Raw genomic sequence first — 72,089 nt, forward strand, 5'->3', positions numbered from 1 at the left:
ACTCCTGGAAGGCCGAAGCACTCATGCCAGATGTGTACCCTGGGGGAAAGGCTCACTCTGTTTGGCGACATCAGGCACTGTCTGGGTTCACTGAGAACTTGAAAACACCCAGCTGTCACCTCTCCTGACCCTCAAGTGGTCCTCCATGGTGTGCTTGCAGATTTGCCCTAAGCTTACTGACCTGCGCACCACTCTGGGCCTCAGTTTCCCCATCTGTCAGGTACAATTAGATGAAATAGTTCCCAAGGTGACCCCAGAGTTTCCCTTCTAGCAGGCTGTATGTGTTTCAAAGGGCCACTCTAACAAATTAGCACAAATTGGGCAGCTTAAAACAAGAGAAATGTATTTGCTCACAACAGCAGAGACCGGGAGTCCAAAATCAAGGTGTTGGCAAGGCCATGTTCTGTCTGAAGGCTTCAGGGGCGAATCTTTTCTTGCCACTTCCTATCTTCTGATGATGGTGGGAATCCTTGGCTTTCCTTGTCTTCTAGCTGCTTCTCTGCAGCTTCTGCCTCTGTCCTCACATGTTCTTCTTCCCTTGTCTGTCAGTGTCTGTCCAGATTTTCCTCTTCTTATAAGGATACCAGTCACTGGATTAAGATCACCCGAATCCAGTCTGACCTCATTTTATCTTGATGAAATCTGGAAAGATCCTATTTCCAAATAAGGTGACCTTCAGAGCTGTAACATATTTTTGGGGAGGATACCCAATACAGTACAGAGGCTATACATTTTCCTTCCATTGTATTGAATTATGGGTTTTGAAGAACTTGGCATTTCTGTTGGCCTCCAGGTGACCACAAGGAAGGTTATGCTCATGCATTTTGTCTTTTAGGTCAAGGGAAAAGTTAAGCCACCTCTGCAGAGATTCAGAACTTCTACCAAAATCAGAGGGTAACTTGAGACAAAAGGCCCCCTCGCCGCCTTTCTAGAATCTTCTTCAGTCCTCTACTTTATAAGATAAGAAGTGACCTGAGTTTGCATAGCTACGATTGAAGAGGCAGCATCACCTAGCGGCTCAGGGCACTGTGGTTTGGAGCCCTGGCTTTGCCTCATTCTAGCTATGTAACCTTGAGCACATGACATCATCCCCTAACCCTGGGGACGACGACGATAAAGTAGACCAGATAAACTCATAAACAATGAATGCTGTTGTCGTTTTCCTAGAAGTCAGTGAGCGTTGGATCATGTTTAGTGACTGTCATTGGCAGGTATCTGCTCGTTGGGAAGGGCACACTGTTGGATCTGGAAGTGTGGGTCGGTAGATTTCTGCAAAGTTGCCAAGTTGGGTTAATATTATGACCCGAAGGGGCGGGAGGTGAGACCAATAAGAATTCTGAACGCTTAATGACCTTTAATGAGCCCCTGCCATGTGTCCCAGCTGGTGCCGAGTGCTTCACATTCCTCATCTTTGCGCATGATGAACCTAAAAGGTAGGGCCTGTTTTTATCCCCATATTACAGATGAGAAAACTGAGGCCCAGACAAAACAAAATCTTAACCCCTAAATTCTGCTGCTGTGAGATTCCCACCTCAGGGCTGTCTTCTGGAGAAGAAATGGGTCTGGAAGGGAGCAGCCCTGCCTTAGGCCCCAGGAGACAAGCTGATCATGCCTAGAGCACAGAATCCCCAGCAGGACCCAGCCCAACATACACACTGGAAGACGAAAAACCCTCACGCAGGGCCTGGTGAGTTCTGCTCATTCTTAGCCGGCACCTTACTCTCCAGCGTCTGGGTTCATGGGCGCCACTCCTGTTTCCTCTTCTCTGCCAGGGAGGAGTTGCGACCATTCCCAGACCCTCCTCATGCGGCACCTGGCAGCCAACAGAAACACACATGCACGAACCAGAGTGCCCGTCCTGTCCTGGAGGACAGAGTTCTCCCCATTCCCAGGCAGAAACACGCAGGGGTTTAGAGCCTTGTGGCGTCACCGTTGGCCAGTGGGTAACACGGGGCCTCATGCCTCCCTACTCCCAGCTCCCTGCACAACCTTCGGCACTGCTGGGGCTCAGTGCCACAGGGTGGCCTCCCTTCTCCACGGGGCAGCCACAGAGTCAAGGTGGGGGGGTTGCTAGTGGAAGGGGGTCACCAGGCTGCAGCTTCACCCCGGCCCAGAGTCCCCTCCCCTGCAGGCTGCCCACCCACCCCAGCCCCACCGTCCTCACACATCCTTTTCCTTCCTGCCTGGCTGATGGTTTTGACATAACTCCACCCAAATGCTCAAGGTGACCTAAGGCAGGAAGTCTGTTACCAGGGCAATAGGGGGGAGCGCCTGGTTCACCAAGAAGTCAGGCTTCCACCCCGCATAATGACTGTCTTCCTCCTGACAGGGCAAGTTATCAAGTCCTCCCCAAGCGTCTGTTTCGTCATCTATTAAATGGGTATAATACCTTCCTCACTGTGTGAGAAGCAAAAGGATGCGAAGAGCACCCCGAAAGCACTCAGCACAGAGCCTGCCACGGGCAATGGTTGCTGTTTGCCTCTGCATCATGGAAAGAGGGATGGAAACAGGGCGGGCCCAAGGGCTCATGGGGGGCGGCTGTTTTCCCATGACTCTCACCTTCCTGGTCTGGGCTTTGCCAGAATAGGAAGGGAAGAGTGGACCATCTAGACTGGGAAAGGAAGTTGGTGATGATGAGCATTAGAGAGAAAAAAGAGAAACCGACCTTGCCCAAGGCCTGGCTAGTGCTGAGCTAGAAACCGAAGATGCTGCTTCATTCAGGCTGTGCCGCAGCCCAGCGAAGCAGGTCGGGTTTCTCTCATCTTGCAGAAGGGAAAGCTGAGGTTTGGCGATAGTGAGACACGTGCCCCAAGCCCCTCGCCAGGCTCGGTGGTGGCGCTGAGATTCGAACGCCGCTCTGGCTGACCTTCTCAACGGGCATGGGAGCTTCACACCACGAGGTGGACACAAAGCTGGTTGGGAGAAAAGCTACCTCCCTGACATAAGCCTCAACAACGGCGAGAACTGGAAAGTGTCTTTATCGCTTAGTCCAGTGCTCCTTTTGTAGATGAGGAAACCAAGCTCAGAGAGGTTAAGTAACTTGCCCAAAGACACACAGAGAGCAGGTGACAGGATGAGAACCAGAGCTCCAATCTACCACATCATGCTGAGACACTTCAGAATGGCCTCTGAACTCTTACTGTTCAGAAATATGGGCCTAAATTTGGAAGGAAAAGAGATCTTTGAAACACACAGGAAGAAAGTTCCAAGGGTTTCTTGGTGAGAAGTTTGGATGAGCTGTCCTTCCCAGGCTCCTTTTTCATCGCACGTCAGGGAGCACGCCCTCCCACACAGTACCTGCCTCCCTCTCTTCTCCAGGGATCTCACAGCCCACTCTGACGAGGGATTTATCTCCTCATCTCCATCCTTCTGAGGAGAAAAGATCAAACACCTCACTTTCAGGATGTGTGGGCTATTGTTGGAAGGGTACTAGACCTCTGAAAATGTAGCTTTTACTTTTTTATTTTTTTTAAGATTTTATTTATTTACTTGAGAGAGAGAGTGAGAGAGCACAGAGGGAGAGGGAGAAGGAGACTCCCTGCTGAGCAGGGAATCCCATGCTGGGTGCGATCCCAGGACCCCAAGATCACAGCCCAAGCCGAAGGCAGATGCTCAACTGACCGAGCCACCCAGGCGCCCCTGAAAATGTAGTTTTTTGAAAGAAACATTTGTGTCTTGAAAATATACTTTGTGCCAAGAGGCCGCAGCATCTGAAAGAACACTCTTGCCAATCTTGGAAGGATTTTGGTAGCTGTTGTTGAGACCTGTGCCCAGAAAGGGGTTGGGTTCAATGCTCCTTATTAAGCTAACCTAAGACCCCAGCCCTGGTCTGTGCAGGTGCCTTCAACGTGAGTCATTATCATTATAACGACAATGACATTCTTCATAATAATAACTACTTCTCGAGCACCTACTTATGTATCAGGAATTGTCCAAAGTATGTTATGCGATTTTCTCTCTCCCATGCACCCTCCACACGCTCCCTGCTGCAGAACAGGTTGTGTCGTTCATATCACCACGTGACAAGCGAGAAAATTGAAGATCAGGGAGGTCGAGGAATTAGCCCAAGGACACAGAAGTTTAGGAGCTAGGTTTTGAATCTGGGGCATGTGCCTTTGAGCTGTATCCTTACCCATGAGGGCATTGATTAGAAGATCCCACATTTCCATAGAAGCTTCCGAGGTGGACATATCTGCCGTGTCACCGGCCACGCCTTTTAACCAGTGTGGCCAGTTCTTTGCTCTTGTCTGTATTCAGTCAACGGACATCCCACACACTGAGTAGGTCCTGAGGAGACGGGTACTGTCCTGTGCTCTAGGGACCCAAGGATGAAGAACGTGGTGTTCTGCCTCCAAGGGTCCCATTGTCTGCTGGGTGAGACAGGTCAGAAACAGGGAAGCGATGGTCCCAAATGATAGAAGAGCAAAGGGTGATGGGGGCCAAGTAGGGAGCAGCCCGCCAAGAATGTAATATTGAAGCTTGATCTCTAGGAAATGGGGAGGATGAAGAGTTTACCAGACACACAGGGAGGAGCGTTTGCTGCTGAAGTCACAGCACGTACGCGAGCACAGAGGTGTAAGAGAACCAGGCAGATCTGAAAACAGTGAGAAGAGTGACTGGATTTCAGGCCTCACCCGATCATGGTGCATTCAGAGCTCTCCGCCCATGGCTTTCCGGTGCCCGTGGCTGTAATCTCTATTTCTGACAGGTAGCTGGCTCTTTCACAGATTGGAATGTGTTTGTCTGCTTGACTGTTGCCCACGTACCGAGATTCTGAGTCATGGCATCTCTTGACTTTTAGACTACCAGGTTCCAAATTTTGGAGGGCCAAGATGGCTGGTCAATCTACCTTAGGATCCCTGCTCCCCAGCGCCGTGCTGGACATGTAACAGGTGCTTAAAGATAATGGCAGTAAAGAAGTCCTGTCCTGCCTGGTTTTGCTGGGTCCTCTGAGGACACTACCTGCATGTCCACAGCCTACTCAGGACCACTCAGTGCTCCAGAGCTTTGCCTCTAGAGTCCGCTTCTGCCAAAGTTCTTTCTCTGCCTCCTGCACACAGCCTTCCAGGTTCACCGTCTCTGCAGACCTGGCTTTCTGAGCCACTGCCCCCTCGATGGGAAGCGGAGGCCACTCTAACCACTTACTGGGTCATGGTGGCTTCGAGGGGTCCAGAAACCTGTGGCGTTGAGTACAATTTTTTGGTGAATGTGCATATGTGTGTTTTTATGGAAGTAGTTCAGTATGGTGGTTGAACAGCCAATCTCTGGAGCTAGACGACCTGGGTCCAAACCTTGACTTTACTACTCACTGAATGTGATGGGTTGATTGAGTTTAAAAAAAAAAAAAAATATGTTGAAGTCCTAACCTCCAGTACCTCGAAATGTGACCTTCTTTGGAAAGAGAGCCCTTCAATTGTCCTAGTTAAGATGATGTCATGAAAGGGGGCCCTAGCCCAGTACGACTGGCATCTTTGTAAGAAGAGGAGAAGGAGACACAGAGAGGCACACATGAAGAATGCCCTGTGACAACAGGGGCAGAAGCTGAAGTGTTTCTGTGGCAAACTGAGAAGAGCCAAGAATCACCAGCAACACCAGAAGCTCAGAGCAAGACCTGGAACAGATGCTCTCTTAGAGCCTTTGAGAGAGCACAGCGCTACCATGCACACTTTGACCTCAGCCTTCCCGCCTCCGGAGCCGCGCGAGAATCAACTTCTGTTGTTGTAAGTCACTGGGTTATATTTTGTTATGGCAGCCCCAGGAAATTAACACGCTAAGTATGGCTGTGGCCAAGTTAATTGAACTTCCTGTGCCTCAGTATTTGCACTTGGCACTAATAAGCAGTATCTGCCTTCTAGGACTGTTCAGAGATTAGATAGTCCATGGAAGCACTCAGCAAAATTCTGGGCACCTAGTAAGTGCTCAGGAAAGCTTGCACTTGGTTTGTTTTATTTTGTTGTTTTTTTATGGGGGTTTTTGGTTTTGTTTTAAATATGGAGAGAAGCCACGGCCTTCGTTTGATTCTCAAATAGGTTATGTCACAAAGAAAGAGTTAAGAAGCACCGACCTAGGGGCGCCTGGGTGGCACAGCGGTTGGGCGTCTGCCTTCGGCTCAGGGCGTGATCCCGGCGTTATGGGATCGAGCCCCACATCAGGCTCCTCTGCTATGAGCCTGCTTCTTCCTCTCCCACTCCCCCTGCTTGTGTTCCCTCTCTCGCTGGCTATCTCTATCTCTGTCAAATAAATAAATAAAATCTTTAAAAAAAAAAAAAGAAGAAGCACCGCCCTAGGTCTTTCCATCTATGGGTGACTGCAGGAGAGCATGGGGCCCCCCACCTTCCTCCAGTACTGCTGGCCCATAATTGGTGTGTGGTGTCCTGCCCTGCCACAGGGGAAAGATGCTGAGATCCCTGCACGCCCCTTCTGCTCCCCCTCTGGGCTGGAGCAACACGGCTGCTCAGGATTCACACATACTGTCTCACTGTGTGCCGAAAACCACGCCAAGAGGCAAGAAAAATCATGTCCATTTTTACAGATGACGAAACCAAAGAATAGTTCGCTCTTGCTCCCTCCTGCTGGAGATGTCCTGTACCACTGGCCCAGGGAGGTACACATCTCAGGAGACCACCACCTTGGCTAATCTGACCGAGTAGGTGGACAGAGTTGGGGATCTCAGAATCACAAAATCTTGGGGACAAGTCCTCAACAAAGGTCACAGCTTGGCCATAAAGAGGTACTAACGGGTGTCCAGTGAAGTGTCAAAAAGGTTTAGAAGACAGAATGGAGTTAGCCCCTGGCTTTTCACATGATCATGGAAAATTATGTCACAGTCCACCAAGTTACAGACCGTTCCTACTAATTTTACTGTGCCTGCGAACTTCTCCATTTCCATCCGCAGCCACTCAGCAGATAATGCTAATGAATGGGTAGGTTCCATGCTATGAGAAGGCAGACACCGTGTCGCCCAGGCATTTCCTTTTTGGCTTCTGCTGCTAAAAATATTCGGCCCAGGTCATTGCTCAAGTCTGAAAATCTACTCAGCCATGTTCCTCAAAGCAATGACTTTTTCCCACCTCCATGAGATGATCTTGGCTTCCTTTTATTTGGCTGAGCATAGTGCTTTCAGGCCTGAACTTCCTAGAGCCATCTAGGGAACCGAGGGGAGCAAAACCTAAATGCACAGAGTTACAGTGAGACAGATCATTTGCTGAAAGTCTCCGAGAGATTGGCAGGAAAATGGGTTTTCCTGGATGGCACAGCCGTACCTGCAAGAGACAGAGGGCGGGAAGCATGGTATGAAAGAAGGCATCGGGCCAAGTGGTGCTTCCTCCACCCCCACACCAGAGATAGGTGTGCATGCCAGTATTGGCCACCTGGTATGCTTGGAGCTTGGCAAGAATCCTTGATTCTTTCTCTAAATTCGTTCATTCCTTTTGACTGATCTCGTGAGTTAGTTCGGTCCCCCAAAAGTCAAAAGTTATTTTCAACTTTTCATTAAACACAACCACAACAACTTTCCTATCTAACGTCTTCATCGTCTAAGTGAGGAAATGGCCAAAGCTGTGGGGTAGACTTATACACATACGAGGGTCCTCATGCGTCCGTCAGAGCAGATCACAATGGAGACATGATTAAATTTTTTTTGTTTAACTGGCAGGAAGTACTGTCTTTTTCTTGGGATGGAAGAATGAATTGACCTATGAATCATCCAAACTGGGTTTCTAACTGGGTTGAGGTCACAATATGAGTGTCTCTCCTTGTCCCTGGACCTGCCCTGCCTATGTTGATATGGGCCCAGTCTTGACCAGCCTAGGGTTTGAATTTGGATAGTTTGGGGGCACCTTTTCTAGAAAATAAAATATTTTGAGAAGAACTGCTTCAGGAGACAGCATTTCTGCTCCAACCCAGATGTATCTTTCCTGAGTTCGTTTAGCACTTCCTTCCCGGATGTGTGATAAGACACCAGATATGAGTGGAGACCTGGTCTCCATCTGGAAAGCACGCTGACATCAGTGATCTCTTCAGTGGTGGTAGGAAGAGGGTCACAGAAAGCTCAGTCGGCTCCCCCACACAGCCCAGCCTCCCAGGGCAGCCGAGCCCAACACAGGCCAAGTGGTGAGCAAAGAGCAAAGCAAAGCATGTCAGACTCCAACACCTCTGAGTAGTGATTGCCAAAGTGCTCTCAGGCTCAGCCAGGTGAGAGAGAGAGGAGCCGAGCCATAGTCTCTCACCTGGATTTTTTCTTTTTCTTTCTTTCTTTCTTTCTTTCTTTCTTTCTTTCTTTCTTTCTTTCATTTAGCCACTATATAGTACATCATTAGTTCTTGATGTAGTGTTCAATGTTTCATTAGTTGCCTATAACACCCAGTGCTCTTCACAACATGTGCCCTCCTTAATACCCATCACCCTGTTACCCCTCCCCTCACCCCCCTCCCTCTGAAACTCTCAGTTTGTTTCCCAGGGTCTGTAGTCTCTCATGGTTCATCTCCCTCTGATTTCTCCCCCTTTGGATTTCCCTCCCTTCTCCTATGGTCCTCCGTGCTATTGCTTATGTTCCACATATGAGTGAAACCATATGATAATTGTCTTGCTCTGCATGACTTACTTCACTTAGCATAATCCCCTCCAGTTCTATCCATGTTGATGCAAATGGTGGGTATTCATTCTCTCTGATGGTTGAATAATATTCCATTGAATATATATACCACATCTTCTTTATCCACGTTGAAGGGCATCTTGGCTCCTTCCACAGTATGGCTATTGTGGACATTGCTGCTATGAACATTGGGGTGCACGTGTCCCTTTTTTTCACTATATCTGTATCTTTGGGGTAAATACCTAGTAGCGCAATTGCTGGGTTGTAGGGTAGCTCTGTTTTTAACATCTTGAGGAACCTCCATACTGTTTTCCAGAGTGGCTATGCCAACTTGCATTCCCACCAACAGTGTAAGAGGGTTCCCCTTTCTCCACATCCTTGCCAACATTTGTTGTTTTCTGTCTTGTTAATTTTTGCAATTCTAACTGGTGTAAGGTGATATCTCATTGTGGTTTTGATTTGTATTTCCCTGATGGCTAGTGATGTTGAGCATTTTTTCATGTGTCTGTTAGACATTTGTACGTCTTCTTTGGAGAAGTGTCTGTTCATGTCTTCTGCCCATTTCTTGACTGGGTTATTTGTGTTTTGAGTGTTGAGTTTGAGAAGTTCTTTATAGATCTTGGATATCAGCCCTTTATCTGTAATGTCATTTGCAAATATCTTCTCCCATTCTGTGAGCTGCCTCTTAGCTTTGTTGACTGTTTCCTTTGCTGTGCAGAAGCTTTTTATCTTGATGGAGTCCCAAAAGTTCATTTTGCTTTTGTTTCCCTTACCTTTGGAGACATGTCTTGAAAGAAGTTGCTGTGGCCAATGTCAAAGAGGTTACTGTCTATGCTCTCCTCTAGGAGTTTGAGGGATTCCTGTCTCACATTGAGGTCTTTCATCCATTTTGAGTTTACCTTTGTGTATGGTGTAAGGGAATGGTCCAGTTTCATTCTTCTATATGTAGCTGTCCAATTTTCCCAGCACCACTTATTGAAGAGACTGTCTTTTTTCCATTGGATATTTTTTCCTGATTTGTCAAAGATTAGTTGACCATAGAGTTGAGGGTCCATTTCTGGAGTCTCTATTCTGTTCCATTGGTCTATGTGTCTGTTTTTGAGTCAATACCATGCTGTCTTGGTGATCACAGCTTTGTAGCATAGCTTGAAGTCAGGCAACATGATGTCCCAGCTTTGTTTTTCTTTTTCAACATTCTCTTGGTGATTCAGAATCTTTTCTGGTTCCATACAAAGTTTAGGATTGTTTGTTCCAGCTCCTTGAAAAATGCCAATGGTATTTTAATAGGGATGGCATTGAAAGCGTGGATTGCTATAGGCAGGATAGACATTTTAACGATGTTTATTCTTCCAATCCATGAGCATGGAATGTTTTTCTATCTTTTTGTGTCTTCAATTTCTTTCTTAAAACAAAGAAATTCTCTGGACACTTTGGACCCCTTTCTAGTGTGGTTCATATCTCAGGTTGTGTGTCTTTCTTTACAGCTATAGTCTTTACGTTTGTGTGTCCCTAAAATTCGTATGTTGAAATACTAACCCCCAAAGGTGATGGTATTAGGAGATGCGACCTCTGGGAGGAGTTCAAATCGTGAGTGTGGAGCCTTGTGAATGGGATTAGTGCCCTTATAAAAGAGGCTCCAAAGAGTTCCCTCAGCCCCTGGCCTCATGTGAGGGCATGGCAAGAAGTCTGCGATCTGGGAGAGAGCCCTCTCTTGACCATCCTGGCACCCCGATCTCAGACTTCTGGCCTCTAGAACCATGAGAAATAAATTTCTGCTGTTAAGCCGCCCAGTCGGTGGTGTTTTGTTACAGCAGCTCGAATGGGCTAAGGCAGTTATCACCGGTCCACCAAGTTATCACTTCTCCTAGTCAGGGAGTGGGCTCCCCTAACAGCCTTCTCATTTACTCGGAACTTAAAAAAAAAAGTCAACCACATTTATAATAAAATTTAAGGGGCTAAAAGACATAGCCCCGCTCACCAAATCTCCCATCTTTGATGGACTCAACAGCTGTACCAGGAAGCAAAGGCTTCCCACGAATCCACTACCCACATATAAAGAGGGTGAGCTTCTGAGCGCCAAGATATGAAAGGGCCCGGGCACCAGTGGTTCCCCAAATGGGATGTTTCATTCTCCCCCAACTTCATTCTAGACGTTTGGAAATAGAGTGATGATGATTTTTTTCTTCTTTAGAACAAAGTGGCCACAGCCACTTCCCCAAAACTCCATAGCCATAGTCCCGAAATGCACCGTCTAAATATTTATCATAGCGTAACATGGGGTCGGCTTGAGTTCATTAGTTTTTCGATTATCCCCGGCATTGGATGTGAGAAGGAGTGCTGCAGATACTGTAAATATTTACAGATTACTTGGATCAGTGAGTCTGGCTGTGGCTCCAAATGGCTCACCCCATCTCTCTCCCACAGGCAGGACAGGCACGAGTGCTCATACGCCAAGTGAAAAACCCACAGGAACGTGCTAGAGCTGCAGCTCCAGGCTGGGACAGCCACTCACCGAAGGCACGGCTAAACAGAGGGGCCTGAGCTTTGTGTCTCTATAATGGAACCACCTTTAATTATTCATAAATACGAGGGTTTAACGCTATTTATAGTATTAAAATTAATCATTTATTTAACTCAATTTCTCCCAAAGAGTTCAAGATAACCTTTATAATGCTCATTAAGCAGCACCTTGTAATAATTAGTACTTGTTCCTTTTCTGTCTTCCCGGCTGGACCGTAGACATCCCAAGGGCAGAGCCAGTATCTGACTGGTTTGCTGTTTTGTCCTGCGCTTCGAACAGTCTTTTCCATAGTAGGTGTTTAATACATATTTATAGATCAAACACATTCACTTAGACTTTTGCTTTTCATTTGACTTTCAGAGATGTACAGGCAAGACAGTATTTTGAGGTTTGAGCTCAACTAGGTTAAGCTCCTAAATTTGAGCTATTTCCTTAAGTTTCTCTGAATGGTAGACTTTGGGGTCTTCTAATGAGCCCTGAGCAGAGCTTTAGGAGGCCTGGTGCCCTTTCTGCCACTAACCAGCTGTGTGCTTTGAACAAGCACTTACTTAGAGCATTGATCAAGAGTTCTTTGCCTGGGGGGTCTTTGAATCCCCTAGAGATCCATGGCTGGACCCCTGAAATTGTATTCACAAATGTGCATGACCCAAATGTGCCCTTCTGTTTGATGAGAGAGGGTCCATAGTTTCCACTCGCTCCTCCATAATTAAAGTTAAGAACACTCCGTTTCTTTAATAATTGAGGCTGGTGGCGGGACAGATCAAGTCACGCCTGCCTGACTGGCAATTCCGGGTCACCCGCACCACACACCCCCACTCGCAGCCCTGGACACCCCCTCCAGTGTCTCCTTTGGCCAGGACTGAGGACATGCCAATTGGCTTGGCACATGGGCCCGTCCCACTCTATGTTCAAGCCTGTGCCAGGCCTTTCCCTTCTCATCTTAAATAGAGCACACAGCATCATACAAACATTGTCTGCAATATGCCAAAGCAATAGTCTCTTCTCTCTGGCCCTGCTGACAATGTCGTGGGGTGTTTTTGAGAAAAGAAACACAGGTGTCTGTCTAGGATTATGAAGCTAGTGAGTACAGGGTCCACTACCTCATTCTGTGGGTAGCAGCAGTGAGTGGAATGAAGGCTTGGATCCTTGCAGGCCAGAATTCCAGCCAGGAATGAGTGTTGGGCATGGGGGGTCGGGAGGACCTAGTTAGCCCCACTAATATTCGATCATTAGCCCATCTCCCCCTGAAGTCCAGATGTCTCCATTTCTAAAACCCATTTAAAAATGCAATGATATCACTAGAGATGGTGGGGTTTGGGATCAGTGATGCATTTTGCAGGTTATCAGCTAACACTTTAAGTGAGTTATCACTTCTGCAAGCCCAGGAAAATCGGTACTTTTAGGAGAGGAGTCGTTTGACTTCTGTGGGCTTTTGTTTTCTCATTTCTGAAATGAAATGGTTGGGCTCTATCAAACAAACAGGCCTCAATTCCAGTGGAACTCTGGCTGCCTAGACCCATGGTTCTGAAACTTCATTCTGTATACGAATCATCCTGGAATCTTGTTAAATGCAGATTGAGGGGTGGGGCTTAAAGTTCCAAATTTCTCCCAGGTGATGCCAATGTTCCTGGTCCCTGGAGCACTTTGGGGAGAGAGGTTCTTAACTGCTCTATTGGAAGGATTTTGAGGTTAGTCAGGACCCATGAGGAAAGAGGAGTGGGACTGATGAGTGATGGCTGCCCAGGAAATGAAAGAGGTGGAAAATGGAGGTGCAACTGTGATAGGACTAGATGTTTCTTAAGGGAATTTCAGCATCTAACACAGTCATGCTCAAAGTTAATCTCTTGACCGACAGCAAGAGCATCACCTAGGAACTTGTTAGGGGGCCAGATTCTTGAATCCCACCCCATAGCTACTGAATCAGAAGTGGGCTCCATTCTCTGGAGCTTGGCACACCCTCCAGGTGATTCTGGTGCACACTCAAATGTGAGAACCACTGATCCAACGTGCAAGTCTTCTACAGAATCAATGACTGTCTGAGGTCAGGAATGAGCACAGGTGCAGCATGAGAGGCAGGGTGTCCCAAGGGAGGAAATTAGTACAGACAATAGATCCAAATAACACCCTTCCTGATACACCTTCTTTTTCTGCTGCAGAATCTAATGAAACATCATTATATTGAGTGTACTTCACATTGCCTTGGTTTCCTCCAATTAAATTTATCTTCCAACCCACAAAATGTATATCTGGTTCATGTTTTTAAAACTGATCAGCGTATAACACAATGGTGCAATCTACTCGTCATTCCCATAGCCTTGGGAATTGGGCCAGAAGAGCCCTGAACGAGATTCCATCTTGTTCACAGATAGCACATGAGCTGAGTCTCAAGCTTGACCAATTGTCTTTTCCTGATCAGACTTTTTCTGTATTGCTTAGGCATTTTAAACAGCAGGGCCCAGAGAGAGTGAGATGCTGAAACTTCGAGGTCAAAGTAGAATCTTAGCCCAAGTGAGGTTAACAATGATAGTCCAACTGCCAGTGACTCCTTCAAATGAAAGAAAAATCATCTACACACTGAAAAGTGGGAACGGGCTCTCTCCTTCAACTCCATCTCCACAACTCTGGGAAAAGTCCTAAAAATCAAGTAAAACAACACTCAGGTGTGAAACAGATTATGGCTCACAGCTGGAGGCAAAGAAGTTGCAATTCTGTCCAATTACACTGATTTAATTGGGTGTTAAAAAAATCTTAGGTCCCAACAGCAGTTCTCGGGCCAGACAGTAGTCTGTAATGAAGAGACGTGGCACCTCTGTTTGTTAGGACTTGTGATTTGGGGCTGAGGAGAGAAAGCCCAACAAATCGCTTAGTGTGCCCCAAGGTTGGCGCCATTTTGACTTGGGGGATGAACTTGACGATTGGTTTGAATGTTGAGGTTTTTCTCTAGGGCTGGCAAGAGCACAGTTTGAGGGTAGGGTCCACAAATGCTTTGGGTCCACAGACTACTAGAAAAAGCCCTATATTTGGATTCTTCCACTCATTTCTTACAAATCAAGAAGCAACTCCCCAAATACCTGAAAAATTGGGCAGAACCTGGACATCCAACTTCAGGAAGAAGTTTGAGACACTTATCCTATATCAATACAGTGGCAACAATTATAGCCAGTACAAATGTTCACAAAGAATTTCTAATGACGGTGAAATGCTTGCGATACAATGTCGATATGTTCTTAACAATGTCCAAAAGGCATGAAAAGTAGTCAAAATTTAAAAGTAATTGCCATGACAGATAGGCAACATTTTTTCTTTATCTTGTTTCACTGTATTTTCTAAAGTTCCCCCAACTTCATGTATTATTTTTACACCGAGAAATAAAAACAATTCAATAAAAAGTTTTGCTTTTACTCAGATGGGCTGCTTTAATCTGACGGCTCTGTTTTCTGTAGCTGGCTCGCACATTTTTTTTCTACTCTTTGGCTCCAAGTCATTCTTTCCCCCGGCATAGGCTGCCTGCTCCTCTTTCTTTATCCAAACCTTCCCCCCGCCTTCACTCTGTTGGGTTCCCTGTCCTTCCAGGGAAGTGATTGGGACCATTCCAGTCATAGAGCATCCCCTCTCCTGAACACCTGTACCACCGTTTCATACACACCGGTTGTGAAGCATCGGAATGATGAGGATCTTTTTTGTCAGCATGTCATCTTCATGCTTCGACCACACCCCAGACTAATTACTTCAGAATCTCTGGGGTAGAGCCCAGGCACCGATATTTTTTAAAGCTTACGAGATGATTCCTGTGTATAGCTGGGACTGGAAATCACTGATCAGAAGTCAAAAGTCACCTCCTATCTATATATACAGCAACCATCTGGCCAATTCTAATTCAAGTATCCATCAAGTTGATCTTACATAAACCATTCAAACTTCCCAGAAATACTGCTGTTCCAGTATTTAGCTAATATTATTATTACCACATTAACTATGTTTCTTTTTTTTTTTAAGATTTTATTTATTTATTTATTTGACAGAGAGAGAGACCGCCAGCGAGAGAGGGAACACAGCAGGGGGAGTGGGAGAGGAAGAAGCAGGCTCATAGCGGAGGAGCCTGATATGGGGCTCGATCCCAGAACTCCGGGATCACGCCCTGAGCTGAAGGCAGACGCTTAACGACTGAGCCACCCAGGCGCCCCCTAACTATGTCTCTGAGAGGCATTTGGATGCCAGGGTCACATCACCTTTTTTTTTGTTTGTTTGTTTGTTCAGATATATTTGTTTTGAGTTCCAGAAGTGTTGTCAGATTTTGCAAACAAAAATACAAGATGCCTAATTAAATTCACATTTCAGGGGGGCACCTGGGTGGCTCAGTAGATTAAACATGCGCGTTAGGCTCAGGTCCTAATCCCAGGGTCGTGGGATCAAGCCCCGAATAGGGCTCCCTGCTCAGCAGGGAGCCTGCTTCTCCCTCTCCTTCCCCCTCATGTTTTCTCTTGCTATCTCTCTCTCTCAAATAAATCAAGAAAAACTTTGAAAAAATTCGCATTTCAGATCAACAGTGGATAGTATCCAAAGCGTAAGTATATCCCAAATATATCATAGGATATATTCATCTTAAAATTATATTCACCATTCATCCAAAATACAGATTTAACTGGGTATTTGTATTTTTTTTAAAGATTTTATTTATTTATTCAACAGAGATAGAGACAGCCAGCGAGAGAGGGAACACAAGCAGGGGGAGTGGGAGAGGAAGAAGCAGGCTCATAGCAGAGGAGCCTGCCTCCTGATGTGGGGCTCGATCCCAGAACTCCGGGATCACACCCTGAGCCAAAGGCAGACGCTTAACCGCTGTGCCACCCAGGCGCCCCTGGGTATTTGTATTTTATCGGGCAACCCCTAGTTCAAGAAATTGAGTTTTGTATCTGAGGACTTTTATATCCCATAGCGCTGGCATGGAGCCTTCGTAGAATCAAGGCTGACCCCCCCACCATGTGCCTGAATTGCTCAATGCAGAATAGACTCATCCCAGAATCAACTGGGAGAAAGGCTCTCCCTTCCAGGCTTTTCATTGACGGTGCTTGTTAGTTAACATTTTCCTTACAGAAGTATAGATGAGGCCAAAATACAAATATTGCTTCCAACCTGCACCTGGAGTTTGAGAATCACCAGTCTACACTGGGTAGCAGCTCGGAAGCACAAGTTTCTGAAGTGAGACAGTTCTGGGTGTGGCTCTCATCTCTCCCTGCTAATGTATATTTTTAGGCAAGTTAATGAACTTCCTTGAGTCTCAATTTTCTCACCCGAAAAATGGGGAAAGTAACACACTTTTACCTAATGGATTAGTTTTAAGATGAAATGAAATCACGTTTCAAAGTTCTGGGCATAGCGCTTGAGTCATTATTCATATAATAGGAACATTTTGTTCCAAATCAGCCAACAAAAATACTGACCAACTTACTGTCGCCCCCAGTCCGGCTACCCTTCTGGTCCTTACCCTGCCACTTCTGATATAAGCAGACAGTCGTGACCGGGAAGGGGCGGGAGGAAAGCCTGCTGCGGGAAAAGAAGGCAAGTTTCTTCTAGAATTTAAGACTGAAGACTGTTTAAATAAGGCAGATCTCTGTTGGTGGACTTTTATGCAAATTACAACCAAGTGGCTGGCCTTTGTAGGATGATTTTATGCCCCCGACTGTGGTCACCAGCAAATCCAAGTGGAAACAAGTGGCCGGGGTCACGGCTAACACTGGGGGTCTTTGATCGGCCCCGAGTGCTGAAACCAAGGGCCAACACATCTCTTGTGTGTCACTTCTTCAAATTCCTGCAGGTCAAAAACGATGTTTCTCTCTCAGAGATTGTTTCTACCCTGGGGCCATTCCGGATCACCTCGTCTGATGTTACCCACAGTCACCCCTTCTGGAATAGTGAGACATTAACCGGATTTGATTTTTCGATTTTTCAAAAACAAGTTTGAAAAATATCACCTGGGACAGCCCAAAAAAGAATGCCAGCCTGCCTGCTCCCCAGCAGTCCACAAAGAGACACGTCAGCCGCCAGTCACTATCAGCCTTCTGCTTGGACCGTGATGAGCTGCCGACCAGGGTGGGGGGGCATGTGGCTACCCGAGGCACTGGGCACATCCTTCCCTCACAGATCCCAGGAGGGGACTGAACACGGGGCCCAAAGGGGAGAGGGAACATGAGGGAGTCAAGAGCCAGCATCTGTCCGTCATTCCCCCAAGTTCATCCTCTGCCCCATGAAGGGCAGATTCTTGGGAGCTCTCCAGACACGTGTAGAGAGTAGAGAGAAGGAAGCCTAGCCACATCACTCCATGGGCAAACCACTCAACTTTCCTGAGTCCCAAGCTCCTCCTTTGTGAGACAGGGATGGCATCCTCGCTCTCCTTATAGTGGGAAGAGGTTAAATAAAGGAGGTCACTAACGTGCAAGTGCTTGGCCAACAGTAAAGCTCTGAAGATGTTCTGTGTGTTACTATGAGTACGTCCCTTTGTCCACCGGGACACTGAGTCCACCCAGATGCTGCCACAGCCACGGGTGTGAAGAACGCCGTGACCCCTGCTCTCCTCACTCAGCCCCAACCGGGAAGGCAGCTCACGAGCCCCCGATAAACAATCGCTCACAGCCTCTTCTGTTTCCCACTGCGTACCTGAGTTCTTTTCCAGCGTCAGTTCTGTATCAGGGAAGGTGAAGCTGGTGACCCAGTGGCTTGTCGGTGGTCAGGCTAAGACAGCATTGGGCTGGAGACCCACGGCGAGCTAGGTGTGGAAAGCCATCGCGTTTGCTAAGCCCAGCTCAGAAACGGAGTTGACCTCGTGGGTCTTCTCACTCGATGCACACCCAAATGAGGTGACAACATACTGCAGAGGGCAGGGGGCTGGCCTTGTGGTTTCCCATCTGGTCTTATTTGGCTCTTGGGGCTTGGCGCCTCTGACAGACACATGGAGAACAGCCTTGTCATCCTGAATCAGACAGTCGGCCTCTGCGCACGACTACGTGTGAGATTTCACACATGTTCGCTGGAGGAAAGAGGCCGTGGAGCAGGAGAGGGGGAGTATTTACATTCTCTGCCAGTGTTTGGACTTTAAAAGAAAAAAAAATAGACATTTCACAGGGCATGTTGTAAGCCAAGGTCAGCGTTCCCCCTGCGTGGTATTGAAGAAATGTAACAATCCAGAACAGGAGAAAAACCTGATTCCGTCTGCCAGGGTTGGGAGTGCACACCTGACTCGTTCAAGAGGTTCCCTTTCCTTATTTTTATTTTTATTTTTTTACTTGCTTTGGTAAGTTTCAGAGTTTATTAAGGAGGGCACATATTGCATGGAGCACTGGGTGTTACACGCAAATAATGAATCATGGAACACTACATCAAAAAATAAGGATGTCCTGTATGGTGACTAATTACATAATAAAAAAGTATCTTAAAAAATTAAAAAACTCCCTTTCCTTATTCACTCTGTCCACTCTCATCTCACAAGACTCAGGAGCAGAATCTTATTTGTAGACTTTAAAAAAAAAATCTGTTTTGGGTAATATGGAGTCTATACCCCACATGTAAAGAACCAAAAAGTGAATTATCTTGAAAACACAGAGACGAGTATTTTTAAAAATGGGTATTTTTACTTACTGGTGTTAGTTGACTTTTCACAATAAGCACAAATTACTTAGCAAAGACAATAAAATCCTGGTTAAAAAAGCAGTCATAAGAAGGGCTGCTACGGACACAAACCCACAGTGATAACACAGCTGGAGATGGGGTCTGAGGGCGAGCGCAGGCGCAGACAGCTCGGTGAGAAGGATAGCTATCAGTCCCCACCCCCCCCCCAACTCTGCTGTGTCCCCTCTCATTTAGTGTCTTTCTTCTCAGGGGTCTGTTAAGCTTAGCTATCTTTAAGGTGCTGTGAAATTAGCTAAGAGGCATTCGTGAAAATGCTAGAATGTGCTCGAGTTGACCAAATAATTCCATTTAGTCGCCCTAACCACCCTGTGGAATGACAATTATCATCCCCATTTATAAGGATTGAAACTGAGACTCAGAGAAATTCAAAGATTTCCAGTTCCCAAAGCTAAGAGGGAATAGCTGGGACTTCTGAGTCCACATCTCCCATTCTTAGGCTTGGCCAGAGGCCAAAAGAGCCAAGTGGTGAGGCTTATAAGCCCTGGTTGCCAGCTGTTTCAACCCAAGTCCTAGCTCTCATACTTAGGTGCTTTGCTGACTTTTGGGGTAAGATATTTCACTTCTCTGACCCTCAGTTTCCTTATCTGAAAAATGGGGGCAATCACAGGACGACCCGCTTTGCAAGGTTGTCATGAAGATGGAATGAAACAACACATTGTAAAGCACTTAGCCCCATGCTGGACACTCCGCATAAGTCAGCTACCTGAACCTGGGAATCAATGAGAACCAAGGCCTTCACATTATTCACGGTTTCCATTCTATTAAGATTTCCTGGTATGTCTTCTTTTTCAGCCCTCTTTGCACTTTGCACCAGAGCCCAATAGTCACCATATCTACCAAAAGGTCTCTCCAGACTAAAACCCATGTCCCAGGGTTTGGAAATTGAAGCCAGACCGGCCTTATTGCAACAAAGTAAAAATCTCTTTTGATGCATTTTCTGGGGTCTCTGGGAGATAAACAATGGCCTAAAACTCCTGCAGGCCTGCCCAAGGTCCCCACTCATATGAAGGAAGGAGTCAGCCTCTTCCTTGGGACAATGCAGATACACCTTTTAGGGTAGAATAAAACATTACTTAAAATAATTTAATCACTGGGGGAAAAGTGTAAAAAAGTCTGCCTGGGGAGAGGGGAGCACCCACTGGGACTAGTGGTTATGCTGAGCAGGTGGGAGTAAGGTTGTAACTTACAGTACGTGGACATGTCAGTAACATTGGAACGTTTTACTGCAGCTAGGTACTATTTAGCAATAAGACATTGAAAGATGGCCTCCTTCCAAGGCTGGCCAGGGGGTACACCTTGTAGAAACTTCCCCAGGCCATCTCAATAGGGAAACTCTGGCTTTTTCCTTAAAACCCAGCTCAATGATTACTTCTGCTAGGAAACCCTTCCAGTGGAATTCATTATCTCGTTGTTGATTGGACAGCGCCTGGGCAGGCCCGTGTTCTAGCATTGCATTAATTCCGTCCTCTGTTTGTTACCCCATTCAACACAAGCGCTGTGAACAAGGCCCTGCGGGAGGCTTTGGCAGGTAAAGGCCAACAAGACAGGTGGGGTACCCTCTTGAATGGAGCATGGTCTGGAGGGGGTGATGGACAGGAACCCCCCAATCCTGGAATCATTAACTGTCCTTAGGTCGCGGGCTCTGATGGAGATGAGACACTCTCGAGACACCTGACACTGGCCCAGAGGCCTGGGAAACTTTCTCTCTGCTAGTGACCCTTCAGCTGGGAGCCGAGAGTTAAGAAGGAGCGTTAACTAGGTGAAGGAGTAGGAGGAAGACCAGTAGCGTTGGGGGCCGAACACCCGGCAGGCACCAAAATGGGAAGGAACAGAGCTCAGCAGGGAGACAGAGTAGCTGCGACCTGCTGATGTGTCAGAGACTGGAGGAAGGACGGAGCCGAGATCAAAGAAGCAGGCAGGGACCAGATCACAGGACGCTTTGCAGAATGTGGGATTTTAAACTTTACCCTAAGAATAGTTAAAAGCCACGGGGAGATTTATCCCATGGACTCCGTTGGTCTTCTTGTCTGCCTTTGCCCACTTCCCCTTTGACACACCAGCTCCTTGCTCAGTGGCTGGCACTTAATGGGAGCCTAATAATTATCAGTTGGATAATTAGCAGAACCAAGTCACCCTGGAGAGGAAGTGTCAGCAAGCAAAGCACAGGACTGCACATCCCACGCCCTGCTTCTCTTGCCCCTTTTGTCGGCCCTAATCCAGCCAGCAAGTTGCAAAGTGTTAAGAGCCATTAGCCAGGAGATGCAGAGCTAAGCCATTTCTTCCACCTCCCAGTCCATCCAAAACGTTCACAGCGAGGGGCGCCTGGGTGGCACAGCGGTTAATCATCTGCCTTCGGCTCAGGGCGTGATCCCGGCGTTACGGGATCGAGTCCCACATCAGGCTCTTCTGCTATGAGCCTGCTTCTTCCTCTCCCACTCCCCCTGCTTGTGTTCCCTCTCTCGCTGGCTGTCTCTCTCTGTCGAATAAATAAATAAAATCTTTAAAAAAAAAAAAAAAACGTTCACAGCGGACATCGGTCATCATCGTCCTGACCAGTGAGACAAACAGCCCCAAACGGGAGACTCGGGAGGGGCGAGCGTTTGCCGGAGGCCGCAGGTGCTGCGGAGCCACGGCTGCTCTGAGAGTCAGGGCTCGGCCCGTTGTCGGGGGCCACCTCCTCCAACCCCTGCCTACAACACGTTTTTATGGGCTTAATTACGCGAATTTGCTTTCCTCTGGCTCAAAGAGAGTAGGTGTAGGGGCATTTTTAATGCGGCACAAAAATGAAAGTACACCGAAACCATCCTGACCTCAAGCTGAATGTCAAAGCAGTTGGATCGCTCAGCAGCAACCGAACACTTTTTATAGAACGGGAAGTCAATTGAGAAATCATAAAAAATTAGAGTTGGACAGGACCTCTGTGCTCACGAGGGCCGGGTCCCAGGAGCTGCCGCAGAATTGTTCCCTGTGGTGGAGGGTCTAATGTTTTGTCCACTCAAGTTTTAAATATCTCTCCCAATAGCTCGGCCCCAGGGACGCCTCTCCACAGGGCAATAGATCTTGCTGTCAGGGCTTTTTTCCTGCTATTCAATCTCACTTTTCCTTTCCTCCACTTCATCCCATTTGTCTTTGGCAATGATTTAGACAAGAAGTGTGCTGACGTTTGAAGACAAAAAGCTCAGTCTTTGCCTTCAGCTTTGTTTTTCCAGTTCCTTCGACCTAGGGAAACTTCGAGATCGGGGAGGAAGGGAGGCAAGGAAAGAAGCTGATGTTGGTTCTGGAAGAAGCCATTTCAAAGGGCCAAACTCAAAGTGGACGAGCACCCAGGCGGGCATGAAGAGAGGGTGTGCATGCCTCCGGAGGGTACAGGTTACGCAGGACCTGCCCCTCGAAGGCGGAGGGGACAGCCAGGGAGTTTTCTGGACAGCCCAGAGTTGAACGGCCTCTCGGCACCAAGGCTGGGACAGAAGGTGGCAGCAAAGCATCAGACTCTGTGGGCTGAGCGGTCCTGGCTGACGCCGCGAAGTCCCACGGACTCCGCATCCCAACTCCGGAGAGCGTGTTTCACGGGGCCAGGACGGCGATGCGTCCGTAGGCCAGGAGTGAGCTTTGAATCATGACTCCGGCCAGTCCTTTAAGACAAATCCCAAACAGTCGGGATCCTGTGAGGACAGTCCCTTTTTTTCCAAAGAACATTCTGCAGCCAGAATTTAATCCGAAGAGTAACTTCTGCCCGAAACGGGCGTGTTGATTCAGGCTGGTCTAAACACATAAACTTGCTGCTTGGTCTGCGTGATTTTTTTGTGTTTAAAGAAATTTGGGGTTAATGCGGTTCTTGTTCTTTATTCCTTGTAGCCCCGAGCTATTTATTTCTGCATTTGTCTCTGGTTTTCCGGTCCCCCTTTGCTCAATGTCTTACTGATTTGGTCCTGTTTGCATGCGGTCCTTTGGAAGCAGAGATCTAGAGAGTGAGCATTTCTGACTTCAGGCTGGACTCCTGCTGGGGAACCAATTAAATGTACTACCCACCAGGGAGAGTGTGATATTTTTTATTACTTTCTAATTTCGGGCCCTGAAATGGCTTCAGTGATCAGAACATTCTTCTGCTTAAGAACCTAAAGAAGCCAGTGGAGCGATGTTTTTGATTTGTGTTTTATTTATAACGGTCCATACTGGCCAAGAGCACTCTAAGGGGTTTCCATGGGGCCTCAGATCCTTGAAGTGGGGAAAAGGCAGGACAGAGCAAACAGCAACAAAAATGTCCCCCTCCTTCGCCTTATCATGCTGGAAACTGCCAGCTACTTTGGGAAAGTCTTTCTTTGAGAAGTCGGTGAACTGCGAAAAAAAGGATAGCATTAGAACAAAACAATTTCACTGGACTCCAAATCTCTTGAAACTACAATGGTAAAGCACAGCCGTGCCCCTCTCTCATTACCGATGGCCCGATAGCAGGGCCTCCTAAATGCTCGTTAAGGCAAAAAGGAAGAGTTGTGTTTTATTTCTAAAAACATTCACAGGAACCCCCACCCAAGGTTCTCGTTGCTGTTTGCTTTGTGCCTCTTTCTCTTCTTTAAAGAGTTAGTGTGAAACAGAAAGGCTTGAAAAAGAGGTGAGGCTGGGGGTCCAAATACATTCTAATGAGGAAGAAGGAAATAAAAGTCCGATTCTCCCCGAAAGTCTGAATTTCTATTTATTTATCTTTGCAGTAAGGAAGGACGCCTTACAATCCAGAATTGCTCTTGGATAAAACCAAATACTAACAACCCAGCAAAACAGCTGAAAGCCCAAATTATGAACTGCTCCAGATCCTTTCCACTTGCCACGGGGGTCTTGGCTGAGTTTTTTTTTCCCTCTTTTTCTTTCTTTCTTTTTTTTTTCTTTTTTCCTCACTTGCTTGCTTAGCCAGGAGGTAATTTTGAATGTTTATCTGAAGTATCTCCCTGATATTCTGAGGGGACTTTCCTCTCAAGCAAAAGCTGCCCTGAAAGCCGGCTTGTTTTATTCCCATTAAATAATGCTCAGTGTTGAGTCTTGCACTAGTGAATGGTTCCTTTTAGTGAGACTGACGACAGAAACTGACATATAGAACCATGCTCAGCGCCGACTTTGGCAACATGTGATTCAAAAATTAACATTTATAATTTTATAATAAGCCAGCTACCATATTTGCTATTATAAGATGATCTATTAAAATTATCTTTCCTACTTTTAAATAGAAGTCCCATGAGAGCAGAGATGTTTATCTTTATTGTTTACAGCCCTGTTAAGTACCACTTTATCATATGATTTAAAATTCAACAATGTAATTTAGGAGACAGTATTTATTTATTTAAAGAAAGGGTAAGTTTTTTTCAGAGCTTGTCTAAATTTAAAATCACAAACCAAACCACCTCTCTTCGTTTCTTCCTTCCTTACATACACTCATTTTAAAACCTAGCAACTACGTGCTGTTGGGCTTTAAAAGTCCATAAAAATCAATCCCCTTCAGGAATAAATACTTGCACATGATTTAAGATGACCAACTTCCCTGACACGTCTTTAGGGAAAATACTGCATATAACTTTGACTAAAAAGGCAATGTTCGAGATCCAAATAGGGTCCAGTTTGATACCGTCAAAGAGAATTGAACCGATTATATGATGAATAGAAGCAGAAGGGCATGAATGAAGGAATACACAGGCAGACAGAAAGCAGAATCAAAATACTGGAAGCATCCCGTTCACTGAGGCACGGCATTGCCTGGATGACTGTCTCAGTTCTCTCCATGAGACTCTTGCCTACAATGGAGTAAACACTCGTTGGGTAACTGCCTCTTACCTCCCGCAAGAAAACAACAGACTGACAGCCTCTGGGAAGTAGCGTTATTTCAATCAACCCGTTTGGCATGTTGTGTTTTACAGTTTCTAAAATTAACACAGAGCCCAAACAAACACACGGCGGGCGTGGAACTATAGACAAAGGACACCGTAGCCGGAGTGCTTCGAATCTGTTCGTTATCAAAATTAGCTGCTTTGTTTGTCCTACTCCCGTTTTTGAAGGCACACTCTCATTACCCAGCCTGTCATTCCGTGCTGGCAATGACCAGCTTTTCCAGGATTCTCATTCTAAATACAGGATTTGGTAGGAGTCCCAAGGCCGGGGGATGTGAAGGGCGTGGCGGGGGGGACGTGCTGGGAAGCAGGAGTCACAGGTAGGGCTCAGCCGCTCTTGGTTGCTGAAGCGAGGGCTGAAGCAGGGCCAGTTTGTTCCCTTGCATCGAGCAAAGCTAAATTTTTCCGGGCTTCAGCAAGGAATTTCCTTCCCACGATCTGCATGAGTGATGAAACTGATTTCTAAGCAGGTGTCGAGACCTCTGCCCTTCCCGTTGCTCAGGGCACATAGGTGTTTAACTCATCGTGCCCTTGGTATTTGTACCGTTTCCCAACCCATCTCATTTGGAGGCTAAAAGGGAATGGGGGTCTCCTGGTAAGTCACTTTGATTTTACACAGTTTCGGTGCACACATGCCTGGGACTCTGAAGAGAATGTTGACAAAATTGACCTGGGGAGGGAAGGAAGGAGGAAGAGGGGAGAAGTCAAGGCAGACTGATAAAAACACAACCCAATGAGTAGTTAATGATGCGTTTTCCCAAAGTGACGTCTCTGTCTGCCCCCCTAACCTGAACCCACTTCCTGGGGGAGGGGGCAGGGTGTCTTCAGGGACCACATCCCAGGAAGCCTTTGTAGGAAGCAAGTTCAATGTCCAAAGGAGCCACAGCAGATTCTTAAAATTCTGTCTTTCGCACCCTGATTGTCAACTTGAATGTTCTTATTAAAAATTTCCTCCTTCACCCTCAACATACACACTTTTCCAAGGCAAAGAATGACTTTTTAGAGTCTCTGCGTGCCCATAAAATTCTGTCTCAGAGATTTTATTAATAATCATAAAAACATCAGTATCCATCAGGATCACTTTGGAAAGGGAGAGCAATTTTTCCTAAAAGCATGTTCGAATTGTCTGAGTCCGGTGTTCAAATAAAAAGGGGGTTAACTTGTGACCGATGATTGATTGACCTTCCCGCTTCCCTACTGTTCGTCGTCGAGGGCACACCGGCCAGAAGCTAGCACGAGCCTGCTTGGAAGCGGCTTCACGTGGAGGGAAGCCTTCCATCCTCCTTGGCGGTTGTCTGCGTTTATCCATGACAAGAAGGGCAGGGGAAGGACGAGGGGTTCAGCACTACATATTTTTTAATGGCATAAGGATATGTTTCTCGGGACTCTGGAAAGTCTAGAATGAAGTGCTTAAAATGACTCTTTGACTAATCCCCAGCCAACTCGAAGCATTGGCCCGATAGCCCGCGCTTATTGATTGTCAGTTAAGAGCAACCAAAATAGCAAACAGTGAAATAATCCCTGCAAAGGGATTTGTAGGGTGGTCTCCTTGGCTCCCCATTCAGAGGAGGCTGACCGTGTGATCTCAAGCCTTCTTTCCCAAACACCCTTACATTTTTTTTCTTCCCTCCACATCATACCTTAAGCCCTGCAGTCAGGCAAAACTCTGATCAGAGAAATTCAAAAGTCTAGTGACCAAAAATTTGTGAGGGGTTTTGAGCGATGGGGAGTGCAGCACGATGCAGCGGCCCCACCAATAGGGGAGTTACTGAGAAGCAATGGGATGACTAGTAAGCCCCCACATGTGGGCGGCGTGGGGTGGCATTGAGGGCGTGGGCTCCGGGTTCTGTGACTTGCAGACCTCAACCTCTCTGCACCTCAATATCCTCGTGCACAAAAAGTGGAGTCACAATAGTTACGTTAGCAGATTGTCAGGCTTCGAGGATCCGTGCACAGAAAGCACCCGACACAGTGCCTGGTATCTAGTAGGTCCTCCGATTGTGCTGATGCCTTCTCCTAATCACAACGGAGGAGTGTTTTGTGATTACTTGCTGTAACAAAAAAGGTTCACTTAACTGGCTGAGTAGCGACATAAACTGGGGAGACACATATCCCCAAGTACTTTCGGGGCTGAGACTCAGAAATCTTCCCCAGGTGGGTCTAATGCAGCCCACTTGACCTAGGACCACGGACCAACACTGTCCCGTGATTTACCACAGGTGATGAGGCATTAAATGCAGCCCCATCACCAAGGTGTTTATGGTCTGGTTGTGAAGACCAATATACACAAACTATCGGCATAATCTCTTCGTGAACAGTACAAGACAGGAGAACTGAGGAGTAACTTGTGTGGAATCGTCAGCACGCTCCCAAATCTTCAGAGAAAGGAGAATCCCGTTCATGGGAGTACACCAGAAAGGGCCACATAGTGTGAGTTCTACAGCAGCCGAGATTCACAAAAATTATAAAATTTTGCATGCACCTGCATGTCTATCTTTGGTGGGACTAGATTTAGTTATGGTTACCTTTAGAAAGTGGTCTACGACCTTCCAAAGTTTGATACTCTGATTCTAATGATCGACACTGTTGACTACTTACCAGACGCTAGGACTGTCCCAAACACTTTACTTACATTATCTTATGTAATCCTCACAACCCCCTTGAGGTATTATGTTTTATAGATGGAGGAGGAAACAGGGGTCCAGAGACATTAAACTCCTTGTCCCTGGTTACCCAGTATTTCAGACTGAATGTTTGTGTCTCCCACTCCCCTAAGTCCATATATTGAAACTCTAGCCCCAGTGTGATGATTCTGTGGAGGTGGAATCTTGGGGGATAATTAGGTTTAGATGGGGTCTTGAGTGAGGTGCTCATGATAGGGTTAGTGCCTTCATAAAAAGAGGCAGACAGATTCTCTCTCACTCTCTCTTTCTCTCTCTCTCTCTACACACACACACACACACACACACACACGCACGCACACAGGAAAGATTATGTGAGAACACAGCAAAATGGCAGCCATCTGCAAACCAGAGAGAGAGCTCTCACCAGAACCTGAATCTGCCTGCACCTTGATCTTAAACTCCCAGCCTCCAGAACTGTGAAAAATATGTTCGTTGTTTAAGCCACCCGGTCTATGATATTTTGTTATAGCGGACTGAGCTGATGGAGACACTCAGCCAGTTAGTGACAGAGAGCTGATTAACCCCCGGCCTCAGGGCTCCATTTCTTGCAGATGCTGCTTGAATTCAACATGCTTTGTTTGACACTTGCTCCATTTCTCGAACCACCTGAATCTTATGGCTCAGAGTTGGAAGAGGAAGGTAGGAGGACCAAGAGCCACTCTTACCTCTTGAGAACCAACCCTCTCTGAATAAACAAGCATCTGGATTCCCTCATTCATTCATGTACAGAGAGGTTGGGAGTGGAGGGATGAGAGAGGGAGAAAAAGAGGAAGGCAGCACAGAAGAGTTGATTTTCACAACCCAGCCTCAAGCCAAAGAGAAAACACACAGAACTTGAAGACTATCTTCTCATCTGAAAAGGAGTGGGACCAAAGATCCTTAGAAGGTAGACGTTCTCTTTTGTGCCAATCATTGTCCTGCATTCTGTTTAAGCCAATTGTCCTTGACTCAGTTTAAGCTAGGGTGCTCAGTGGTGGCACTGTTGACATTTTGGGACTGATGATGACTCTTTGTTGTGGGAGTTTCCTGTGTAATGTAGGATGTTTTGCAACACCCCTGGCTTCCACCCACCAGATGCCGGTGGCACCCTTCCCCTAGATGTGACAACCAGAAAGGTCTCTAAGCACTGCCAAATGTCCCCTGGGGGGCAAAATCACTCCTATTTGAGAACCACGGTTTAAAATAAATGAAATATAGTCTTAAAAGTTATGCAATACTTTTCCCAGGAAAAGTTTCCACATTATCCCGTGTCTCTTGAGCCACGATCACAAGGTGAGCTAAGCAAGGATATTCATTTGACAAGCAATTACCATGCAAGTCTGATTATAAGGCAAAGTGTTCCCCTGACAACTGGTCCATAGAATATAAGTTCTTACAAAGTTTCTTCATTCTTGACACTTTCTTGATTACTTTATTTTGAGCATCAAGGAAGTGTTTGGGGAAGACATTAGCTTGAAGTGACCTTACTGATGACAGTTGGTGGGGGAGAGAAGACTGGAGGCCTGTAAATGTCACCTGATAACACCAGGGGAAAGAGAGAGGCAGAAATATTTAACACAGATTTGGTTCTTATTTCTGAAGATATGACTTCACCATTAAAAATATTGAAGGTATTTTAAGCAAGTCTTTTAAAATTCACTTTAAAAAAAAAGCATATTGTAAGTGGTGACCTTGTGGAGATCATAAATATCCACCCATAGGACAAATGTAAAAACCTCTTGAGGCTTAGAATAAAATTTCCAGTTACGGCATCTTACCAGGATTCAAAGTGCCGTGTCTTGAACAATTTAGAAGTGAAGGTGATATGCAGGGAAGAGCTGTGTTAGATCATTCACAAATGGCCTCAGTGATGGGAAAGGCAAATGATAAAGGTGCATGGGAAGAGTCTGAATACAATAATTTTATGACCTAAACTTTAAAAGAAAAGATTGGGGAAAATGATATTTCTAAATACAAATATTACCATTTTATATCATATGCAATATATGCAAATAAATTGATCCAGTGAGTATGAAAGTAAACATTGTACTATTTTATTACTGGGTCCATATTCAAGTAGGTTTCTCTGGAGAAAGTGAAATGTTGCCTTCCATTTGGCTTTGCCTTGTCCTCAGGCACATGCTCAGCTACTGTTTTCAAGATGGTGAATCACTGTGGGTGGTGCATGGCGCGTGTGTCTCCGGCCCTTGGAGGGCTTATGATCTCAGTGGGAAGATCAGACAGAAGCAAGAGAAGCAGCTTCTACAAAAGTCAGTGTAATTTCATTCCAGGTAAGTGGTTCAGAGGATGTACTGACAGAAGGAGGCAGGACAACATTTAAGGATTGATCACCTTCTGGAAACTCAAATCAGATATATCACTCCCTACTGGAAGAGTAAAGATCAACAGCCCTAACATGGAGTCTGGGGCCACCATGGTCCTGCCACTCCCATCTCCAGCATTAACCCTTCTGCTGCTAACCTCTAACCTGAGCGTCCCTCAGACACCTTCACTCTCATCTCAGCTTCAACTGCCCTCCTGCTACCCACCTTTTCCCAGGACTGTGCCTTGCCTTCGCTCCTGGCTTTCTCTGTCTTTGCGATATCTTCTTTCCTCTCCCCTTCCCTTACAATCTCCCTCCCATTCCTCAGTCTTGGCTCAATCCTCACATCTGCTGGGAAGTCTTCCTACACCCCCAGTTTTGGTCAGTTTCCTTTGTTTTGCTTTCACCGGACTGTGATCCTTCCTTTTAAAGTATGTCTCTCCATTTGTGCTCATAGACCCATGGTGTCACTGCTGACTGACATATGTCTCTCCTTTTATGCTATGAGCCCAGAGAGAGGAGAACCTTCATCCTTTTCCAATCATTGCTGCATCCCCAGGGCCTGGTCCAAAGTAGATACTCAGTAAATAGTTGTTGAATAAATCAATGATTAATTAAATGTGTATCTGCTACAGCCTTTAGCCTTAGGCTTATTATTACTATCTGTATATAGTAGCTGAGATCCATTGGCATTACTACAAGTCAACCACTTCATGTGTATTATCTCATTTGATCCTCACAAAATCCTATAATGTAGGTTCTGTTGTTATTGTCTTGTTTTCCATCCGAGGAATCTGGGTGTCCGAAGAGAAGCTTGTAATTAGGTCAAGGCTGCAGGCACAGTTATCGTGCGTAGGTGGGATTTGACCCCTTGTCTGTCTGACCGCAGAGCACTATCACTATTGTATTGTATTGTACCGTATTGTACCGTATTGTATTATGTTATATTATGTATCATATCATAATCTCATCTAGGATACTCATTTGGAGTCTACGCACATGACCTGGTGAGAGATCTAATACCTCTAAGGAGTTCTTGGTCACGCCTTTCATCTCGGCCCCAGAAATAACTTTTAGCTGGTTCCCACCATTTGGTAATTGATGTCCTGATCAGTGGAGTTATTCTTACTATTTATAAATATATTAATATATCCTTGTTACGTTACTTCCTTATCCAGACTGGATTAGGAGGTCTCCCCAGGGGGTAGAAAATGCATCTTTTCTTTCTATATGACTCATGACATCTGGCAAAAGCTGGACACACAGGGGGTCTCACCTATTACTGCTTTAATGGCTGATGGCATCACGAGGATCTCCTTAGAAGCAACAACACAGAATTGGAACATTAACCAAGGCTAGATATTATATACCCTTGATGTTACTGCCTTCTCCAGAATTTAATCAACATGTTGTCTCTAATGGATAATATTTATTTTAAAATCGCATGCATGTCAACCCATTCATAAATATTTATTGAGGGTCAATTGCTGGCCAGATCCCCCACCTCCTTCACCCAACCCCACCTCACTGGCTGTGGAAAGAGATGGGTCCAGATGGTCCTCACGCCAGCCCTCTGTCTTGGGTATCTGAGTGACTTCCTTACCTTCCTCAGACCACCAGGTGACTCTGTAGGAAGCCCTTCGTTCATCAACATGACTAAAATCACCAAGTTACCAGAACACATTAGCCTTTCAACCCTACTCTCAGATGCCTCCCCAAGATATGAGGGAAGCCCAGGAACAAGGCGTCTGTGGAATTACAGAGGTTTTACATGAGATCAAAATTGCAGCAGAACTTCTTAATTGGGAAACAATGAATCAAGAGAGGAAGATTCAAATAAGAAATTGTAAATATTCAATAAAGAGCACGATTAGAATTCTCCGGCAGGGAATACCCACAACTATCTTTATACCAACTTAAATTAAGCAGAAGCTCTAATGACGAGGATAAAATGAAATAATGGATGCATTATTTCTAGTGGGACTTGCATTGCTATTTGGCATAATTATTCGTGATATTGCACCCATCGGATAAGAAGCTTCTTCAGAGGAAAAAGATAACAGTTCGTCTCCTTGAGAACAGAGAACAAAGGGCCTCGGTGCTCTCCAGAAGCTCGCCCATCATTAGGAGGAGACGGAATCTGTCCATTAGCAGGAAATCCTCCCAGAAGTCTTGAATATCTCCCCAGATAATCCCTCAATGGACTTCAAATGCCCCCAAGGAGAAAGATACAGAAGCCATAGGCAGACGTAAGAAAGAAGATGTAATTTAGGGATCATGTAAACCAAAGAAACCTTCTTTCTACCCTTGCTCTATGGTGACTGTGTGTGTGTGCGTGCACACATGTGTGTAGGTGAGTATGCATGTGCACCGTGACTATAAAATAGGAAAAGGCAGCACGTTCCCAGGTTTGCTTCCTTCAATGCCCTCTAGTGTAAAGGACTAGGTTTAGCTGAGAATGATAGAAAGCCTGAACAAGACAGACATCTATCTCTCTGCCTCAAGGAAGTCCCTGAGCAATCCCGGCTGGAACAGCTGCCTGCAACCAGCGGGGTCTCCGACTCCTTCATCACCTTTGCTCCGCCATCCCTCGCATGTGGCTTGCACTGGTTCATGTCTAAACATCATGTCCCCATGCCATAGAAGGGAGGGAGGCAGCATGACTCCTCCCAAGAAAACACCCCCCTGGAACTTGCACACGCCACTCCTGTTTATTTCCCTTTGGCTGGAGCTAAGTCACATCGGCTTACCAAACTGCAAGGGAAGCTGGGAAATAGGGTCTTTATTTTGGAAGGCCATATGTCCAGTGAAATGTCAAAGGGTTCTATTGCTGTCAAAGAAAGGGAGCAGAAAGACAGGGGAGTGGCCAGCATTCTTTCCCACGTTCTTCAAGGTATCACAGCATTGGGGATCTCTTTCCAGGCCACACCACTCCCTTCCATCAGCAGGAGCTGACCCACGCAGCTGTGGTCATAGTGGGCATCCACTGGCTGTCAGGCTGCAGGGAATGGGACCGAAAGTTTACAGGAAACTCGGATTGGATAAATTATATGCTCTCTCTGGAATTGGCACTTAATTGGCAGCAATTGTCCTTAGTCTTTCAACTTGGACTCATTGTGGTACCATGGTGTGGTTATCCTTTGCCAGGTTTGTCCAGAAGCAGAGAACTGGCCTGCAGAACCTCCAAGAGAAGCAGGGACAAGACACCATGGGAGCCTGGACCAGAGGAAGCCTGAAAGGGTAGCTGTCATGTTATCTGATGTCTTTCTGGTTCTGGGGCTCAGCTGCATTTCCTTCCTTTGGGGTGCATGAGAAACCCTCATGCCCTTATTGAAGCCCTCCATTTTGGGCCTATCATAGTTTTTTGGGTTTTGTGTGTTTTTTGAATTTTATTTATTTATTTGAGAGCGCACTCATACGTGCGTGCACACTAGAGGGAGATGGAGAGAGACAATATTAAGCAGACTCCCCACTGAGCATGGAGCCCGACACAGGGCTCGATCTCATGACCCTGAAATCATGACCTGAGCCAAAATCAAGAGTCAGCCCCTTCACCGACTGAGCCACCCAGGCACCCTGGGCTTATGGTAGTTTGAGTGGGTTTCTCTTCCTTGCAGCAGGAGGAACCGTGACGATGACAATGCCTTTGCATGGCTGTGGGTCTGAGCAGGGGACAACAGTCAGCTGAAGAGTTTCCTCTCTCTGGCTTCCTGGATAGGGACAAAGCGCATCCTTTTCCTCCAGCGCTGTGACCTCTGGGGCTAGTAAACCCATTAAGTGGATTCACTAATTTTAGAGTCTAAACTGTTCTCCTTCCTTTGCAACACATTTTCTTTAGATCTTGGGTGACCTGGAGAAGCCACACTGTACTGCATGCAGTACTGCAGAGGACGGACTATTGTTGGAAATGTTGGATAGCAAGGCAGGGCTTGGGACAGATACTGCAGGGCTTGTGGGCCATCACTGGCCTTCAGATCGCCAATTGATGTCATGCTATCTGTTTGGCTTAGGTCGAGGACCAGACCTGGGAACTCCCAGTATTATCACAAGCCTGGTGGTAAACAAATCTCACCCTTCTGACTGTTTCTCATATAAACAATCCCCATCCAAAGAGAAAGGGACTGGAACTTGAGTACTAAATGTTACAAGGGTTTTCTCCTTTGCATATTTCAAATATTTAACACTTGGAGAAGCCACCAGAGGAATGCTTCTGATTAACAGCTCCTCTGTCTAAACCAGCCTCCCGAGCATAATAATCTAGCTTGATCTGTCACCTCTCTGGGCCTCAGTTTCCTCTTTTGTAAAATGAAGGGTTGTGTTTGAACCTTCTTCCGACTCAAAGGTTGTATGAGTCTCCACGCACGGAAAGGGCAGGATCATAAACCCAGTGGTGTTTGAAGTCAGAAGGAGAGAGTTCAAATGTTGGCTCTGCTGCTTATTAGCTATTGACACCTGGGAAATATACCGCTAACCCTAAATCTCACTTTCTAATCTGTAAATGAGGAATGGTGGCAGCACCTACCTGGTGGGGTCTGCAGGGGGCTAAATGATCATATTAGGCACTTAGCACAGTGTCCTTGACACATGGGGTGTGTACAATGGGTATGAGTCATCACAGCCCTGATGACCTCCAGTCTCCCTGAAATGCATCCATCCTGCAGAGTATCGCCCCATCCCCCAACACCGTATGACACGCACACAGACTGACTTGTCATCTTTGATAAATGTTGCTTTTATTAATTAACTCAGTGTGAGGGAAAAGCTAAAGCAATGGGATGGAGGGAGTAGGAGGGAGGATGATAGAGCTGTGAAAAATTCTGGGGTTATTTTCCAAATAATCTGGCTTGGCCAAAAAAAATAAATAAATAAAGGTGGGGGGAATCCCTTCCCGAGCACGTATCCTGTTAATTTTCAAACCCAAGTGTGTATTTCAATGGAAATTTAATCCATATGTTTCTGATTCTTTTGTACTTAACCTATCAAAGCATGTTTGAAAATAATTATTTGATGTCCAATAAACAGCCTTTCCTGTTGGTTTTCCCATACAGCCACCTGGGTGATAGGTACCTGAAAGGCAAATGGCCCCAGATGGGACTCAAGGTGCATTTTGCACAGTGTGAGCTGTGGACTGAGCAGCCAATCTCACAACTCTCCCCTCCTGCTAGAGATGACAGGATGGGGTGGTTCGCTGACAGGGGTGGCCATCCATGGGCATACTGGCCACCTTTAAATGCGGCCTGACTTACAAAGATAAGCTTAACTCTCACCAAAAAAAAAAAAAAAAAAAGAGAGAGAGAGAGAGAGCCAATCTCTGTCTTTGGGATTTGCACATAGTGAGACAGAGTGAAGGCGCCAGTGAGCTGTGGGTCCTCAAGCTGCAGAGTCATGGAAACGCTGGGGTAGGGCCATGATGGGCTGTTTTAAGGTATTCCGGCAGAAGTTGACCCCAGAGTTTATTCGGGAGGTGATCCACAAAACACAGGCTAGGGAACGGGAAAGAGAAGGGAGGGGAGCAAGCCAGGCAAGCACATTTCCATAATGCGCAAGAGCGGTGCCACCTAGCTGAGAACTCAGAAAGCCAGCGAGGAATGTGTGCCTTGGAGGCATCTTGGCCAAGGGGTGAGGGAGCTGGCAATGGGGGTGGGGGGCTTATCCAGCTACGGATTATTGGTTGAGGACTGCTTCCAGAGGTGTAGACTCCTTACAACTTCTGGTCTGCCTGGCAACAAAGGGTCATAGGTGCTGGCAGTTAAAACATGGGCTGCTGTGCCCAGAAGTGCTAAGTGCTGAGGGCATTTGGGCAGGGCAGACAGCATCACTGCACGAGCTTCCGTGCAAGCTGAAGCTAGGGTAGTGAGAGAGAGCGATCCGCAATAGAACAGAGCAGAGGCGGTGAGAGCAAGAGCGCTTAGCTCCAGGAGTTGCCTGGGTTCCTTTTCCACTTCACACCTAACAGTTCAGTCTTTCCCAGATCCCCACCAAGTCTAGATTTTCTCAATTACCTGCCCCACTTCCTTGAGCTGCGTTGAGCGCATTTGTGTTTCTTGTACAAGAAAGAAAAGACAGACCTTCCTTTCCTTGCACCACCAGCAACTGCAGAGATACAGAATCTCGGAGAATATATCTTAGCTTTCTCCTTGTCTCCCTACATCAATCAAGGGTGATTTTGGTGGCAAGCAACAGACACTAACAGCAGTGAACTTAACAAAAGAATGAACCTACTGGAAAGATTTGAAGTCCTGGGGATGGAAAGGAAAGCCACAGAATCCAGCCAGGGACAGACAGGATCCAGGCCTAAGGTCTCTGTGGCAGGAGCCTCTGGATCATTCCATGTGGGGGTTGTCTCTGTGAAGGAGCTCTAGCCCATCCTTTCAGCCTTGCCGTCCAGACAAAATTCAGAGGGGATGGCCCAGCTTAGACACACTGAGGTCAGACAACCCCTACTTGGCTGTACCGGCAGTGAGAAAAAATGCTTGCAGAGAAGTTGGCAGAGGAAGTGAGAATTCTTAGAAGACAATGCTTTTATGAAGGAGGAATGGATGCATGGTAGGGGGGAAACACACACACACACACACACACACACACTATGCCTACAGATGCAGAAAGCTTACTATTTAATGAGGGAATTGGAGATTATAATCCAAAGTAGGAAAGGCTGCCGTAGAGGTATATACATTCAAAGAACCCTGGGCATCCAAAAAAAGGAGTAGCTGGGGCCAAGGAAAAGGCAGAAAGGTTTTGCTGAGACCCACCTTCAATACTCAATGGGTAATTGTTATATGTCAGGTGTTGTGTCCACTCTGACATTTAAGCAGAGTCTGGAGAGATAAGCAAGAGTTCTTCAGTGGAACCTAAGTGGGAACAGGGCCATTACAGGTGGGAAGAACAGGTATGAAATCATGGCAGTGTGAGGCAGCAAAGGCAGGGAGCCAGGTGGTGGGACAGACTGGAGGAAACAGTAGAGGGCAGATGGGATCCCAGGTCAGGACACCACAACAAGCTTTCCCAGCCAAGTCCATGAGATGGGGTCCATCCGAAAGTGGGGCACAAACAGGAAGGGTATGTGATGTGTCACGGGATGGAGCTCTAGAGAGATCCCTGGGGTGCGTTGTGGTGAATGGATCTTGAGCATATTGAGGGAGGGGTAGCATGGCTGTGGCCGGAAGGTTAGTGAGATGCCTCATGTGCTGTGCAAGGGAGACATGATGAGGGCCGATCTAACTCAGGGCTTAGAGAGGGAGAGGTGACAGTTATGAGAGATATTTGGAGGATAGAATTGCAGGACTTGGTCATTATCTTCTGGGGACGGGAAGAGAAAAGAGTATTAGCAGAGAAAACTCACAGGGTGACCAGATGCCTCAGTAATTATGAAGCTCTTCCTGGCTTCCCACCATGGAAATGGGAAGGTCAAGACCATTCTCTTTTCCAGAGATGCGTGGTCATCCATGGAATCCTCACCTGGTTTTCAGAGCTCAGCCAAGGAGTGAAGCATGCTGGGAGGCTGTCAAGGAGAGGAAGGAGTGGAGCAGGGTCCGGATAGGCCGACTGTGGAAGTGTTCATCCCCTCCGTGCCTGCTTTCCAAACTTCTTAACTTTCCATTCAGGACCTTATGCCAACCTGATGCGTCAGCTTTGTCTCCCACCCCTGTCCTATACACACCTTGTACTGCAAACCAGGCTCATTGCTTTCCACCTCCAGACCTTTGTTCAGGCCATCCCAACCCTCCAGAAAGCCTTCCATAGCCTCCAAGTTCCAACACCGTCTGCCTCTTCCATGATGCCAGGCAGATAGCCCCCAGGAAATGAAAGGTCTCTGAGAAACACAATCTTGGCTCTTCTTCTGAGCAGTCTGGGAGCTATGGTGAAACAGGAAGATCTCTCTGCTTTCCTGGCCATCTCCCACCTCCAGAGGCCTAGGAAGGAGGAAGGAGGAAGCTGGAGACACAGTCAGTGGCACAGACTAGGAATGCCTCTATTCAAAGTGGCAGGAAAGAGAATCTGATCACCTTCTGTCTGGCCCTGCTTAAACAAAAAGGCACCTTTTCTTCCTGGACAGGCCCATGCCCTCAGCTTCTGTACGGAAAGTAGACACCTAGATTTTCATCTTTGCCCTGATTTCATGTCATGGCAGACGGGAGAAGGGGGTGGTTCCCCAGAAGAAACTCAAGGTGCCGTAGGAAACCAGAAACCGAATGTCTCCCGCGGTGGAGAATGAGCCAGAGGTCAGGTGTGACCAGAGGACTTGAGGGGGCCAGTGGCCACTACCTGTCCCTGTCTCACAGTGAAGCAGGGCGTGATGACTGCATCGCAAGAGGCTCTGAGGCCCCCTTCTGGGCTGGAGTGGAGCCTGGGAGGGAGGTTTTTCTTGTACGTTTCCAGCCGTGCTGCCGGCAATAGACTTGAACGGCTTATACTGATTGGGATCTTTCCTTAGATCACACAGATGGCTTTTTCTTTCTCAGTATAGGATACTCAGACGAAGAGGGAAGTAGAATGGAACCCAGAAGCAAAGGTCACAGGGTGCAGAGTCCTAATCTTGCCTTCCACCGTCCAGTTCTGTGGTTTAAGGCAAGTCGCTCAGTTTCCTCCTTTATAAGACAGGCGTGCCAAACCACTCACCTGATCCATCAGGTGGCAAAGATAGAAATAAGTCACAGTTGTAAATGTGGTAGAAAACAGCAGAGCAATAGATCTGGCTATCCCTATTAGAGGCACCCCATCGGCAGTGATCTGAATCTGTGTACGGTCATACCTCTCCCTGCAATCCTCTTGCAAAAAAATGTGTGTGTATATGTATGCATATACACACACACACATATATACGCATACCTATACACACACGCCTATGTCATGGAGACTTTTGCACAACCACTGACGTTCTTGGATTTCATCTGAAAAGAATCCAGCCCTTTAAATATCTCCCTGGTGACATGATCCGTTCAGGAGTAGGGCTGAGAGTTTTATCACTCTTCCTGCAGCAACCTAAGTTTCTCTGGGCCTCTCCCAAGTCAAGTAAAACAGAGTAAAATGCTGGGTCAGCATTTCAGTTTCTGCGAGGACATGTGCCAACATGATATGGATCAAGAACCCAGGGGAGTTTTCAAACCAATAATGCAAATGAAAATAGAATAAGTTTGGGCAAGCAGCCTGCTATGCTAATACTAGGTTCAGGGTTATGAGCTACCTTTCCCTGAAAATTATTGCCCCTAGAGGTACTTGTTGGAAAACCCCAAATTGCTCTCCTCACTTGGCGACTTTAATCCTTGAGCTTGAAATCTACCAGATGCCGACATTTTCGGTGGGTTTCTTCCAACCTGCATTTGGATGTTAATTGCAGTCCTCCTTGTTTGTATCACACGTTCCCTTCCCTATTTCCATGATTCCACTATTCTGCTTCCCTGGCATAGATTCGAATGTCCTGGGTAGAAACAGTTGTTCTCTGTCAGTGGTTGCTAAACATGTTGGAACTCTTTCCAAATTGTAAAATCTCATCTCGCTCCCAGCTCCGGCCCACCGTTCTCATTGCAGCAGTTATAAAGCAGGTTTTGTGAAGACCAGTGGGCAAAGACGAGTAATTAGGCCCTAAATACCTTTAATTTAAAAGGAAACCTGAAAGTTCTCTTGGCCTGAAAAGTGAAAAATAATTAATCTGGGGTTGTAAAAGATGAGAGGATGCCATGCATCGTTGTGAAGCCCTCTGAGCGGGCTCATCCCGTTTCGCCGGAGATCACTATCTGATTGTGATTCTCGTGTAAGTGGGGTGGGGGTAGGGGAAGTACATCCCGGGGCTCAGAGAACCAGTCTGGTAGGGTCCAGGCAAAGGAAGAGAATGGGGGTACTCAGCATGGCCCGAGGGGCAATAGGGCAGAAAAATGGACTCCAGTGGTGATGGGAGGAGGGGATCCACTTCTGCTCTGCCAGGGGAGCAGATGGAGGACTTTATAAGGGGGTGACATAGGGGGATGACTGCACGAGGAAGGTGGGAATACATGGCTGCCTTCCCCCAGGCTGAGATGCGTTTCTTTTTCTTGGTCCTACATGAGAGCCAAGGGAGGTGCCAGGAAGAACGGCAGCGTGAAGGGAGGAGCTTCCACAGCTGTTCAGTTGCGTGCGCTCTACCTGGCTGGTCACGTGAGTGCGTTATCAGGGTCGCTGAGGGGCTCCACGTCCTCACAATGTACAGGGGTGGTGCACTGGTCTCCCACCGAGGCAAAAAGATTGTGCTAAGCCCATCCAAGATCCATGAAATCAGTTCCAGACATTGTGCCCCACGCAACACGGATGTGGTACAGAGTTTGGGGTGTCTGCCTTTTCTGGAATCACCCCACCCCCAACTGCTATTTACTGCATGAGCTCTGGCAAGTTCCTCCATCCTCAGACTTTCCCAGGGGGCTGATAATAGTGCCTCCCGCAAAGGGTTGTTTAAGGACTAAGTAATAAATGTGAAATGCTTAGGACAACACCTGATATGCCAATGCCAAGTCAGGGCTCAATAAACATCAGTCTCCATCATTTGCTCTGAGGCAGTATGAAAATTGCAGAAGTTGGTGCGCCCCTCGGTTGAGCCTCCGATTCTTGGTTTCAGCTCAGGCCATGGTCTCAGGGTCTTGAGATCAAGCCCCACGTGGGGCTCCATCCTCAGTGCAGAGTCTGCTTGAGACTCTCTCCCTCTCCCTCTGCCCCTCCCTCCTGTTGGCTCTCTCTCTCCCTCTCCCTCTCTAAAATAAATAAATACTTTTTAAAAATTGCGAAAGTTTTTTCCTGAGGGAAAATCAGAACAGAGGGTAGACGGGGGTGCTGTCCTCTGATGACGCCCACCAGCACCACATCTCACTCATCTGTTGCTTCCTCCTGTCTCCTGCGTTCTCATTCTACACCTTTTACTAGTCGTGTGAGAAGAGTTATTTCAGGTTTTCCCGAGATTTAACTCATCCAAAGAGTTTCACTGGAAGATGATGTGTGACAATGGCTCACGGATGCTCACGGATGCATTATGGATAAACAAAGATATTTCCCTACTCAGTGCACACCATTTACTGTGGTTTAACGTGCATCCAGCACTTTCCAAATATGACATCATTTCATCCTTTAAAAACTTTGCAGGGTGAATATGATTCCTCTTCTCACCGAGTGTGGACCGGTCTTGAGTGTGGACTGGACTTACTGACTTATCCCTAACAAATAGAATGTAGCAGAGACGATGAGATGCTGCTTCCAACGTTCGGTTATAAAAAGACTCTTGCGTGCTCTCTTACTTCCACACTGCTAGCTCTGACAGGAGTCAGCTGCCAGAGTGAAAAGTGTCCTGTGGAAAAATCTGCATCGCAAATAATGGAGAGGGACCTCTGCAGCCAGCAAGGAATCAAGACCCTCAGTCCAACAGCCCATGAGAAACTGAACATCATCCACGTCCATGCGAGTGAGCTTAGAAGCGGATCCTCCCCAGTCAGGCCTTCGGAGGAGGGTCTAGCCCTGGCTGACAGCTTGGCTCCCAGCTTCACGGCAGATCACTATTCGAGGGCACCTCGCTGAGCTGCACTCAGATTCCTGACCCACAGAAACTGTGAGGTGATCCCATTTGCCGTGTAAAGCCGCTGAATTTTGAGGTTCTGTGTTATGCAGTGCTAGACAATTAATACAGGGGTCATTGTATATGTTGCCCACATTCTGGATTTGTGCTTCTGGTAAGTAGCCTGTGTTTTTTACAAGGATTTCTAAAGTTCAAAACTCTTAGAGTCCTTTCTCATGGCAGTCATAGTTTCATTGGATCCTGGGCCTCAGCCTCTCTTGTATCTTAATGCATCAGGAGAAGAATGAAACAAAGGTGCTACAGAGTCTGGCTTTACCTTGAGGGGTACACTCTGGTCCTGGGTTGACCTCCATCCAGGGCACCAGCTGGCACGTCCCCACTGGCACGTTCTCTGGCCACACAGAGACAACTACTAAGAGCACCGATCAGTGTTGCTACCTGAAATTAACCATGGCTCTGGGGTAGAACTGGGCAGAGAGATTGTGGCCACGTTCCCCACCATGCCACTCAGCAGTACTGAAATCCCACTGGCAACCTGGTACTGATGCAAGTGTTTGGCCATGCTGAATATTTCAGTTTCCTGATACTCTCTTATGCTGGGCCATATGATATAATTTTGTGCACCCCTCAAACTCTTCTGGGCCCCTCAAACTTCTTCACATGGCTTCATGCTCTTTATCTTTCACCTTAGATACCTCTGTGATGTGCTTCCTGACTACTTAGCCCAAGTGTGAACGGCTCATCCAAGATTCTCCAGTAGTACCCTGATCTTCCTCGACCACAGCACTCCTCACATTACATTATATTGTCTGGTTATGAACCACTTTTCCTTACTAGACTTACCCTGCGAGATAAGCTCTCTGGTCTCTTTTGGTCATTGTGGTATCTTCAATGTCTAGCACTGTCTCTAGCACCTAATAATTGAAGGATAAATATTTGTTAAATGGATGAATGCTTTGGACTTGTCAAGCCAAAAATGCATTTCCAGAACTTACTCCAGCCTCTTACTCTCAAAACCTCAGAGAACAACGACCTGGATAAAGAATGTAGGCACTAAAAGGAAGTTGGAATGCAAAAGAACATACGTATTCCAAGAAAATGGAAGAACGAGGCAGCTGTCCAGATAATGGAAGCCATCAGATACACTTTGGCTACAGTTCACTGGTGAATTCAGGCAACAGTGTTTAGTTGGCCTAAATTATCTGGAAAATTCTTCATTTTGCTTTGGTCCATAAACTCTTTTATCTCCTTTACAATTGGATAGTTGGCAAAGCTTGTCACTACCCCTAGAGAATGTGGATGGGTTCCAAGGCACTGACCTACGGTTCTACGTCTTTTTGTTCCAGTTGGGTCCCTGGGTTAAGGGTTCAGAACTGTTTAAGAGCAACTTTCTGTTTTGACCAGTCTTACCACTGAACCTCAGTGAGCTTCAGTGTTTGGTATTCGCTTTGCACATTATTCTGGCTTTGAGAATGTTGATGGCAAACTTTAAAAATATGGTGGAAGGAAAGACTACAAAATATTTTCAGAAAAATTCTCATTGATGTCTTAAGTCTTGCCTTTTCCAATTTATCTTAAGCTACCAACCTGTACAAAAGAGCCTCCAGAAACGTTGCCATACCGCAGTCCATCTCTACAGAAAGAAATCCTTTTGAACAAAAATGAGTTAAAAACTCAAATTAAAAGACTGATTGATCTAATCAACAAGATTAGGAACAGGACGGATAGCACCTGTGTCAATTAGCTTTTGCTGTGTAACAAGTCACCCATAACTTCATGGCTCATGACAAACACCTTCTATTTAGCTCACAGTTCTAGGGGTTGGCTGGGTGGTCTGCTCTGAGCTTCTCCCCCCGTCTCTGCTGCTGGGCACTCCCATGTATCCATGGTGAGCTGATAGGTCGGCTAGTGGTTGGAATGATCTAGACTGGCCTCTCTTACATGTCCAACAGTTGAGAAGCATGTGGCCTCGTAGTCCAACAGGCTAGTCCAGACTCAGCTGCATGGCAGTGCCTGGGATCCAAGCCCAGCAAGAGAAAGGAAACCCCAGTGGGCTAGCAATTTTCAAGTCTCTGTTTCCTTTGTTCGCATTTGCTAATGCCCCAAGTCACATGGCTAACCCAAATTCAGGGGGTGGCGAAATAGACCCTCCCTCTTAAGGGGATGTCTGCGACATCACGAGAGTGGATGTAGAGAGGGGAAGGTTTTGTGGCCAGTCTGATACTTTCTCCTGTTACCATTTCCATACAACTTACCTTGTTCCATCCTCACGGCAGCTCGTTGGAGCATTCATTCCCATTTTACAGATGAAGCCACTGAGGCACAGAGAGGTAAAGCAAGAGGTTCGTAGTTTTACCACTGACCGAGCTGGGGTTTGGACTTGGTTCTGCATTGCTCCGAAGACCGCATTCTTAATCGGTCTGCTTTGCACCTAACACGGATCCTGGCTGGTTGTCAACAGGTTGCTAATGCGAATGTAGGGCTGTTTTTTTTTTCCACGTATATAGGTGGCAGCTTCCGTCTGTGTTTATCAAATATTTTCAAAATATTCTGCAAAGATTATTTTCATTACTAGTTCAATAAAACCTCAAGTCCCAGATGCGGTTAGTCAAGCTCTCTTCTCCTGAACTTTCAAACCCTGAGGCACTTTATGGTAATGCAACCTCACCACTCCCCCCCCCCCCCAGCTCCTTAGCGACATTCCTTCCTGCTTATAAACAGAAAATCTCTTCTTTTTGGAAGCCATGAAATTCTGCGGCAGGTTCCACCCTTGGAAGAGACAAGGTTCAGAACCTCTGGGCTCCTTCCCTGCCCAGCCGTCCTTTCAAGACGAAGGCAGGAGCTCAGGGGCTCAGGGCCACGTCGGGGATGTTGCCTCAGTGTGTGGATAAGAGCTGGTCATGAGAGTCCTTCAAGTTTCAGACAAATTATGAACCATATAAAAACGAGCCAGAGCCATGGTGAGCAGTGCCTCCGGAGGTGGTCTCTGGCCAGTCTCTGTAACATGGGGTTTTCTCCACTCTTACCTCTTCTCCTCCACCTCCTGCCTGCCCCGCCTTCCTCACGGCCTCCCCTTCGCGTCTCCCTCCCCTCCACCCCCCTCTTCATAGAGCCTCTTGCATCTCATTTCTTCCATTTCCTTTTCCATGACCCAAACATCCTCCCCTCTCCTCTCCATACCCTTCTTTGGCTGAGGAATGCCATTTAGCCATAGAAACGGACCCAAAAGATGCCTTTGGCTGCACTTAGAGAAGACGGACGACCCAGGAGGAGAATTACATCCACTTGATGAATCTGGTAACCGTTTATTTTGAGGGAAAAGAAACACATTATTTTTTTTTACTTACATATATTCTAATTCTTCTCTGCAGTTTCCCATTGAGTAGGAATGAATTTATCTTCATTTGACAATTTTATGACCCAAATCAGCCAGCTCTGTCCATTTATCTGATTTAAAATGCAACCAAAGGACTGGACTGCTTTCACAGAAATCCAAGCGTGGCCAGCGGGGCTTGCCATCCACACAGATTCGTCATAACATGTGAGTTTCCCAGCGTGGCTATCAGGGCCTGCTGGTTAAGCTTACCTCTTGAATGACCATTATTCAGCAATAGCAAATGATTCGGTAATGAAAACAAGTGCCCGATTTTTTTTTCTTTTTAAAGATTTATTAAAGCACCTCAGAGGCTGTTTTTATAAAACCCAGCCCTTAGAGTGGCTGACCTTAAAAATGTGTTTATCTAAGCTATATTCCCCCCAAACATTGACCAACATGATAAATAATTTATTTAATGTTTCCTTAAATATTATTTTGTTTGGTTTAAACCCAAAGTAGAAACTTCTTCTCCCCAAAAGGAACACTGTCTCATTTTTTTGTATACAGTGGACACATTTGGGGACAAATAAAAGAAATAAAATATTTTTCACAAAATTTGGCTTACCAAGTGAATACTGGTTAATCTAGGGGCTGCAGGATAAATGTTGTGACGTTAGGGTAGTGAAATTAGAAGCTGGGACCTTGGGTTATAGGCTTATTTCAAGCATTTCCTTACGGGTAAGAAAATAAATATCCACAAATAAACACAACAAGCAGAGCACAGAGGGATAATCAATAGAAAAACGGCCCCCACCCACGCCATGGGCAGCACAGGGGATGTGTTCACTTGGACAAGAATTCTTTTCCGGAGCTTTTGGTAAATCTGGAGCTCGGCCATATTGTAACCGTCCTTGAGGGGAACCTGCAGAAGGTTCCCACTTTCCCTGAAAATTGTCCCTCAACCCACAGCACTGGTAATCCCAGAATTCCTAGACCCAGGCTGCAGAAGCAGACCGTGAGGCAGGCTGGACAGTCAGATACCACTCTCCGGGACTCGGTGATTGGTCACGTTATGCATGGGCTCAAACTGAGCTGAGTATAATCTTTGGGGATATATATATATATTTTTTTTTAATAAAAAACAGGAGAAGAAAGGGCCTCCCTCTTTGAATCATGAAACTGGAAGCAAAGCAGAGGCTGCCCCAGAAGAGGGAAGGAGACCAGTGGAGCAGCAGAGTGAGGTGGTGGGAACAGCGATTTTCTCACGACGCCGTGTAAGCTCCTGGAGCCAGCCAGGCCTGACCATAAATTCCCCTCTCGCTTGCTGAGGCTGGCTGGAATCAGGGTTGCCATGTCGCTTCTAATAACCAAGAGCCCTGATTAATCCAGTGAGTCAAGGATGAGACACAAGTGGCCTGGGGCTGGGAGGGGGAGGGGGGGAATGTTTGTTTGTTTCACCTTAGTTTTTTATTAGTAACTTAGATTTTTGCGTATCTTAAATCATAGCATGTAATTCTGTTCATCCGTGTGTGTGTGTGTGTGCGTGTGGTGGAAAGTTCCCTGTAGAAACAGGATGGCGGGATGCCTAGCAGATTCTCACAGGCAAGAGCGTGATGAATACGTCCTAAACAGATGAGTCCCTAAAACCATTCTTGCTGATTTCAGACCGTATCTTCGGATTAACATTAAACATGGGTGTGTTGCCCAGTGGCCCTGGAGTTCTTATACTTTAAATATAATTATGAAACAAGCCTGTGAGGGCTTATCTTGGGTCCAACTAAAGACTTAATTGGCACCTTAAAACCCTCGAATGATTGCTAGATGCCATGTATCGTGTTCAGTGCTTACACATGCGGTCTTATTATAACTGCCCCCCAATCCTGCCTGACAGGCACCCCATAGGGTACTGTCCCATGTCACAGATAAGATACTCAGAATGGCTCAGACGTTTGTTCAAGGTCACACAGTTAATGAGTTGTAGAGGTTGGATGAGACTCCGGGTCTAAGGACTCCCATGCCCCCTAAACCCTGACCCTTGTGCTGAGAAAGCAAAAAGCAGAGGGGGGGCCACAGAGGAGACCAGCTCTGCCACACAAGATTCAGGAGGAGCTGCTGAGAAGAGTCTCCAGGAGCAACAAACATTGAACGGGAGACGAGACTGTTCCAGGCTGCTATCCTGGTTCTGCCTTGGTGCTTTCAGACACATCTTTTAATCCCACTAAGCCTCAGTTTCCACTGCTGTGAAGCAGGCTGGTAACAGTGTAACAGGGAGTCTCCGGATACAACCCCCCACCCTGCGGAGGCAAGTGCCACTACTTTCATTTGGGAGTCCATCTCCCTCTCCTTGAATACAGGCTGGTCTCAGCACTTGGGGTCAACACGATTGGAAGGAGGTGATGTTCTGGGACTTCTGAGCCTAGGCCTTAAGCTTCTGCTGCTACTTTTCCTCCCACGTGGGGAGGAAGTCGAGGCTAGACTGGCACATATGAGGGGCCCTGGAGGGGGAGGATGAGCAGCTATCTGGAACGTTCCAGCCCAAACCAAGCTCCCAGTGAAATGCAGCCTCATGAAAAACTCCAAACAAGACCAGAAGAAAAATCAGCCCAGCTGAGCTCAGCCCAGGCACACAGTCGTGAGAAATAATGAATATTGTCGACTTAAGCCATTACACTGTAGGCTGATTAGTTCCGCAGCAATAGATAACATGCTTCCTTCACTGGGGGGTTGGGAGGATCAAATGGGCTCATGCATTTAAAAGCAGGAACACCTAGAGCAGTGCTCGGCATTCATGCGTTTGGAGCATGCTTATTGGACGGGTAGTTTGGGCCCACAGTCTTCCAGGCGATTGCAACATTGAGAGCAAGACAAAGTCCTGGCCTCTTGGAGCTTCCATTGCAGGAGAAGGGACAGTAAACGGCACGAATAGATGATCGAATGTCAAGTCCCGATCGCTGCGGTGAAGAGTTGCCGATAGCGTTCCCGGTACGGCGGGATTCCTGCAGCTCGCACCCATCCCCACAGTGTATGTGAATTATGTTTTCATCTGTTTGTCCTCATTGACCGCAAGCTCTGGGGGGCAGACAGAATCTCATTTGGATTCCCTGTGTTTTGGGCAGTGGTGGACACCCAGTAGGTGCTCAGGGAACGTTCTGTGAAACTGTGTGAATCCGTGTCCTGACCGCCCGCAACACCACACTGTGTTAAAGGCTCCGGGCTAAGAGCATCCACAAAACAGAGCGGCTACCCTCCGCAGATCATGGTCCGGCTTCCCGCTTCACGGATAAGTTTGCGGGTGACTCCCCTGCCACGTGACCCCCAGCTCCACCTGAGGAAGCCCTGCCTCACGGGGGCCCCCGTTGCTGGAAACAGCCATTTGCCCCTCACACACACCTGGGCCGAAACTTCCCTAACCATTCCCAGAAGGGCAACACATCCTTACACCTCCCCTGAACTGCACCCCTGCAGAACCCACGAAGGGACTTGCAACCCAACCGCAAGTTCCAGAGAGGACTCCGTGGGAAGGAAGGGGGATGGAGGAGCGGAGGCTTCGGCCCCACACCCCCACCCCGCCTCATCTCCCGCCGGAAACAGCACTGCCACCTGCCTTACCAAAAACACCAAGTTCAGTCTCAGAGACAGCACCTTGGATGTGCGCAGCCCCAGGCCGGCGGGCCGTGCTCCCCCCTCTGCCCTTCCCACCACACTCCTCTTTGTCCTTCCAGGACCTGGTAGCAGGAGGGCGACCTGTCCTCTGAGCAGCCCCACATTCCGCAAAGGGGCCCTTGCTGTTTGCCACTCTGGGACAGAAAGCCCGTCACGGGGCCTTCCCGATGGAGCGAGCTCTCTCTCTCTCTCTCTCTCTCCCCCCGCCTCTCCTCCAGCTGCTCCTGGTTCAAGCCGCTGCCTGCCCCGGCTAATAATGCCTTGTCACGCAGCGACAGAATTATGGTCTCACACTGGCTTCACATGTCACAAATAATTGTGCTCCTCGAGCATCATATTGAAGTTGTCAGGACTCTCTTACGCCTATAATTTGTGTGAGTTGATCATACTTTGGTAAATCAGCGGGTCGCGACCTGTGCCCTTTAGCCCCAGTGGCTGGCTGAGAACGACCTACAAATCTCGTGACAGGGACAACAGAGAGGGTATGAACTGTTCAATTGCTCGTGTCTATCAGCTGCCATGGGGAACTGCTCTTGCTTTCTGCCATGGCTTTGAATGGATGGCGCGGCACCCCATGACATCCTGTCTTCATTTCTTCACATCTGTTTCTCCCCCTTACACTTTTTTTAAAGCACTTTTGGATACTTCTTTTTTTTTTTTCTTTACCACAAGACATTTTGGTGCCAAACCCAAGTGTCTTTCTTCCATGTGTTTTAAATAAAAAACCTCCGGCATTGGTGATAAAGTCAGTAGACCTCACTCTGTGTCCAGCCCGACTGAACGGTGTTTCCCTCTTGTTCTAGCAATGGTTAAATCCCTCTGGCAGCTTTACGAGCTCCTTTGCTAACACTTTATTGGGTAGCACATTCACAAATAGTGTTCCCGAGCCTTTGTTTTCATTAAGGTACAACATGTACCATCAAGTTGCATTTAATTCACTGCTTTTATATTTTATACACAGTATCGCTGTCCGAGGCCTTCTGTATCTAATACTGAAAAGAGAGTAATAAAGTTCAAACTGCTTTTACTACTCAATATCTTCAATAATTGACTTCTAAAAAAACCAAACAAACCAAAAAGAAACAGTGAAAAAGAAGTAAGATGACCAAGTGCTGGCCAGACTGACGCTCTGCAGAAACACTGGAGTGAGGTCAAGAATAAAGTGGTTTTATGGGGATCTGCCTCCAGGGAAGCTGTTGTACGTAAGTGAGGTGCTTAGAGAGTTGCTAACTCTCTCCTTGGGTTGAAGAAAGAGGAAGAGACGATGGGAATGTGTATATGGATACCCGCTCTGGTAGCTTCCCCTTCTTTGGCCAAGCTACCCCACCCCTGCAGAGAAGCGCAGTCATTTGGCAATTCCGAAGGCAGATGGCAACATCCGACTTCCTATCCTTAGATGCCAGGGTGTGAGGACCATGCCATCTGTTGGTGCAGTAACAGGTGTAGGGCAATGGGTAAAATGGAAACCAAATGAGCCAGGCTCGCACTCTACACGGTACAAGGCATGTGCATTTAATTTCTGAAGGCATCAGCTGAAGGCACACAGAACCAAGGATAATTAGCGGCACACACAAACAACACCCAGTTGCTATGGGGGACGCAGAGCCAAGTTGTTCTACTGTTCTGGTCCCTTTATCCCTCACCTCAGTTGTCTGGTTCATGGGCACAGACCGGTGATGATTCTCAGCACTAAAAGACATTTCACTTTTTTAAAAAATAATATTTATTTATTTATTATTTGAGAGAGAGGGAGGGAGAGAATAGGGAGAGGGGCAGAGGGAAAGGGAGAGAGAATCTCAAGCAGACTCCCTACGGAGCATGGAGCCCGACAAGAGGCTCGATCTCATGACCCTGAGATCATGACCTGAGCCAAAACCAAGAATCAGACACTCGACCAACTGAGCCACCCAGGTGCCCCAAGACATTAACTTTTGATTCGATTTATAGACAGCCAGTCACCAGTTTGGGGCAGGGCGTGGGGTAGGAAGGGGGGCGGAAGAAGGAAACGTTGCATCCAGGTCACAAATGTCAGCCTACAAAAACCCCACCTACGAAGCAAGTTCAACGCAAATGTGGCTTCTTGTGGGCTCTTCGTTTACCTTTTAGCTCTCTTTGCTGAAAGAGTTTAGTAGAAAGGCAGACAGGGTTTCAAATCACCACACCACCTCTGACCAGCCTGGTGACCCTGGCAAGTGACCTCGACTCTCTGGGCCTCAGTATCCTCATCTGTACAGTCCCTGGCATAGAATAGGAACTGCACGTATCTTAATTTTGTCTCAGTCTAGATTCTCATTTGTGAGCAAAGTAGCCTAATGGCTAACTTAAGCAGAACTAGAATTTAAAGGAAGATATCAGATGGCTCACAGAGTCTACAGGAAGACTGGATAGCTAGGATGGAAAATGACCCAGAACTGAGGGAGCTGGAGAGCAAAGAACACAACTGAGGTCATGCTTTGGGCATTGTCTGGTTCCACGGCTACCCTTGGCACCACCACCACTGGCCATTTTGTGCCACCACTCTACTCCAGACTTCTCTACGAGCCTCTGCTCTACCCCTTCCAGATTCAAAGCCCCTTGCAGCATCTTTGAATGGCCAACCCCAGGTCACATGGCCATAGCTAAGCTGCTGGAGGTCAGGAATATACTTAGAAAACTTGGAATATGCTCACCATGGCTCAGGGAAATTCTTACCCAAGTGTTCTCTTCATTCTTGTTCGCTACATGGAGCTTGGGGAGAGGGGGGTTCAGGTTTCAGGTTTTACTCACAACTTTAATATAGTGCATTTCTTTGCTTCCTCCACAAAGAGGAAGGGGAAACCTGCATTCAAGCAGCCTATTTGGCTTGCCCAAAAGCCACGGAGAGTAAAAGTGACAATGTTTGGAAGGAAAGTACACACATCTCTCTGATTCCTGTTGTGTCCATACTGTTGCTCTTGGAGTGGCCATGGAAACCCCCAGAGGGAAGAGTGGGACTCTGGCTTCCCCCTGGAGCAGCGAACACCAGCTACCGAGTGCAAAGTCATTTTTGACTTCTGACTCCGTCGCCGGTGAGACAGACAGAGCCTTACAGAAGTGCCTCAGCTAGAGAAACAAAATGGCGCCATGGCCAAGTCTATGGATAAGAAGAGGATGAAAAAACATATCTGGAAGATTCAGTGATATACTCCATTATTGAGCGGTTATGTTGTAGGCAGTAGGCTAAGTGCTTTTGTGGCATTATTCTACTTAACTGTCAAAATAAATTAGGGAGGTATTTATTATTATCCTTATTTTACAAATCCAGAAATCAAGGTTCAGAGGTTAAGAACATGTGGAATAACATGGACATGGCACAAAACCTGGGCCTCAGAGCTTTGTCTTCAAAGCAGAACACGGCCACAGATGTCTCTGGGTGGTGACGGCATATCAAAAGGACACTGGAATCTCAGGGCACAATATCATGGGTACTTAAGAAATTCCTGATGATCTCATAATCTCAAAACCAGTATTGTTTGGACTGAGCGATCAAGAGACAAAAAACCAAGGAATATTTCATGATCTGGAGACTTTTAGTCCCTTTAATATGAAAATGCTCAGCATGAAGTATTAAAGATGTAAGGACTCAGAGGTTGCAGGCAGCCAACGGAGATTAAGAGCTTCCTTCCCCAAATGAAGTGCAGAGTGTATCCATTACGGGCCATGGAGAGTTCTCCTCCCCTCCCCCACCCTCTCCACTTAATAGAGAAAACGCTAAAAAACTTTGAAGAAATGTATTCCTTGTTCTTTAAGTTCCATGATTAATTAGGTATAAGCCATGTTTCAAAACGTTTCGTCATTTATGTGTAATCCTCCCCAGAGCGTGTACGCTAACTTGGCTCAGAACACACAGATCGCATTGCAAATGCTACTCACAGGCTGGAACTTTCTTGTTTCCTTCCCTTCCCCTCTCTGCTTTCCCCTCTAACACTGGAGTTGAAGAACAAAGCTGGATTTCAATCCGAGAGCACGCCCTGCTCTGTACGGATCTCCCTGGCCTGTCAGTAACCTCCAGAAGGGGGATGACAACTGGAAATGGCCAGGAGGGCAGCCTGGGACCCACACATGAATGGAAACTTCGGGGTTGCTCCGGCCCCCGGTCAAGCAAAGGTGGCATTTGCTTCAAGACCATCCCCATCTCTCCACCTCCATCCAAGTACCTCCCAAATATAAACGAGTGCCCAGTGTGGCGCAGGGGGAAGCCTGTGGCAGCCGACTGTGAGGCCCTGACTCGGCTCTGGGAGCTGCATTTCTCTCATCTGTGAAATGGGGATAATAAGGACTCCGAGGTGCATGAGGTCGGTCCTGGGATTGAATGTGACTTAGTGTAGTGCCTCATTTAGAACACGCTCTCTTTGAGGGTTCACTATTGCTTTTATTACTGTCACTTTGGCTCAACTCCCCACCCCAAACACACGCTGTGCGCGTGCGCCCGTACTCACGCCGAGGCTGTTCCTTCTTGCCTCCCATCAGGCTCCCTCACTTGCTACTGAGGCAACCCCTCCCTTTGGAATACCTTTGTTCCCATATTTTTGCCTTCCTTCACTCTTTTTTTTTCCTTTTAATAATAATGTTTTATTATGTTATGTTAGTCACCATACAGTACATCCCTAGTTTTTGATGTAAAGTTCCATGATTCATTACTTGGGTATAACACCCAGTGCACCATGCAATACATGCCCTCCTTAATACCCATCACCGGCCTATCCCATTCCCCCATCCCTCTCCCCTCTGAAGCCCTCAGTTTGTTTCCCAGAGTCCATAGTCTCTCATGCTTCATTCCTCCTTCTCTTTACCCCCCCCATTCTTTCCTTTCTTCTCCTACCGATCTTTCTATTTCTTATGTTCCATAAATGAGTGAAACCATATAATAATTGTCTTTCTCTGCTTGACTTATTTCACTTAGCATTATCTCCTCCAGTCCCATCCATGTTGCTGCAAATGTTGTGAAATCATTCTCTCTGATAGCTGAGTAATATTCCCTTGTATATATGGACCACAACTTCTTAATCCAGTCATCTGTTGAAGGGCATCTCGGCTCCTTCCACAATTTAGCTATTGTGGACAATGCTGCTATGAACATTGGGGTGCACATGGCCCTTCTCTTCACTACGTCTGTATCTTTGGGGTAAATACCCAGTAGTGCAATGGCTGGGTCATAGGGTAGCTCAATTTTTAACTTTTTAAGGGACCTCCCTTCACTCTTATCACAGAGAATACTCCTCTTCCAAAATCAGATCAAATGCCATCACCTCCTCCTGGAAGTCTTCACTGGGCGTCCCAAGAAGAACGAGTTATTTGCCCTGTGCTCACCATTCTCACTTTGCAGGCTGTTAGAACTCGTGAGACAGCTTGGTCGCCTTTATGGGTGAGGTATGGCCAAGGCAGAGGCCTGGTCCGGGTAAACTTCATCTGCTGGAGTTTATAACGTACTGAGTGACTCCCTAGGTGCGGAAGTTGCCCAGGGGCCGCAACAGAGTGTCGTAGACTGAGTGGCTTCCACAACAGAAGTTTGTTCCCTCGCAGTCCGGGCTAGAAGTCCAAGATCAGGGTGTGAGCAGGGCTGACTCCACCAGGGCTCTGAGAAAACCTGTTTCAGGACTTGCCAGTGGCCTCTGGCGCATTGCTGCCAATCTTTGGCATTCCCTGGTTTGTGGGGTATCACCCCGATCTCTGCCTTCTTCCTCACATGGCCTTCTTCCTGTGTGTGTGTGTCTCTATGTCCAAACATGCTCTTTTTATAAGAGCACATCATTGGTTTAGGGCCCACTCGAATGACTTCATCTTAACTTGACAATCTATAAAGACCCTACTTCCAAAGAACGTCCCATTCACAAGTACTGCGGTTAGGACCTCAACATCTTTTTTGGGTAGACACAATTCAGCCCGTAAGATGTAATCCAACCCACTAGGCATGGGTGGGGAACAACTCTGAGTCTATGTTTGGAGTCAGGGGATATGTCAGAGCCCCGTGGGTTTATTCTGCTCCTAATTATAACAAGGGCAGAGCGCTGAGAATTCTGGGAGGGTCTTACCATAATGACACCTGAGCCTGTATTTACCATTAAACTCAGCCTGGTGGTTCTCAAGCCTGCCTGCCACAATAGTGACCTGGGAATCCTAAAGACAAGATAAATAAAACAAAACAAAAAACAATTCTGGGGGTGGGGAAAGACAGAGTCAGTCTGCCTTCAAGCATCATTTTTTAACATTCAGTCAGGGCTGAGAACCTCTGTACTAGACTAAACATACAAGGAACCCATGTGGTTTTCCCTGGTCTAGCCTGAGAGGCATTTCTTGTTTGGGGCTTACAATGTACTCAGGATGTTTAAATGACTCTTAAAAAATTAAACTGACCTCTTATGTAGGATTTTATAAAGAATATAGAATGTTAAAATTCTCCAGATGGTTGAGATTAAGGAGAAATATACTCTCCTCTGAAATATGTCGCCATTGCCTTATTGTTGGGCTGCTTCGGGGGTAGTCTCTCACCCAAGTGGAGAAGTGTAGGCTAAGTTTGTAATCTCCTAGTAAGTACTTGGAGATGCAAGAGGGAAAGATTTTATAAGTGAAGACACCGTTGCTGGCTCTTCCTGTGGTGGTCAGAATACTCGATCTGCCTGGCTGGCTCACGTGGACATGGTATTATCGGTGCTCGGTGTTTCCACCGGAGAAATGAACTGGTACATGACAGCATGCAGGCACCTGGAGAAAAATGAGCAGTTCGCTGGCCAGACTTTTGGTAGAAAAGATAGCAGGAGCACTGGTAATAATTAATAATAATAATAATAGTAATAAATCTGTCCCACGATTCAAAATTATTGGCTTCCTAATGAAATGGGAAATTGGCTTTCCCATATACGTATATGAGTATATTTCTATCTGATGGTTATGGTAGTAATGCCTTTATTACTACTAATTTTTTATGCCAATTGTCTAACGGCCAAATTCCATTTTGAATATTCGGCTACTTGAATGCCTACCTTCTTCCCCGTGTCTTAGAAATACGAACACAAGGAAGAGTCTTTGGAAATTAAAGGCATCTTTATTTGGGACATGTTATTAAAGAGCATAAAAGGACAAAAGACGCCTGAATTGGTGTTTCGGTCTTCGGTGAACTGAGGGTCAGATGCCTGAGAACAAGTTCTGAGAAAGAGCAAAAGAACAGGTATGTTCCAGGCCTAGAAAAGGCCTGGAAATTATTCATTCTGATGAAATTCCATTTTCTTGTTTCAGAGGGAATTCGGGGAGGAGGAGGGGAAAACGGGAGAGTCAGCTAGGACTAACCACATGGTTAATTGCAGAGGCTACGCATCCCAGAGATGGAAATGGTGCCTCCGGCGCTGCCATCTTGACTACAGCAACAAGACAATCGTAATAACACAAATGATCATTCACTCATTTTCACAAGTTTGCCCTCAGACCGATAACACTGGTCATCGTAAATCGGGTCCTGCAGAAAGGGGAGGCAGTACAGACTTGGCCTGAGTCACGTGAGTGATGGTCAGGTTAGGGACTAAGGAGCCCTCTTCTGCCAAGAAGTTGATCTCCAGTATTTATTTGGGTGCAAACCAAAGTAGAATAATGGGGAAGGAGGTCCTTCATGTAAAAGAAACTCAAAAGCTTTACAGACTGAATTAGGTGTAATCCTTATGGGATCCCTAACAGCTCATAAATAACTTTTAATGAGATTTCCAGCAAGTCAAATAGCACGTGGGGGAAAAAGTATTCTTTTTTATTTTTGTTATTTTGTTTTCAATAAAGCACATACTTCATATCGTTGTTTTCCCAACCCATAACCGAAAGAAGGGAAACCATTTCAATAAGAAGAGATTAGTACTGAAAATATTTAATTAACTGATAGGGACAGGAAACGCTTGAATATGTCATTGAAAATTCTTGACATTGACCACTAATCTATGGAAACTTATAGAGCTGAGTCTAAAGCATGTTCCGGAGTTAAGCAGAGAAATAAATCAAGGTTTGCAAATGTCATTTAAGTTTTCACCTGTCCCACGATTCAAAATTATTGGCTTCCCAATGAAAAGCATATGTTGTGTCCCTTGCCTGGGGAGTAGTAATGAAGTGAGGCAGACACTCTCCAGCTCTCCCTCCCATCGTGCCCCTCTTGATTTCCCATCGAGTGAAAATAATTACTGTATCCTTAAGGGAGCGCTTCCCTGGCTTCCCTGCGTCTGGTCTCCCGATAAGCACTGCCATGCTGGCTCCCCAAGCCCTGCCCCTCTTCCTTAAGGGACCACGGTTTGATTTATGAGAAAATAGTTGGCAAATTGCAATGTCCATCTTGATGGATGACATCATTTGGACCATTTTGCTGATCATGTATGACTACCTTTTTTTGTTTAGCCTGGTTGCAATTGATCCGCAGCTCCAACAGCTGAAGAAGGGGGGGATAACAATTGCCTTTTCTTGGGGAGGTCACCAAGCAAAAAGGGCTCTGGCCTTTTGTTCCCTTGAAACCCACAAGTGGTGTTCAGATCCTTGACAAAGAGTGCGCGTGGACAGCATCTTAGATGATCCAAAGACTCAGACAGAGGCAAGGCAAGTAGAGTGCCCCTCCTTTGGAAGATGAAAAAAGTACAATTCAGAGAGACAGAGTGCTTTGCCCAAGGTCACACAATTAGTCCAATTTAAGAGTTCAAATCTAGGTCTTTCGGCTCCAGAGCAAGTTTTCATTTCTTTTTCCGTTGCTTCTAGGTGGAAGGGGATGTACATCTAATGACAAAATCAAAATTCTCTGTGTTAGGCGCTTACCTCCCACCTTCCCTGCGCAGTTACGGCTGTGGCTTCCGCCACATCTCCAGACCACTGGTATCTCCTTCCCATCTCTCCTCCTGGCCATCACCCGCCTTAGACAGGTGGCACTGCACTGTTTAACAGTGTTGAGTGGCTCCCCATGCCCTACCCTTGCCTCTCAAAGCTTCGCATTTTAGGCCCTCTACCAGGAAAGTTATTGAGATGTGGGGTGGAGTCCAAATTTCTTGGAAATATCATGCTTTATCTTAAACTTTAATATGGATTTTTTATTCTACTCAATATATTCTCAGGTGGCTTTTTTTCTTCACTTAGAAACGATAATATTTCTCTAAAATTCTTTGAGTACAATTGATGTCCAGGAAAGCTACCTTATCTTATGCTTCGACTTTGGGCATGCCCCCTAGTTTGAGGGGCTAGGCCCCCGGGGATCAAGTTCAGGGCTTGGCATAGACTAGAAGGTTCTTGTAGAGCTGGCTCTACCTTCTTCTCTGCCTCATTGCTTCCACTCACCCCCAGATCCTTCACACTACAGGCGCCCTGAACTCCCATACATCAGCGACTTTGCACATGCTGTTCCCTCAACCTCCAAGTCTCTTCTCCCTTTACCTCTCAGCCTCCAACCTGCCTGGCTTCTGTCCCCAGGACGTGGTTATGGTTCTATCACCTGCCCCCCATTCATGGTAGCAGTTAATGCTCTGGGTGTTAATCACTTATGGGCATGTCTGTCTCCCCCCACACCCCTCACCAGACTAAGCACTGTTGCCCGTCATCACATAGCAGTGCCCAGTAGTCTTGGCACAGAGGAGACAGTAGATAAATGTCTGACATTTATCTAAAATGAATGACAGGTAGGAACACATTTCCACTAAGAAATTTGTTTTTAGAAGCTAGCCTAATTGCTTATACTGTACAGTCTCTAAGAGCTTCCACACTTAAAAAAACAAACAAACACAAAACTCCAGTGAGCATCTTTTATATATGCCAGGAGTATGATCTCATTTGATCTTTGTATTCATGTCAAGAAGCAGGCACAGCCACTCCAACTTACCTCTGCCCCTTGACATAACTCGGAGGTAAAGTCCAGGCACTGGACTTGGGCTTCCCAGGCTTCCCATAACCCCCTCCCTGCTAGCTCTGTGACCTCAGCTTCCTCATCTGTAGAAGGAGGTGATAACGGTACTATCGAAAGGCAGCATCCTGCAGTGGGGACGAGCATGGGCTCCAGGAATAATAGCCAAGGTCAGGGATCAGCAAACAACGGCCCCTGGGACAACTCCAGCCCACCATCTCATTTGTGTGGTGGAGTGATTCTTATAATTTTAAGCCATCAAAAAAATCAAAAGAGAAATAATATACTGTGACACCTGAAAATTAAATAAAATTCAAATATAAATGTCAACCAATAAAGTTTTATTGGAACACAGTCCTGCTCATACGTTTATACATTGTCTGTCACTATTGTTTGCATGACGTCAGCAGCATGTTGTGACAGAGACTGGTCAGCCCGCCAATCCCCAAAGACTGATTATCTGACCCTCTACAGAAGTGTGTTGACCCCCAACCTAGGTTCAAATCCCAGCTCGCCCATTACAAGTTCTGTGACCAGATTCCTCTACTGGAAAATGGAGATGATTTTTAAAAAGCAGAGATAACACTCATCTCTGCCTCACAGGGCTTTAGGAGGTTAATCAAGCGCTTGATAAGGACACAGTAAATGTTAGCTAATATCACCAAACTACCTTCCCAGGGGCTAGAACTTGCCAAATAGCAGAGCAGGGTAAGCAGGGGCTGCTAGTGCCAGCTGTGTGTAGAGTTCCAACCTGACGGAATCAGAGAGGCTGAGATGAAGTGTAAGCCAAACTGAGTAGAAGGAAGAAACCAAGGGCCAAGGTGAGATGGCCAGGAGAGCCCCAGCGAACACCCTTCCAAATGGCCCCCACATGACCGAGGCCTAAGTCACAAAGTCAAGAGTTCCCAATTGGGTTTAGAAGGGACCAACTCAGAAGCCAGTGAAGAACAAGAAAGGGTTGGAAGTAGAGGGTTCTGGAAGATTCCTCAGGTCTCAGACAGCATTCCACTCAAGGGCTGGCTTAAAGGGATGGGCATGCCATTCCCATCTACCGATGAGGAGACCGAAGCTCCAAGTGGTCCAAGGGCTCACCCAAGATGATACAACTTAGAAATGACTAAATTCAGAATACCATATGCCCAGACCAGGGCCTCTCCCTCAGCTCCACCCTGCTAACTTTCCTACTAAATGTCTCAGTTTCAATCCCTTGGAAGCCCTTATGAACACCATCGATTCAAAGGGAAAATAGCAGGTCTCTGTTGTTGTGTTGTTTTGTCTTTTCCAAGAACAGAGAGTCGTCATTTTTTTTTTCTAAACCATGAAGCCTGAGTTAAATGTGTTCTCTCCCTCCCTACAGTTAGATTCCTTGTTGCTGGATGCAGCGGGCACGGGCTCTGCAGGCTCAGCTATGCAGCCGGGCCTCCGACGGGAACTCTAGCCTACAGGCATGTCTCTCTCTCACAGTTCGATGACAACCCTGCAAACGCAAATTGTTTATGATTTTAGAGCAGCAAGGATCCAAGACACATTGAAAGAAGTTGGGGGAAAAGCAACAAGTAATTCAGGGATCGAGGCCAAACATAAACCTATGGATTTCAATAGACGCTTGATAAATACATCTTTATAATGTCTACATGTCTTTGAAAGAAGACTCCAGGTCCACAGCTCCTCTTGTTTATTATTCCTAACAGATGTGACTGCCGAGAAAGCCTGGGTTCAGGAAGGCATTCTGCAAGAGCAGGGCGAAGACAACTGTGCTTCAGAACCTCGACACGCAGAACGTTTTGCTGCTCGGTCAAAAGTGGGGATTCTTGTTTATTTGACGATTTTTCTTCCTTGGACATTGTATTTAAACAAGTGTCTCCTTTTGGTCCAGTGTTTCTTCAAATTTATTTATAGAAGAACTTTTCCTTTCCCCTTCTAATCTGTTTTTCATATTTTGGTGAAAGGGATAATATATAAAATTTTACAAGGGTTTAGCTTTCTTTATATTTCCTAAATGTGGGCATCTGGTGTTCTCATTAAGCCAGTGATGTCCATTCATAGGCTTGCCCCATCTTTAATTCATGCTAAAGAACAGTGCAGAAATTTGAAGAAGACGCTGTCTTCCAATGTCTTTTGGAAAGTTTCTTTATTTTTTTTTAATAATGTTTTTTTTATTATATTATGTTAGTCACCATACAGTACATCCCTGGTTTCTGATGTAAAGTTCGATGATTCATTAGTTGCGTATAACACCCAGTGCACCATGCAATACGTGCCCTCCTTACTACCCATCACCAGCCTATCCCATTCCCCCAACCCCTCCCCTCTGAAGCCCTCAGTTTGTTTCTCAGAGTCCATGTTTCTTTAAAAAAAAAAAATCTATCCAGTGTTCTTCGGTTAGTTTCATTCTGCTCGTATCTTTCATTTTCAAGGTTTCCCCTTTAAATCTCTTTTCCCAAATGGCAAAATACATAGCATTATTATTTTCTGGGTTCTGCCAAAAGCATGCTTTTTTATGCTGTGAGTTTCTCACTAGGACGCATCTACATTTTAGGCTTCACGGCTGAGGAAAGAGGGAGAGCTAGCAAGGAGAATGCACGCAGAGTTTCTCATTACGCATTACAATACCTCGAAATACTATACTCCTGCTGAGAGTGCCTCAGATTTGGTAAGACTTTAAAAAGCTTGAATTAGAGTTTATAATCTCCTAGAAGTGATATAAACCCAAAGGTTCGCTCCGTTCCTGTGATGTCATCAATACATTTAATTATGTGAGAGAAACGTTTGGGTGGCATCATGGGAAACACACACGCACGCACACAAGAGCACACACACGTATGCAAAATGCAATTGGTCAGCAGTGGGCCAAGGGATTAATGGCAGCTTCAGAATCTTCACCTAAACCAGCCTTGTCTATAAATCCTTTATAATGCCTTTATTATTGTTGTTAGTAATAATCATAACGGTTGAAAATACAATTGTAGTTTGGGGAAAAAATATTCTTGTCCGTCATTTGTTTGAGGTCAAGATGGTTCCCTCAAACAAGGCTTTGGGTAGTTTGCATTTTCCTAACATGCCGGCACAACAAATTTCTCCTTAAAAGTTCTCTGCACGTTACAATCGCTTCTATATAGAAATCCATTTAAATTGACAAGCTAATGAATGGCCTGCCCAGGTAATATGGATGACTGTGGTAAACAGATCGGGTGCAATGTATTTTAATGATGTCGAAAGAGTCAGATGTTAGTACATCTAGCTGGGAAAGGTCTGTTGAAATTGAACCTGCTTGTTTTCTTCAAGTTTATTCCCAGTAATTTATGAGTTCGAATGTGGCCTGCGAGTTTGCATTTCCTCTGGTTTGCCGTCCTTTGGAGTTGACTTGGGGCTCTGCTCCATTAGGCCCGCAAATGAGTTGCCTTAAATTTAAGTAGTTCCTGGAAGTGGTATTCCTTAATAACAACTAGTCCACAAAATCAGGGTGAATCACTCATGCCTCTGAAACCTCACACGGCACTGGGCGTTCTGGTCCTAGAAACCGTCTAGAAAAGTCCATGGTTTAGCAGATCAGCTAACAACTACGTGATGCAACAACAAGCACACAGTGTCATTTATGTTGTGTTTTAGCCCAAAGTGCGTAATTGAGTCCATCAAGCCTTTAGATACATCTAGCTCACAAGAAAGAGAGGTGGGAGAGGAACAATCTGAAGGCCACCACAAGGAAGCAACCAGACAAATCTAAAGAGCAGAACCTCCGGCCTGACCTCTCCAGCAAGTCCGTGACACAGAAAAGAGCTCTGAAGGCTGTAACAAGCAAATGCAATGAGCAGGACTGGTTTATACAGCGGTTTGGACAGGCTCCTGTGATGGACACTTCAGCTTCGGTTGGGGCAATTTCAATATGGTCTGGCTTTTAGGAGAGATGAAAATTGATGAAATAGAGGGGCTCCTGGGTGGCTCAGTCGGTTAAGCATCTGCCTTCGGCTCAGGTCGTGATCCCAGGGTCCTGGGATCGAGCCCCATGTCGGGCTCCTTGCTCAGTGGGGCTTCCTCCTCTCCCTCTACCCCCTGCTTGTGATCTCTCTCTCTCTCTCTCTCTCTAATAAACAAATAAAATCTTTTTTAAAAATTTACTAAAATGGTAGAGTTGACCAAAAAAGTAGATTATCAAAAAGGATGTACAGAGTGAGGTCATGTGGGTTAAAACAAAACAAAACAAAAAACAAGTGTGTGTGTGTGTATGCGTGTAAAGATCTGGAAGGATATGCACGATGTACTAAATTACACTAGTGACTTTAGGGAATATGTAAGCTGGAAGGGGACTTCTCTAGCTCCAAGTACAAGCTCCCATTGTACAGAGGAGCAAACTGAGGCCCACTTGTGTAGTTCGTCAGTGGGAGGGCCGGGAATAGGACTCAGGGCTCCTGGCTTCCTGCCTGCCCAAGGCTCTTTCTACCAAAATCTAGGCCTCAATTTTTGTCCATATAACTTCATTTTATAGCCATCTGGCTGTAAAAAAAAATAATAATAATAATCCCTGGGGCACCTGGCTGGAGCAGTCAGTTAAGCATCTAACTCTTGGTTTTGGCTCAGGCTGTGATCTCAGGGTCATGGGATCGAGCCCCGTGCCGGGCTCTGTGCTCAGTACGGAGTCTTCTTGGGACTCTCTCTGCTTCTGCCCCTCTCCATCCCCACTCTTGCTCTCAGATAAATAAATAAATCTTCAAAAAAATAAAAAATTAAGTTAAATCATTAAATTTTAAGAAAGAATAATCCTTTGTCCTAAAATTAAGAGATAAATAGAAATGAGCTAGCTGGGATTGTATCAGTGCTTATGACTGGGATGTTAAGCTCCTAGCTCCAGGAAAGTCCACTCAGGCAAAGCCTATCCTGTGCTTCCTTCCGTTTAATGGGGGCACCCTGTTGAAAGGAAGACAGGGTTTGCACAGAGGCTGGATCCCTGGTTCCTGGACTGGTTCTGGCACCTCCTACCCCAAAGAAGGCCCCAGTGATTTCCCAGAAGACCACACCAAACCACAGCCCATTCATCCCAGGCCACTTCTGCCCCATCTCTCATTCCTTCTAATCTAAAGATGCCCCAAAGGACAGGCAGCTTGGCACTTAGAACAGGGACATGGCCTGGGTTTGCAGCAGTTTGCTCAGGTCCTTGACGAATGTCCAGTTGGCTCTGGTTTATCTCACTGGATACATGGGACAAGCCCTTACAGTATGAGTCCCATGACTCACTTGGTATAAAGATGCCCTTTGGAGATTAGGTGAGACACCCCTTCAGCTGGACGTGGTATCGCTCAAGTTTTCCAATGGGCCCCTCTAAACCACAGCCTAGCTCAAACTTTCAGTGCAAATCTCTAAAGTAGACTATTATCCACAGCCTCCCAACTGGTCTCCCTGCCTCTAGCCTCCTCTGACCCTCCAATTGACCTGTCTATATCAGGCCAGAACATCAGCCAGAAGACCAATTTTGACCAAGAGTTCCTCTTTCCAAAGCTCTCTCTTGCCCACAAGACAGAGTAACTGCTTTTCTGTGCCCCCAGCCCAGGCCACATCGCAGTGGGTCGGCTCATTTTCTCTTCGGGGACATCATCAGTGTGTCTTCCGATGGGTATGGTCCTGTGATGGTGTTGCTGATCCTAATGGCATCCGACTCAAAGGTCTCTGTGCCACTGAAAAGAGCCAGAGTCCTCCGCAACTCCGCGGATGCAGGAGGTGATGTCAACGACTCACTCTCCGGATGTTGCTAGTTCCCCTGGCATGAATGCCCCTGAGGCCACGGCTGTTCGCCGCCTTCTCCAGCTCCTACAGAGCTCCCTGCCTGGGGACACGAGGAGACGATTATGGAGGTGGAGTGAAGACCATCTAAAAGAGAGGCTCCTGTGCCTTCCCCAGCACTGGCCCATTGACCCTCACTCAAGGCTCTCACTCTCTCTTTTTTAGGACAAATTGTAACCAGCAGCTCTTCAGTTCCTCATAAAACAGAGCTTGGGAAGGAACAGTCCACAGCCTCCCCCACAAGCCCAGACGTGCCTGATTCCTCGAGCAAATACATTCTGACGTATTCCATTCCATAGTGTGAGAAAAGTGTGAGGGGACAGTGCCAGGAACTGGTTCGCTGACAACAACGTGACTAAGCTACACGCATTTGAGACACCACAGGAAAGCATGTTCTTTCTTCTAGACCACGCTTCTTCATTTTTTCATTGCATGTTTGATGCTGGCTCGTTTGCAGCAGGTAAGCAGGTGTCAGAGGTATGAGAGAGACGTGTGGGCAAAGGCTTGAAGTCGGGAAGCTCCTTTCAGGTAATTGAATGATATTTTGCAAATCTGGAAATGCCATCTCTTGTCGCATTTTTGGGAAAGAGTTCCAGGATCCTGCGGATACGGAGTTTCACAAACGCTCTGGCACATTTTGCAAATGAGGGAAACGCTCTGTAGGGTGGGTAAGAAATCTTCCAAGATGTTCTACAACCCGGGTCTCTAACCTCCCCTGCCACACCTCCTCCCTACCCTCATCGGCTGTTACCAGTGGTATCTTGGCAAACAAAGCCCCCCCCCCCCCGCCCCGCGAGGCCGACCTGCCTCCATGAGCTGCTCCACGCCCAACTGCCCCCACGAGCTGCTCCACGCCCACCTGCCCCCATGAGCTGCTCCACGCTCCGTGTTGTCACGGAGCATGTTTTGCAGATGATGTTACATAAATCAGCGCTTGGCGAAAAGTCCTTCTTTTCCGATATTTTATGTGGAAAAAGAAAAAACGAAGAAGACGAAAAACATATCCAGATCTTTTTTTGAAAATCACTTACAATCAGCTGGAAGGTATTCGGTGAACTTTGTTTTACAGCGTTTTGTGGCCAGTTACAAATTTGGGTCGTGCCCTGCAATCAATCTCTGCCGGGAACTTTCACTGAGGCCATCAGGGGAATTAGAAATAAAATGTTGGAGGCAGAATCAAGAACGCACAGATGAGCTGGAGAAACGTGTGACTGGCTTTCTGGATGCAGGATGAAAGAACAGCTGGACAACTCCAGGACGAGCCCAGGACCAGGTTCCCATCCAGTGTCACTCACAATTAAACCCGGAGTGCATTTCCCTCCATCACTGATGGCAGGGAGGCTTTCCTGACTTAAGGACCGAGACCGAATCATCACGCTGTGATTATTTTACTGGCTGCAAGGCTCCATGAAACTGGGCTGTGAAAAACCAACCGGGGGAACAGCCAAGTCCAAAAACCGTCCTTGGTCTTCTGGGCAAGTGGACACCCTCTTTGCCCGGGGAAGCTTAGCAAATTTCGAAAGAAATGCATGCAATCCCCCCGAAATCTGGTGAGTGGAAGTGTCTCTCTTTAATAAACATTCCTTTTTGTAACGAACCTGACTTTCATCCCCAAAGTCAAGTGAGAGCAGGGCCTGGGAGTGCTGTTTTCGTCTTCTTTGGAGGACCACAAAGATGCTTCCAGTTCTTCCCAGAAGCAAGCTGTTAAGTGTGGAGTTCCTTCCCTCCTCCAAGTCTCTGAGAGGATTGCCCAGCAACAAAAACTGAAGATTACATTCAAACTGCCAAAATTTTTGCAGGACTTCAACGAAGAGCCTCACCCCAAAGTCCCCAAATCCCAGGAAGAAATTGTGACTCTAAATATGGAGATCCTTATCACCATTTAGTAAGCAACCCCTCTGATTTTTTCCTTAGAAAGAAATTAAACTATAAAACTCACGGAAATAGTGGTCAGGACTCCTATCTTTGATCCCCAGATGTGCTAGTTAGATAATAACTTATCAGCTGTAACCACAAGAAATGGCCACCATTTATTGAGCACTTATATGTGCTAGGCTATGAGCTGAGAGCTTTGCATTTAGTCCTAACAAGAACCCTACAAGTTAGATAGTAATATGGTTATTTGACAAATAAAGAAACTGAAGTTCAGAGAGGTTAAGTAACTTGCCAAGATCACACAGCAGTTAAGTCACAGAGCTGAGGTTTGAATCTGCTCAGTGGGGCTCCCAATCCTGTCCGTGTCAGTCCTCAAAACTGGGGCCTCCCTAACACTGAAAAGGGAGGGAGACATTCTAGTCAGACTTTGGAGGACTGAAGAAAGGTTCCATTCAGAGAGGGACAGAGCAGAGCTTGAGAAATACAAAGCCAGGGTCCTCCTGTGAGGAGCCCCACTAACATAAGCAAGAGAAAAGGCAGCTGGGCCCTATTTGGGTAGACAGTAATGGCAGGAACAAAGCCAGAAGCATGCTTCAGAGGTTAGGAAGGGAGGCAGCAAGGGAGAGGACCACAGGTGCCCAAGAAGGCCGAGAAAGTCAGGGTCAGGGAACGGGGTGTGATCTCCCAATAGAGATATCCAGCTCAGAAAAGGAAACATTTCTTCCTTCTTGGGCTCTCAGGCTGCCTGACAAGGCTGTACCTAGAATAATCGAAAAACCAAGTCCAAGCCCATTGTTACCCGTGGTGGTGGTTGTTACTACCTTGACTGGTGTGTTAGTTTGGATCATCTGAGAAGAAGACTCCAAGACAGATGTGTGAGGGATTTACTGGGGGAAATGTCTGGAAGGAGAAATGTTGGAGGAGCCTCCAGACTGCAATGCCAATCTGACCCCCTGTGAAGGAGAGAAGGAAGGAGGGAGGGCTGTGTAGAAAGAGTCTCAGAGGCACCTGAGTGGCTCACTGGGTTAAGCATCTGCCTTCAGCCCCGCTCAGGATCTCAGAGTCCTGGGATCAAGCCCTGCATCGGGCTCCCCACTCAGCAGGGAGTCTGCTTCTCCCCCTATCCCTCCTCCTCCACTCATTTTCTCTCTCTCTCCCTCAAATAAACAAATAAAGTCTTTTTTAAAAAAGTCTCAGACAGCAGTGAAGTTCCAAGAAGGGTTTGGCCAGGCTGACGGGTACCTCTCGAAGCAGAATTGCCTGTTGGAAGGGTCCTGGGTCTCTCAGATTGTGCCTTTGTGGGTACCCCCATTCAGTCATGGGCTGGGAGCAGTTCACAGGAAGTGTGACACACACTCAATAGGGGATCCAGAGAAACAGCAGCAGGGGCCATCAGTCAACATGCTCCCCGCGGCAGGGGACTGGAAAGGAGCCTTCCCATAGTCACCTCCACGGGCTGTCTTCTTGCCGCCTCCAAAGCAGGGTAGGAGAGCTCCCGTGGGAACAATGGGATGTCAAGCGGAGGGGCTAATAATGCATACCTCATAGTCACTGTGCAGATGAAATGCGTAAATGCGCGTGAGCCTCCAGCACGGGGCTGCCACCCAGCAGTCCTAAGAGACCAGTAGCTATCCTTCTCCTCAGCAGTTCAGGAGAAGATGGAGGTCTTCACGAGGCACTATTCTCACTTCTCTGTTCCATCCTGGGATAACAAGGCATGTTTTTCCAAGGAGATCCCTGCCCACTGCATCTAGAAACGCCATCTCTTCCCCTTCTCCCTCCTCCTCTCCCCTCCCACCCAGCCAAGGAGGGGGTAGGGAGCCGGGCTAGGCTACATGATGCCCCTTCAGAGCACAGGTAGAGAAATCAATCCACCTTTTGCTTGACCTGAGCCTTCTGATTAGAAAGTCAAGCCATCCTCCCTCTGGAGCAAAATTCTTCTTCTAAATGTAAGTTGAACTTCTTCAGTCTTTTTGAGGTAAAGACTAGCTTCTGAACAAAAATGGTTTTGATTATAAAATGAAGGCCGTTAGCCAGTGAGATGGGGGATTTGAGGCTCCACTGAAAGGGTACAGGAGGTCTGAGGCCGCCATACCGATTAGCAGGCTAAAGAAAATAGAGTCTATGCTCTGTTGACGCCCCTGGGCCCTGCCATTCTTGCCCTCCCTGGTGACCATTTCATTTAATTATTTTAAAGCAGAGTTTTATGGACTATTTGCCAGATGTCATGTTTGCTGGGGGCACCTCAAGTTTCAGACATTTATAGGAGTTGACCCTAGTTAAGATTCTGTTTCTTGCAAATGCATTCAGTTTGGGGACTAGCGTGTGGGAGGGAAGAAGTGAGAAACCCCCGATAGAGGGGCACTGAACACCTCCTTCTTCTAGAAAACATTGAGAATATCTTAGAAAAACTTCAAAAGGAGAAAGACATCTATGCACGGAGACTTTCTCAAATTGGCAGATTCTGTCCTTGAAATATGGTAGTCCCGCTAGACAGCACCTGCAAGATAGGCAAGCATTCAGGGAAATTATGGAAAAGTTCCCCCATCAGAGAGCCTGGCATGGCCTTCCTGTCCTCAATGGAGAAAGAGCCCAATTTTCTGGCATTTGAGAACAAGTAATATTTAAAGATTTAGGGAAAATTAGTCAAATGCACCTTGATTATAAACACATGTACCCATTTCATTTGCTTATTTTAAAATGTGGGTTTTAACCAGCTGCCATTAATAGCAAGTGTACTGCTTGTCTGTTTTTCCCTCTTCTTGTAATAGACACGGCAGGAGGAAAGAAATATTTAGCCATTTTGAATCTCTTTCCAGAGCAGGAAGAATTATTGACTATAAATTGTATCTTCCTATCTCATGAAACAAATGAAACCTTCTAAATTAAATAAAAGGAAAATTAACAATCAGGATTAGGTAAAAAGCATTACATTTCCTTGGGGCTCGAGTTACAAAGATATGTTTTTGTAAAAGAAAGCAAGGTCAGTTACCACTATTAAACTTGTATATTGTTTTATACTAAAGTCCTTTCAGTGGCCTCTCTGAGGGACCGTTCAGTTTGCATTACACGCTAATAAACTCCAGGTGCACAGGACAAACTGAATAATCAGAACCCGATGGCCCAAACTAGTTAAAAATAATGTGGTACATTCCTGGTTCTCTGCATTTAATTTATTGTTAATCATTGTTATTACTTACATTTATTGGGTAGTTTTTCCAGATTTATTAGGCACTACATTTAACAGTGTTATCGCTTGTAACTGACCATCAGTGGAATCGAAAACATATTTTTGTAAAGACTCTTAGCCTAATTAGTAAGTTGTTTCCCTTTGAGACTAAACAGACCCCAAAAATGACTGCGTTATTTTCCCCTTGAGTCAGAGGGAAACTCTGGTACAAAAACCCACTTTTGCTAAAACCACCTGTTGGGTGATAAGGGAAGGGGTATCATTCTAGGGACACTCAGGTGACCTTTCTGTTCAAAGCAGAAAAATGTGGGATTTTATTCTAGAGGCCAGATGCAGTCTCCTGTCTTGGGGGAGTGAGCAGCCTCCTATGGGTGTGACTTCTAGAATGCCAAGGAAGGGCAGGTGGGGAGCCTGTTCCTCCACCTGCCTGGAATTCTACTATCCAGAAACAAACCTTTGGGTACATGAGAGAAGTGATCCTTTGACTAAAATTCGCACACAGGTATAAGTGACTTGATATTCTCCCAACCTTTCCTAAGAGTTGTTTTGTAAAGGGGGTGGGAGAGGAAGTAGAATACCAAAAGGAGAAAGATTAGGAAGAGGAGGAACAGAATGGGAGCCTTCTTGTCCCAACTGTGCTGGTCCTCGTCTTGCCAGGGAGGAACATCCCTCACCTGGAATGGGGTGAAGCAATGGCTCAGCACAGAACACCTGCCGCCAGGGATGGGTCATTCCTCTGGCTCCATATGCTGCATGAAGGTGAACTTGAGCGAGGCCCAGCCTTGGAGATTGGGAGGTGGCCCCCAGCACACAATCCAGCCCTTAGTGAGCCCTTAGCGCTTCACACGCAGCAGGGTAGCACGCCACTTCCTTGATGAATTATCTGCTGAATGTATGCCAATTCCTATCACATCCCTCTGCCTTTAGATGGAGCCTGGGGGGTCAAAGGGAAGGCCACGAGAGTGGGAGGCCTGAGTCTTGAGTTCTAGTGTGCTTTCCGGTGAGTGACCTTGGGTATGTCGCTGTTCCTCCTGTGACGCTCGGTTTGCTCCTCTGTAAAGTGAGATGACATGGTGGCTGACTGATTGCAGTCAGCGCCCCAATTCTTCACCACCATCACCCCAAATCCAAGTTCTTTGTCAAGGGACTTTGCAATCCTGTCACCTAAGAGGCAGAGTCCATGTCCCTGCTCCATGAATCTGGGCTGGTCTTATGACTTGCCTAACCAACAGAATGCCAGTAGAAGTGACAATGTGCTAGTTCAAAGTGGAGGCCTCATGAGGCATTGGTGTTTCCAAGTACTTTCTAACCTAGCATCCTGGGGGATGAGAGACACATGGAGCAAAGCCAAGTCACCCTGGGTTCTCTAGTCAAAGTCAGCGTTGGTCCGCCAACTGCCAGCCAATCCTTAGATGTGTGAATAAGTCCAGCCAAGATCAGCAGTGCCGTTGACCCCAGACACGAGAGCGGTAAATGCTTGTTACCGTGTGCCACTGAAATTCACAGCCATCTGTCATTCAGCATTATCATGACAATACATGCCTGCAAGACGGTGCTGTTGGATGACTCCTAAGGTCCAGGCCAGTCCAAATTCTACCAGCTACTTAGAACCTAATCCAGCCGTAATTATACCCATACCCACACCCAGGAGACACTGGGAGTCCTTTTTATTGCCTTAGGCCTATTTTAAATGGAGAATGATAATCCTTATCCTTCCCATACCTCTTAGGCTGGGCCCCTCACAGGGTATTTCCAAGAACAAATTTAATATTCAATCACTTTGAACCATTCAAAAGGCAGACACTTAGTTAATTCTTAGCCATAATAATGCTACATCTTCTTAGGGATCTCATTAGGAAGCCCCCTAAGGTGACATCACTTAGAAGATAAGCAAAAAAATCAAGTAGATGTTGTTTAAAAACCCATTTGGGTCTCTTACAAAGTATTCACGTGAAGTGTCCTAAATTAGTATTTTTTGTTTCTGAGCCACAGTATCTCAGCCCCTTTTGATGCCTCTGTGGGTACTTCCTCACTAATTTTATGTTTTTGATCCAAATCATTTTGACCCATGGTTTAGCTACATGAAGCTAAAGGAGAATTTAAGATAAACTGGAGGGGCAGTGAAATGGAAGAGACAGCAAAGAAGAGAGGTTATTCTATTCACTCATCCATTCTTTCAATAAATACCTACCAAGTGTCAATTACTTCATAGACCTGTATTTGGCCCAGGGGTTCTGGGGTAATGAAAAGCAATCCAAGCTTTGCCCTCATAGGGATTAGGGGTACATGTTAGAGGAGAGAAAAACACTAAGTAATTAATTACAAATATGTTAGCCTAATCATTCATTTGAAATCTGGCAAATAAAGGGAATGCATCAAGCATCCAGCCTTTCTAATGCAAACTGTCTTGGCGTAACTAAACAGAAGTGGAGGGCAAGTTTCTCTTTTTAGAAATATTCTCACTAGGGGCACCTGGTGGTTCAGTCAGCTGGGCAGCTGACTCTTGGTTTTGGTTCAGTCATGATCTCAGGGTCATGGGATTGAGCCCCATGTCAGACTCTGTACTCCGCATGGAGTCTGCTTCAGATTCTCTCTCTCTCTCTCTCTCAAATAAATAGATAAAATCTAATAGATAAATAGAAAAAATAACAAAAAAAGAGAAAAGAAAAAAATATTCTCACTAATAATCGAAGAAAGAAAAATAGACACTGTTTTGCAACCCTTAAAATGAATGAATGGGTTTAGATGTTGAGCATCAAAGACCACTAACATGAAAGAGAGAGACAACCAGACGTTACTGCCTCCTGATGGAGGAAGATGTCACATGTTATGAAGTAGTCTTGCTGGTCCCCTGCCCCAGGGGGGAAAAAATTGACCCTTAATCCAATCAAGTCTCAAGAGCCCCCTCTCAGTTATAGGAGGTTCAGAGGACAGAGGAACATGTTCAATCACACCAAGGGGATGCAATCAGCAAAATGTAGACTGTGGGAAGCTCTACAGAACAGAAAAACTGAGTTTGTTCACAAGTGAATTGCAAAGAGGGGAAAGCGACCGAGGAGGAAACTGTTGATAAACAAAAACTTTAAAGACATATCAAAATGGAACAAAAAGGAGGATCTCAGGCAATAAAACAAAAAAGGAGGAAGGTAATAAAACAAGGAAGAGACAAACATAAATGTCAGGAGAGTGGTGACTTTTGGAGGGAGGTCCCTTCTGTAGAGCTTCAGG

The sequence above is a fragment of the Ursus americanus genome, chromosome 6 (assembly GCF_024610735.1).
Source record: "Ursus americanus isolate L20-20 chromosome 6, mUrsAme1.1.p, whole genome shotgun sequence".
Lineage (NCBI taxonomy): Eukaryota > Metazoa > Chordata > Mammalia > Carnivora > Ursidae > Ursus > Ursus americanus.